The following is a 72089-nucleotide window of genomic DNA, read 5'->3' as shown; positions in this document are numbered from 1 at the left end:
TCCAGCGGCACTCATTGGTCTCTTTCAGGTATGCTCTGATTACAGCTTGTACTATATCAGTATTGGTTCCCAAGATGATTGGATATTTGCACTGGTCTTGGCGCTCCGGACATACCATTGCCGCTACATGCATGGGGTGTTTCTTGCCGGTGTTCAGTTGGAGTATTTCCAGTTGAACCCTTACAATCCCATCGATGGGGTAGTCTTCATTACTTAACCCCCTAACCTTCATATGTTCGGCCGACCTCAGGGGGCAGTGTCTAAGGTGCTGGTCATAGAACTTGCGGTATATAATGGTCACTTGTGATCCCGTGTCCAGTAGGGCCGATGCATAGATCCCTTCTAGTACAACAGGCGGGGCATGCTCTATCACTGAGTGGTTCTGGCTCTGCACTGAGTCATTCACATTGCGGGGGCGGGGCTCTGGTTTTCCCGCCAGTCCTGGGCAGATTTTTGCAACACAATTTAGTGCAGGCTTGCAGTCAGCAGCACATGTGCGCTCCTTGATTTGTCGGGAGACGCCATTTTAGGTGTGACTCACCGCATGAGGGAGCCTCCATTTTGGTCACAGTTCTGTTAATTTCACTAGGGCTCTCTGCGTATATAACAGGGTAGCCTTCTGGTGGGGCCTCTGGAAAATGTAAAGTCAGAGGGGCATTATCCCAGCATATTTCCTGATCCGCCAATAGCCATAGTATTCTCCACTGTTCAGTGGTGTCGTACCAGTGCTCTATCCTCCTCCAACTTTGGTCTAGACCCAGGAGTCCCTTTAGGGCCTCACAAATTTCCTTCAGCTTCACCGCACTAGTGGGAACATTCCCTACTACTACCACATGTCGCGGGGATACTTTTGTCCACCAAGCCCATTCGTGGATCTCATGGCTTGAGAGCACAAACATGGTTGGGACTTAACTGGCACAATTTGACACAAAAATTGAATAGGACACCCCAGGTCTGATCTCAGCAGGGCCTCCAAATGTAACGGGTATTCCCTCTATCCCAATCAGTGTGTGTGGGTGGAAACCTATGTGTTACCAGGTGTGGTGCATATACCTGTAGGTTCACAAGAGGCCTGTGCCTCCGCTTGTTGGGAACCTGGGGTGAGTCCGTCAGCTCGATCTGATTTACAGCACCTCCATCTGTGCAGGGTTCTAGAAATGTAGAAGGTTGCCTACACAGGACCCACAAACACAATAAGTATATACACGAGGATGTATATAACCAGTTTGTATATATATATATATGCAGGAAATAACACACATGTAATAACACTCCCCCTAGGGGGTAACACCACAGTCTATAACGCAGTCCCAAAATGTCTTCCACTCAACTAGGAGTGTACCTACCCACCACCGTGTATCCCCACACCGTGTCCACAGCCTAACCCCTTTGTCCCGTGGTCAGCGCTGCCACTATGTGTAATTATATGTATAGGATACGTTGGTGCACTTAGGAAGGCACCTGCCGAGCGCTCCTGCACTCGGGCCTGCAAACAACTTCGAAAAGGATCTGCCGCTTGGTGATCACGTCTGATCCGGTGTTTCCTCGCACGAAGGTCCTGCCAGGGGCGATGCCACCCTGGAGATAGTCTCTGTCTCTTTGGGCACAGACTTCAGCCCAAGTGTCTTCTCGGGAAGCGCAGCATCCGCTGTGTCCCTATCTATGCTATTACTACTGTGACAGGGTCCCTAACCTAGGACCTGTCCCTGTAGCACCACAAGCTGGGTAGTAAGGACCTATCTGGGGCCTAGGGGGTTACTGGCCTAATGCAGTGGTCACATACCCTGCACTCACCTCCTTCCCCTAGCTCTCCTGGTCCAGCACTGTCTCCCGCGCGCACGAAATGTATCAATCCCCTGCAAGCAGGGAGCTCCCGCAGCCCTATTGGCTCCCTGGCATCATGAGGCCGCTCCCGAGTCTCATGGGACTTGTAGTCCCACTCAATAGCCTTCCCTGGTAGGCTAGCGTTTGCGCGCTTGTCCTGCGCATGCGCGAACTCTGCCGGGCCATTGGGACTCACTGCGCATGCGCAATCTTCCGCAAGATGGCGGCGCCCTGCACGGGAGCCGCCGAGAACCCTAACTACGCGCCCACGGCCCTAACAACCGGCCGCTCACGTCCCCAGCAACCTCCAAGCCAGTTCCCATCTGCCCCTCATTCCTGCGATCGCCGACGGGTCCGCCATTGGGTTCGGCAGCACCCGCGATCGCCAGCCAGGTGAGGGGGGGGCGACGGGCAGAGGGGGACCTGGCTACATCTGCAACCCCCTCAGTGACCCTTTACCTCCAGAAGTCTGCCTCTCTGGTTCCTAAATCCAAGATGCCACCCGTGCTGGCACGCTCGTGTACGCGCATGTACAGGAGTAGGGGCAGCCACAACAACAAGGAGGTAAATTATTTATGCAGAGCCAGAACAAGAAACAGTGAAATAGAAAAAACAAGCGCAAATAATATTACTAATAAATCAAAAGTAACACAGGTGATATACTATCCTTAATCAGGTCAGCTCCTGACGTAGAATTCAAACCAAATTCAATCAGCAAACGAAGGAGAAACAGGTGCGCAAATCACATCAGGACATGGAAAAGAAAGTGAAAACACATTAAAGTTGTCCTCCACTCTGGATGTCATCAACAAGGGCTTCTTAGTAATCACTGATTCACCCTAAGAAGCCCTTGTTGATGACATCCAGGTTGGAGGACAACTTTAATCAGCCCAGTACCTGCTGTGACGACCGTGGAGCGGATGTTGCTGCTGTGAATATCCTTGTCTGACCATATGACCCAAGGTGGTCTGAATGCTCTCAAACAAAGGCACTTATTTAAGCGGAATACTTTGTGTTTTTAATATTAAAAACAGTACTATACTATTTTTTGCTTTCCCTTTTTTGTATATGGATTTCCCCCACCTCTATATGGATCTGGAGTACCTGTCTGGAGACATAAGTTGGTAACTTTGAATAACCACAACGCTTTCATTTCACGTTAAACACGTGAGTGCAAATTTTATAGAACTTCCAGCATTGAAATTATCTGTTGGAGTAGACAATATTGCACTATTTTGTGTTTTCACTTTCTTTTCCATGTCCTGATGTGATTTGCGCACCTGTTTCTCCTTCGTTTCAAGAACAAGAAACAGAAGAAAATTCCCAAATCACCCCAAAGACTTTAAAAGATCTGTTTAAAGTGATGCAGGGTGTCTTACTCTCCAGGGTGGTCACACTCCATTTCATACTTCATGATAAGTAGAGAGTGAGCTTTAATTTGTAACCTACTGTAACCTACCCAACTACCCCAAAAAATAGTCTTTTTAAATGTAGAGGGACTAAACTCGAATAATAAAAGGAGACTAGCTCCAAGAGAATTTAAGAAGATGCAGGCAGATATTTTATTTCTCCAGGAGACTAGTTTTAACAACCAGGACCCTCCTACCACTTTTCGGGGTACTAATTTTTCTTCTTTCTCCAAAAAGAATAGAGGAGTGGCTATTTTGTTAAAACATGACATCCCATTTCAAATGGAAGAAATTAAAAGGGATAAGGAGGGTAGATTTAGAATGGTGAGAGGTCTTCTTTCAAGGGTTAGACTAACCTTAGTCAATGAATATGCTCCGAATGATCAAAAAATTGATTTTCTGAAATCAATTTTAGAAGAAATTGGGGAGTCCCCCTCGGGAGATATAATATTTGGAGGAGATTTTAATATGACTCTGAACCCTGATCTGGACAGATCCACATCACCACGACAAAAGATAGAGAACAATGTATTCAACAAAGCAAAACATTTTAAGAAACGTATAAAAGATGTTTTAAATCTATATTATAAAAAATATTGGGGAATTTTAGCACCAAATCTTTTAGATATGTTCAATAGTTTTTTATCAGGTTCCGAGATTCCCTCGCAAATGTCAAAAGCAAATTTAGTAGTAATACCTAAGGAAGGAAAAGATCCAATGTGTTGTGCAAGTTACAGACCAATTTCACTTCTTAATACAGATTAAAAAATATATAGTAAAATTTGTGCGAATAGATTAAACACAATTCTGCCCTGACTAATTCATAATGATCAGGTAGGTTTTATAAGCATGCATCAAGCCTCGGACAATACACATAATATTATCAAAATTATTGATTTTGTACAGTCTTCTAAACCCAAAGCGATGTTATTGAGTTTAGACGCCGAAAAAGCGTTCAATAGATTTAACTGGGATTTTCTGGATAGAACTATGCAGGAGTAGGACTTTTTACGGGCCATTTTAAAGGAGATCCGAGCCCTATATGACGCCCTTACTGCTTCTTTGAAAATGCCAGGGGTGAACTAAGCCAAAATAAGATTAGTAATGGTACCAGGCATGGTTTCCCTTTATCTCCCCTGCTTTTTGCATTAACAATTGAGCTGCTTGAAATTAAAATTAGGAAAAACCCTAATATTCAGGGCATCAAGATCGGCCAGGAGAATTTCAAATTATCTTTGTTTGCTGACGATATTATTTTGGAAATTTCTAATCCTCTGACTTCTCTTCCCAATTTACAAGATCAGCTTTCTAGGTTTGGTTCATTTTCAGGCTATAAAATTAATTCGGCCAAGTCAGAGGCTCTAAATCTAACCTTATCAGATATTGAGATAAAAATAATCAAATTAAATTTCAATTATCACTGGAATAATGTAAGCTTGAAATATTTAGGGATCTTTCTCACAAAAACATCAATCTCTTTATAAACATAATTACCCAGAGCTTTTTTCCACTTACCGATGCTTCGGTACAGGTTGGGAGCCGATATTGCTGTTCAGGACGTGCTGACAGTCGCAGCCGGAGGTTGAGGCAGATTTATCCAGGGACCACGAATCTTTGCTGGAGGGTTGCGGTGGCTACAGGAATATGGCTCATATCTGGTGGTTTTGCCCCAAAATACAGAGATTTTTGAAAATAATGCAGAATTTGTTGCGAGAAACAATTGGGATAAGAATCCCCCTAGACCCACTTATAATGGTCCTGGGTAAGCCACTAGATAATTTAAATGAAAATATATCTTAATTATTGTTACACATTCAGACCACGGCGAGACGGGCAATCGCAGGTGCCTGGAAAAAGCCCCAACCCCCCTCCAGGAGAGAGATTATCTTGAGAGTAAATGTTGTGCAATTTATAGAAAGACTAACAGCTTATGTGAGACATAATTCAAGAACATTTTAAAAAGTTTGGGAGCCCTGGTACTCCAGGGGGAATAGGTGAATTTTTGAGTTACTGTGGACGGAGGCTGTATTTTCTCTCAGAGAGTTGGTTACTCTGTGTAATGTGGTTGTCTGGCGTCGTTATTGTTTATTTTATACTGGTTGTTAAATTTGTGGTACCAACCCCCCCTCCCCACCCCCTTTTCTCTATTTCTGTATCCCTTTCCATATGTTTTTCTAAAAAATTAAACGAAAAATGTTACAAAAAAATAGGTGTGTGCAAAATATGTGAACTGTATGACTCCCCTCATCAGCTGACTGCATTTGAGATAATTTAACATATTAAAAGAGTTTATACCATATCCAATCTGAAGAATTAGAGTGACTTGCAAAACTCATAAAAGGTGCAATCCCACTAAAGTTTACAGTAAGTTCTCTAAAAAATATTTAGCAACAGCATACATTTATTTTTTAGAATTTTTAAAAATACTTATTTCTTAAGTCCTACTTCATATTAAGTAAAGTCATTGCACAGTCCCTATAACGTTTTTTTTTTTAGAAAAGATACAATGACAAATCATGTTTTCCAACACAGTGTATTAGGATTGTACCTTTGAAGTTGTAGTTCGATATGAAGCTTCCTTCATACAAGTAATTGGCGGTTTTGATATGATATGGGGAAGCTACCCAGTGTTTTTGTGTACACGTGTGTTATTTGTCTCCGCCCAATATATCCCTGCTCCACTAATGTATCCCAAGTCTCCTACTGTGTGATTCCTTGTCCACCTCTTCCTTTTATGTTCCCATTTGCCCCTCATTTTCTTTTCAATGATAGAAGTAAGATCAAATGACCGCAGTCACTTTCTAGAACAGTTGATGCGATTCAGTGTCCCTCTCAGTGTGCTTGGAAAACAACACACCCCCTGAACACAACGATTCCTGGAGATTTTGCCAGTCTTCTGGGAAACTGCCCATGTTTTTGAGAGTCTCCTGGTCATTCCAGGAGACTTGGCCATTTTAGTACAGAACATTGAACCCTGGGGGTGCAAATCTGCCATGTGCACAGAGGAGAAAACAGATGTGCGCCCGTTAGTGCACAAGCTATTTGGACTTTTGTTATTGATCTAGTGTGATTTGATGTACTCTTTCAGGAGCAGGGAGGCTTTGATAAGTGTTCATCTTATATTGCAGTGTGTTAAAACTTATAATACCACTGCAGCATTTTGTACGTTTTAAAACAAATTAAAGGCTAGAACAGTGCTCAAGAGTTGTATCACTAATCCCAGAATCTACTGGCATATTCAAATGTTTAAAACTTGATCTGGCAGAAAAAACATTTTGTAGAAAACATACCGTACTTGTTAATAAAGACACACATGGATACTGTAGACTGACATAGTTAAGCAAAGTACATACACCCATTACGTGAATGTGTACAATGTTCATTAATGTAATAGACAAACAAAACGGGAATCTTTTTCTTTAATTTACTTTATTGTACACATTTGAAGGATATGCAGATTACATTGTGTGACCAGGTTATCAACAGGTACAATTTGTTACAATCTTCTAGGAATGTGTACAACATTCTGTAATTGTGACTGTGGAGTAAATTTGATTTACTCTGAAAGTTGCCATTTAGACCATTTTCTAGCGAAAATCCTAATTGAAGTCTAGGGGGATTTTTGGACGCCCGCTTTGGTGACATACTGTACTGTAGAATTACCCCTTAAATGTGTATTTGTTATATGCAAACTTGTGAAAAGATAGTCACTTTTAAGTTATAAAAATCCCTAAGAGCATTAAAATAGGAGACAACTGTAGTACTGTAGAATGTTGTAGTACCCACTTTAACTACAGTAGTCAAACAGGAGTATACATTTAGTTCTTCTTACAATATTAATGTCAGGACCATACAGAGAAACAATATTAATAGCAATTTGATGTGAATCCCCAGAAATCTTTATCTGCAATTAAATGTGAATTGTGACAATGACTTTTGGTGATTACTAATGTTTTCTTAATATTTACAGCAGTCGCAATAAGGCAAAATGGAACATAATGTACTCGTATTCATTTGCTAATTATTTTCACATCTCTACAATATAATGATTATCTTGCAGAAACACCTCTTATCACATGAGAAAACAATATATATTATTGGATGTGGTCACAATTTAAATGACTAGGAGGAGAAGGACGGGCAAGAGGAGCAGATTACAGCATTTCTTGGCTCAGTGAAGCATGTTTTAATTATTTTTTTATTTTAGGCAGAACATTTGTTGCTAAAAGGGTAGAACACAAGTCAAGAAAAGCATGGCTGTCTCCACAGTTGCTCTTAGTTTTGTGTGGTAGTTTTCACCAAAATCTCCTCTGCCTTCTCAATAAAGCATTATTTTTTAATTTGCTGCATAAAACAACAAGTGGCAATGTGAAAAAGTACTCATTTAAAGTTAGAATCTGCAGTGTAAAAGTGGTATCTGTGTCCCTGGCCATGGCTGGCTTGTTGAGGCTCATACAGATGCAATAAATCACTGTTCCAGTTATGGTTTATAACTATGGTATGCTGGGTAGGAGGCAAAAAGTGACACACTGGGAGTGCTCATTTGCATGTCATTACCCAGAATCACTAGCTGCAGTGGAAGCATTGCTAATATATAATGGGGAAAGGCCGGTTTGTGGACCTGTCTAAAACATGTGAATGTTCTCATAAGTGGTATTTATATTTGCTGTATCTCATATAACGCTGGTTATCTTTGTACATTACTCCTACTCCTCAACTGAGCGCAAACCAATGAGATCTTCAATGGGAACACACAGAAACACCAAGGAACTAAAGCAAAAATCAGATCCACTGTCAACATTAATATTGTGTGCTATAAAATACAATCTGTTCACTATTTAAGCATGTTCATCCAAAAAGAGTTTCCATGAATCAAATACTTTTTATAATGTTGTACAATCGCAGACGTCAAGATAATTTTCTAATGATGATGAGAACTTGCTGAGGGTCTCAAAAGTGCAGCACTGTGCGTATGCTGGAAAATAAAAAATATGTACTGTATTGGAGACAGACATACTGTACATACTACTATAAGTAGCAAACATTATTATTCTCCCAAGTTTTATTGTTTTTTTTTTTTAAATGTACATTGAAGAATGATTGCAGTAGATTAAATCTTACAAACTGGATTTGAGAACACTGTAATACATAAATCTAAAGCTAAATTAGATGCAAAGCATGGAGCAATTATAAAGTAGAATGAGACTGAGTTATGGGAAGTATTATGTTTTTATGTAATTAATTATGCTTCTGCAACATCCATCATTCCTGTGCAAAAATGTTTTCTGAATAATCTCCTCCAACATAGGGAAGCAGCTTTACAGTGGTTTGAATGAAGGATGGCTGTATTTTACTCACACCTTTAAGGTGTAATATTTGCAAGTGTACAGTATTATGCACTCTCCCATTTTCAGGATTCTCATCAGGATTAATGGGGCCCAGGACTCCAGTCGCAACCTGGGCCCGAGCCATTTGTCAAGGTCCTGTTTGTACAACAGGGTGGCTGCGTAGGGATGGGGGAGATGGGGGAGGGGGAGACTTGGGGCATTCGTAGGGGCATACCCAGCTCACTGCGCCCTCCTCCGTCCCTCTTTGGGGTTATAGTGAGTGTTCCCTTTGCATGATTCCCTAAACTGTAAGCTACCTGTATCACTTCTTCACTTTTAATTGTATTTTGTTCATATGTCTTCTTTTTATAAGACAAAATGATGACCCAATTACTAGTAAACTCTTTCTTAAAGTTAGAATTAATGTTATTTTGAAAGGCGTTTTATTCTCCTCTTTCCTTCTTTCACCCAAGTGTGGTGTTACCTTATATAAATAAGGGAACGGGGGTCCCTTACCACTTATGCCATATGTTGGACATCATTAGTTTAGGATTACATGCTCGAGTACAGTAAGTTAGGAAAGTGAAGTCATTTAAGGTAAATTGATGTATGAGCTTGTATAAACTGGAATATTTCACCAGTGACTCATTTCTGGTTCAGAACAACAAGCAGCTCAGCTTAATTGCAATAGATCACTGGTGTTATTAAGGAGCTTACGCTGTAGCTATTAGATACTGTATGTACAGTAGAAAGCTTATTTTTGTACCATTGGCTTCACTGTAATAATGTTGTTTTCCAGATCCCAGATATTGCAGCTGCTACAAAATACTACTCTTCAGACATTTTCCCATGGTATCAACAGGGTTTTGCTAAGAATACAAAAGAGCTGTAGAAATGACCAGCAGAAGTAACCTATCTCTGCTCCTTAACTATTAAAACACTAATGCATCTCGTTCTCTTTGTGTATCTATCACTGCAGCATTCCTTTATCTGGCCCTCCAGCCTCACAGTTCTATTTCTTATGATCTATTCTAAATTATCCTTCAATTATAGGGGGTTATGCACTAAGCAGTGATAAGTGCTTTTAAGTGAGATAAAAAGCCATTATAGCGTGATATTTTGTGCTGTGAGATTCACAAAGCAGTGATAAGTTTTTTAAGTAAGATAAATGCCTTTATACCGTGATACTGTCTGCTATGAGATTCACAAAGCAGTGATAAGTGCTTTTAAGTTGGAAAAAATGCCATTATAGCACGATACTGCAGTGTTATCACTGCTTTGTGAATCTCACAACAGGCAGAATCACGCTATAAAGGCAGTTATCTCACTTAAAAGCACTTATCACTGCTTTGTGCATAGCACTCAGAAAACCCACTTATCACTGCTTAGTGCATGACCCCCTTAGACTCATATCTGCTTATAAGCTCCTAAAATCATCTGTGTTGGCTTCCCATGATATAAAAAAAAATAGGCATTAAGAGGTTAAGCTCCATATAAACTACCAATGTATTCTACTTTCCAGCTCTACATTCCTTTGCCCACTATATATCTCAACTATAGTCTCTTGTTACACTCCCACTTGCCTCTTGCTAATGTACTGTATAGTGCTCGGTCAGGAGGGTAAGTGTGTATATAGTGGGTCATATGGTAAATTACAACTTTATTGAAATGATTGTAAAGGTGATTTTTCAGGTTGGTCTTGAAGTTGGGGAGGGAGGAAACTTGATGGACAGTGAGGGAAGGAGCATTCGGGAGGTAGAATGCAGTATGGCAGAAACATTTCAAGTTGAACAAAGCAGGAGAGACGCGTGGAACAGAGAGAAGACATTGAGAAGAATGAAGGTGGCAAGCAGTAACTGTATATACTGTAGCTACAGTAAATATGAGAGCAAAGATAGAAGGAGAGGCAAGGTCAGAATTTTTTTTATAATTGATTAAGAATGTTATGGTAACTAAGCCAGGAAAACTGAGGATGAGACTGGCAGAGATTTACACTGTGGGGCTTATTCTGCAACCTCCATTAGCGCTGATCCGTGCAATCTTCATGGAAAGCCCCAGTATCGTCAAGAAAGTGTTACAATTCTAGATGTACACTTTTGTATAGATAGTAAGGTAGAGATTTGTGAGGCAGGAAGTCTGGATAGCATAAGGTTGCAGTAATCAAGACTGGAGAGAATGAGGGCATGGATCAGAGTGTTAGCTGGTGAATGACATAAGAAATGCCAGATCTTAGCAATGTTGTAGAGTAAGAATGATAAGTATTAGCAACAGTGTGAATACAAGTAGAAATAGGGAAGAAGTCAAAAGTAACACCCAAACAAAGTGCTTGGGAGATGTGATGGATGGTAGCGTTATCAAAGTGAGAAGCACAATGTTTCAGTGGGACCAGAATTATAGCAGGATTATAAAGATCTTAAACATATTAGTTTTAGGTCATGTGCAACTATCCAGGATGATATTGCACTGAGGCTTAGACAGGCTTACGACATACATACATACATACATACATAGTATATATATGAAATTTGCATGTCATTTCCCAGAATCCCTTGCTGCAGTGGAAGTGCTGTATGCTGGGTGATAATGGGGAAAGGCGGGGTTGCAGACCTGCCTAAGACATGCAGATGAGCATACAGCTATATTTGCATATTTGCTTTCCTGTGGAGGGTTTTTGTCACTTTTTTTACTCACCATAACTTAACTCAGTATTATGGTTTAGCCTATCCCATAGCCTCTCTTGCATTCCCAGTAAAATCAACCCCACACTGATGAGACCCATCAAGGTCGAAACAGCTGTCTGTGGGTGGTTTTATGGGTATGCACCTTAACCCTGGCTGTGCTCAAAGCTGTGACCATGCAGCAAGCTTAAGCCTATAGGGAACCATGTTAAAAATGGTTATTGAGGCAAAAAGTGACACTGTGTGCTCATTTGCATGTAATTTCCCAGAATCCCTTGCTGCAGTGGAAGTGCTGTATGCTGGGTGATAATGGGGAAAGGCGGGGTTGCAGACCTGCCTAAGACATGCAGATGAGCATACAGCTATATTTGCATATATATATATATATATATATATATACATACACACACACACATTTATATATACTTCAGTATTAGGTGATACTCATGTCATAGGACAAGCTTTTGAGAGTTCTCCTCTCTTCCTCAGGTCAGCATTACTGATTTATAAAGTAATCGATTGCTAAAACAGATGTTGGGAAAGCAGAAAAAAAAACAGATGTGGATAAGGTGGGGTGAGAAAGGGATGCCTGAAGATATTGGAAGGGTAATAAAACAGTGACAAGGAACAGCATGGAGGGGTAAGTGGATGCTGCGCGGGAAGGGAAGTAGTGGATAAGAACATTGGCAGAGAGGCAGGAGAATTACAAACAATTGTGATAGTGTGTGAGAAACCGCATATCCGCATTGTCCTCTTGTTTTGCTATCAATGGAATCTCTGTTTATAAGCACCCAAGAACGGAAAACATTTGAACTCAGAATGATAAGACACTTTGACACCAAAATAAGAGAACTTAATGCAGATATGGGGTTTCTCACACACTATCACAATTGTTTGTAATTATCCTGCTTGCCTCTCTGTCTATGTTCTTATCCACTACTTTTCCGCCCCTCTCCCCCCCCCACACAGCATCCCCTTCCCCCTCCATGCTGTTTCTTGTCATCATTTTATTACTCTTCTAATTCTCTTTCTCACCCCACCTTATCTACATCTCTGTGGTTTTTTTTGGTTTTTTTGCTTTCCTAACCTCTCTGCTATATCATGTATGGCCCTCCACCTACTCAAACTTAAACATGTCAAAGGCAGCTACTTATACTTCCTCCCAAGCCAGGCCCTACTGATTCCTTCTCTATTAGCTACGCTTATAGTGCTGGCAAAAGCGACGGCGACGCCAGGCTACGGTTGCTGGAAAAATCTAATTGAGATGACTTCCAGCAATCGTGACCGTGGCAATGCATTTGTTTTGATGTGACGTCGCATCGCTGTTGCCGGCACTATACGCGCAGCCTTACTGTTGGTAGCACTATAATACACCCAGTATAATGTGTGCACTGTCTAGGTATCACATTGACTCCTCCCTCACATTTTCCTCTTGCATTCACAATGCAGCTAAATCCTGTTGATTTTCTCTCTGTTAGATTGCAAAGATACACCCTTTCCTCTGTCACTCTAGTGCTAAAACTCAGACCCTCTTTCTCATCCGTCTTTACTATTATAACCTTCCACTGTTTAGCCATTCTACTTCTTACCTGTCTTCCCTACAATATTTCCTAAATGCTGCTGCTAGAATAACTTTACTCTTCCATAAATCTGTCTCAGCGTCTCTCTTGCTGCAATCCTTCTGCTGGCTTCCTATTAAATCCCATATTACTTATAAAATTATCCTCTCTTTTAAGGCTATACACTCCTCTGCCCTTCCTTACTGTACATCTGTGATGTTAACGGGGTGCCAAGTGAGTAATAAAGGGGTCACCCCCATTAGGCACCCCCTGTAACCGTCTGGGAAGTGAGGGGTTAATCAAAAATGTACCTATAATACATATGTTCCCCTGCTTCACAACCAAAATGTATGTCCCTTTGGTCATCATGTTCTCACAGTCAGAGTGATTACATGAATTTTTATTCCCCTGCCTCAGGGCAAGATGTGCTCTTTGCTGAATGTATATATGGTTCCAATTATCTATGTTTTTACCCCTACAGTGTATGCACCAACCACATACACTGGGATCAGGTCAGGAGGGAAAGGGTTAATTGTATTTACAGGTTTATGGCCCTTTGTTCCCTTTCCCGCCTTTTCAGTCTCCATTTGCAGCCTGTTCATAGGCCGCCATTGGAGCTCCATACAATCCTATGGAGATTTTACAGATTTGGGCCCGATACCTGAGAAGACCTGCAGGTGGCGCCCGAGAGGAGGAGCGGAGCTTCTCCATTGAAAGTGAATGGAGTCATGTATTTCAATGGGGATTCCTCGAGTCCAACCTCCAGGAACGAGCTGGCAGCCAGCCAGACCGCAAAACCACAAAAGCGGATACAATGTCTTTGAAAGAGCTTTGATCACGTAATTGGCGTGGGAACTTGGTCACGGCCAAGTTCAAACTCATTAAAATTGTATCTCCGGTCCTAGGGCAGATAGCGGGTTAATTATTTCTGCCCCTAGCTGAAGGCGAACCCCTCACTCGACCCCAACCGGGTCCGACAGTCAATGGCGTCGAGAAAGGGTCGCGCCGGCCATGAGGGTCCTGCCATTGACCACAATGGCAGAGGAAAAAGCCGCTAGGTGAAAACGGCTAAGTGTAAAACAGGATAAACTTGAAATCCGTAACTCCAGTTTGGTGAGGGCTAGAAGACTGGAATTTGGCCACCGGGTATTCATGCTCCCGGCATGATTGCATTCCAGCCCAGTGTTTACTATGAAAAACGTGGTTTCGCCATTGACTTAAATGGCGGAGTAGCTCCATTGAAGCCTATGGCGGCGCCGGCCCCATTGATTTCAATGGAAGAGTGAAATGCAGTGATTTCTTTTAGCCTGCAGCAGAGAATCCTGCATTAAAGTTAATAGGTGATTTTAACTTGGTTTTGTTATCTCCGGTTCTGGGGGGCGTGGAAGGCTGAAATTTGGCCACTATGGCGAGTGTCCTGTGGCATGAGGACCTAGCAAATTTCAGCCCACTCAGACCCACAAAAATGGATTATTTTAATATATGTATAATATTAAAAGTTACACTGTGTCCCTGATATTTCTAAGCCCGCGAAAGCCACTGGCCCAGTAGAAATTTTAATGGCCACAGGGCATCAGGATGTCTGAGGGAAACCCATTGAACAAAGGCTCCCCCATCCTGATTAAGTATGCAAGGGCGGAGGAGAGCAGGACATGGGTACTTGTGTAAAGTGTTGTGTTTCACAACTCTGGTCGGAGTTTCCCGAACTAGAATAACAAATGGCAGACTAGAAGACGCCAACATTTCAGTGTGGGGTGCAGGAAATGGGACTCTGACCAGAGGATTGTGCACATGTGCCAGTTACCTGGGGGCAGGTACCAAAGTGCTTCCCACGTTAGCTGGCACAAGGTAATTGCGTGCAGATAATTGTGAACCAATGTCTGATTGTCAGCTCTATGCCCAATGTTGTTCGTTGTTCGTGATTACTTCTACTTGATACCTGATGCCTGCATGAATTGCTAATCCAAGATCCTGATTACTTCATTGCCAATTCCCAAAGTCAGTGTATATATCCTGTGTGTATTTTGTATCATATTGTGTGTTCACCTTCCCTGAAGGAATAAACTTTCTTTATCATATTACGGTCGCATTCAATTCAACCCAGTATTTTGGTGTATATTTTAACCCTGCACAAATTCCTGTGACAACATCTAAGCCTTAATTTCTCAGAATACACCAGCCTGATTCTTATGTTTTGCTCAAGGATGTCTTCTGTCTTCCCCCTTTGCATCTAAAGCCCTCTCCTGTCTTGCTTACTGCCCCTCACTACTCTGAATTCCCTTCCCCTCAATATCCGAGGGCACCCTCTCTCCGCTTTAAAGCCCATCATTAAACACATCTCTTTAATGAAGCATTTAGGTGGCTCTATTGGCTGATTTTATACATCTCATTTGCACTGCAGATGCACTTACCAGAATACCCTGCTACGGTCTCTGTTAATTCTCCCTACTTACCACTTACAGTAGATTGTAAGATATTCGGTTCAGGGACTCCTTTTCCGAAATGACTACTTATGTGTGAAGCACTTATTCTTATAATGTCACATGTATTAATACTGTAGAGTGCAATGTACATTAATAGCACTACATAAATAAAGATATATATAAATACATACAAGTGAAATTGAATAGAGATTAGAGGACCTAGAACACAGCCCTGAGGTACAGTATATCCACAGATAGATCTACAGAGGAAGAAAAAGCATTATCCAAAGAAACAGTGAAGAAGCAATGAGAAAGCCAAGATGAAAACCAGAAAGTGATTTTTCCCATGCACCAAATGCTAGGACAATGTTAAGGAGAGTTAAGTGGTAAACAGTATCAAAAGCAGCAACTAGGGCAAGCAGAAGTAACAAACAGTAGTAATGTTGTGATTTAGAAGCTTGAAGGTCATTGAATACATTTGTAAGAGCAATTTCACTAGAATGAAAAGATATCAAAAGCTAGGGGTGAATGGCAAGAGAATAACAGAGCATTAATATGAGGGACAAGCAAGATCAAGGGTGCTATTCCAGAGAATAGTGTAACCAGGGCTGCCGACAAGGGGGGGGGGGGGGCAGCCAGGACTGTTGTCCTGGGCCTGGCCAGTCAAGGGGCCCAGCCTCTCTGCCGGCAATTCTTCACATTCCTATGTGCAGGCAAGCCAGACCCTCCCCTTTTCTGGACCCATCCCATCTATCCCTCCCCTTTCTGCAGGCAAGCAGGGCCCTCCCTTTTCCTGGGGCTGCTGTCCCCATCGGTCTCTCCTTTCCCTCCTCTCCTGGAGCACCCTCCCCTTCCCTCAGAATGGCCCATTTGTCACTCTGTTCCTAAGGCTCCACAGGTCTGCAGGGCAGGTCAGTGTGTGGCCAGGTTGTTGCAGGAGGCCAATCCAAGGGCCCATGTGAGCCCACATGCCACATGCCCATGATCCCCTTATACCACCCTCCCAGGCCCCTTGCCCACCCCCCTCAATGTGTGTATTTGGGGAGGGGCTTATTGTGTGTGGGTGTGTGTGTGTGTGTGTGTGTTTGTGTGGGTGTGTGTGTGGGTGTGTGTTTGGGGAGGAGGGCTTATTGTGTGTGTGTATTCGGGGAGGGGATTTTATTGTGTGTGTGTTTTCGGGGAGGGGATTTTATTGTGTGTGTGTATTTGGGAAGGGGTTTTTATTTTGTGTGCGTATTTGGGGAGGGGATTTTATTGTGTGTGTATGTGTATTTGAGAGGGTTTTTTATTGTGTGTGTGTATATTTGGGGAGGGGGGTTATTGAGTGGGGAGCAGGAGAGAAATACATGAGGGCAGGATTAAGTTTGAGAGAGGGCTTTAAAAGTGAGGGGAGAGTTAGGTGTAAGAGAGGGAATGAAAGAATGATAGAGGGGGAAAGGAAAGGGTGATTGAGGGGGTGAGAGAGAGAGGATGTGAGTCTGAAGACAGGAGTGTAAGAGAAACAAAAGGGGGGTGGCTTCTCACAAGGCCATCGGCACAGGGGTGGGGGGCCCTGGTGGAAACTTTAGTCCTAGGCCCCAGGAAAGCTGTCTGCGGCCCTGGTGTGACTATCGCATGTTTAAAAGGAGAGGGGGTGTTGAAAGTGCAGGTGAGTTTTGGGGGACAGAGTAGATCTGACAGATGTAAAAAATGTGAGGGAATGAGGCCAAGAGGACAGAATAGAGGGAGAGAAGAAAAGCTTGCCAGACATGTTGTCCTCTATAACAGGTACAGTAGGAAGTATTCAAAGGTAGATGGAGAGAATTTATCAGGAGAGATATAGAAGACAAATGTGCAAAGGACAAAGTAAATCAGATGGCATCCATCTTGGCCTTTAAATAATGGTCTTGATTGAAGGGCAGTGGAGGAGGAGAAACATGTTGCAGGTTGGATCAGAGAGGTGTGTTAGACAGAGGATAGATAACATGGGTTAGCCTTGCTACTGTTGAATATAATTGAAATGTAGCTTTGCTAAGCCTAAAAGAGAGCCATTTTGAAGAAGGATAGGATGAATCTAATATCTAAGTCATGTTTGCTTTTCTGATCTACAGATTCATCCTATCCTACTTCAAAATTGCTCTCAACTCCATTATTACCTAATGCTGTTCAAAGCCCAGAAGTGTAAAGCACATCTCTTTTACTAAGGCATTGTGTGGCCTGTAAAAGAGAGGAGCTTAACACTTTTGGGATTTGAACAGCATTAGGTAATAATGGATGTGGGAAACGAACAATATAGAAGAACCAGGCGCTTACCTTAAGTGACAGAATCTCAGAAGAGCGTTGAAACCAACTATTGTGGTTATTTGCTAATGGTGCGGAGTCGTTCTGACTGATATGTGTGGTTGATTTCAAGTGCTAGTTGTTTAAAATGTGTGCAGTTAGAACCAGAAGCAGTTTGAACAAGGAAGCGGTTAAACAAGTCTATTAGACCCTGGAAGTCTTTTGGACCACTGGGGCTTCCGTAGCTGAGGGGAGCAGTCTACAGTCACAGCCGCGCCAGGAACCGTCATCGATTCCAACTCCGGACGCGGAGGAGAGAGCAGCTGGGGACCAGTGCAAACCGCAGCCACGGGAACACACCAGCTTTATGTAAATTAGCATGTGAGTGCATTTATTGTGGATTTTATTGATGTGCATTAAACGTTGAAGTTTTAAAACGAGCACTGCTGATCCCAGTACATTATTTTGCCTCACCCACGCCCCTCTCTGTAACGGGGAGGGGAAGAAGCCCAGAACGGGGAAACTAGAATTGAGACCTGCATTGCACCCCCTGCCCGCGAGCAGGAACGCATACAACACCCCTGGGAGTATCTCTGACGGGGAACCTAGGTGTATGCCTTAAAGACAACTGCCCTGCGACTGTACTCACACTGGGCCGTGTGAGCATTTATATATTTATATTGTGCATTACCACGACCCCTCCTGCACTTAACTGCGGAAGGGTAAACCATCTATCACAAAGATACCATCTTGGGACAAGGTTTACACAGGGCCGTGTAAGCATACATCATTGATTATATTTATTTTACTCTACACCGTCCCTTTCATTTCCTGTACTGGGTTTACTCTGTTGAATCGTCTGTATTTGTCCTATCTGTACATCTACTTATCCCTCGCTCCCCCTACTTTGTTTTGTCAATAATGGATGTGGGAAGTTATGCAATACATGGCATTGTAACCGATCAGAATAGAGAAGACAATTAGAGGTGAATTAAGCAGGAGTTGATCAAACAAGTTTAACATGTGTCATTTGAAGATAAGTTGGCCAAGAAGAGAGCGAGGATTGAGATAGAACATGTACCAAGGCATGTAAAGAACATTTCTACCGGGGGCAGAATTATTTTCTATTAATGTCATCAGAAATGTGTGTGGAAAGAACAAGAGGCAGAAATCACAGCTCTGCATTATGCTAATAGAGAACCTGTCTCACAAGTATCTTATGTGTAATCAAATACGTTTTTATTATAATCTTGAGAAAAGAGTAGGTAATAAAATATTAGATGTAGTGCCAAGCTTTGATGAGTAGGTATAGAAGCCTTGTAAAATGACAATTAGGTTGAGTACCATGACATTTTGGCATACACTACCGACACACTTTATTGAAGTGTGGTCGGTACCGCAAGCCGGGAAATCTCCCGGCTTGCTAGTGGCCGCACCTCGGCGTGCCGCGCGTCATAGACGCGCGGTCACGCGTCATCGGGAGCGTGCGCCCCCTGCACGCGTGTCCAGGGGCTCCCCGAGGGAGCCCTGGTGTCCCGCGATCGCGGGACAGCGGCAGGGGGTTCCGGGGGACCCGGCGGACCCGGCAGCGGTAGGGAGAGCGCCCCGATCGGAGGGTGCTCTTCCGCTGCTTCGGCGTGCGCCCGTCACACTCGGGCGCGCGCCAGGCTACTGCTGCGGCACAGAACGGGCAAATGCTCGAATAAACTGTGCCGCAGCAGTAGTTTCTCTTTAGAACAAACTAAAGTGTGTGTGGGAATACGAAACAATTTAAATATAGTATGGTAGCTGCTTAAAGTAATACCAGTTTATTTTGGTGTGTCCGTCTCCATGCACACCTTGCTTTATCTCCTTCACTGCTAAAGTTTGCCAAACACTGCTTTGCAGCCCCCATTAAAACTGAAGGAGATAATGATTTCTCTATTTCAATTCACAAAACAAGTACAACTAAAAACACATGTAGTCATAAAAATATAGAGAAAGTCACTTGTTAGTGACGAAATGCGTTGGACGTTGATACGTAGACACGCAGTGATGCAGCTACGTGGTGACGTGGTTACAGTCGGCGAGGAGCTCCAAGAACGGATTACCGCTCTGTATCTGGAGATAGAAGCGCCTGTTGCAAAATTCCATTCGGCGCCACAGCGAGGTCTGACAAACAGGAAGTGTTTGCCTCCACACGAGGTCCCGGCACGCAGTTCATCTCTGATATATATACATATGTAGCCATGCTGTAAAATGGACTACAGTCATCTCTCCTGCTGACAGTAAGGCCTGGTAAGTTATGGGCATGCCAGCAGTAATCATGGAGGTTTACCCTCATACCCTGGTGAGGTGCCCTATGTATGGATGGGTGTGGTCACATGCTCTGAATCCATAATTAGTGATGTCAGAGTTATGCCTGCCCTCAGAGGATACATAAGGCACAGCACTGCTCAAAAGTTAGTGTGTTGGAGGAGTTGGTGGTAGATGTTGAAGTAAGGAGCAAGTCTGAGTACAGACTTGGGAGGAGGCGGCTCATAAGACTGTGACCAGGGACCTGGCACAGGAAATATCTCCCTGAGGGGAGATAGGGAATCCATCAAATTGGGAAGAGATACCTTGCAAAGGGAAGTGCGGTGAGCATGAGCGGCTGAGTACAACCGCTGTGAGGGGCAGCTGGCCCACCTCACTGCAATAAAGATGATCTTGTTAAATCATACCCTCATGTGTAAGTGTGGAGTGATTACACAGAGGAGTGCACCACAGAGGAGTTCCTCACCAGGACCATCCACAAGCGGACGCTGGGATCCTGATGAGGTGGAGGTGTTGCACTGGATATAGGTAGGACTCAAGTACACTACCTCAGCTGCCTGTCTGGGTTGGCAATCCCCACACAACATCATGCGGGAGACTCAGGAGTCCTGTTGCCAACAGGTGCACCACCAGAGACTACACTGTAATGGGGGCTGGTTAGACCACAGAGGCCAATATGAGATTGGGTGGGTCAGGCTAGGCCAGAAAATCCGTTACATTTGGAGGCGCTGCTGAGATACCTGTCAACAGGACAGGCTTTTGCTAGGTCACTTGGAAACAGGGAGAGTGTCTGCTGCCACTTTGTGCTGTGTTGGGACGGACCTAGGGGTAGTCAGGGGGCTGATGGAGTTTGTCAGTTCGCAGGGACGACCTAGGGGCCTGAAAGGAGTTGGGGGTTTGGAGCCGGGCTATAGCTGTCCTAGTCACCTTGAGGCAGTGCTAGTTGGTAGGATGCCTAAAGGGATAGCCTGTTAACGTGGTCAGGAATTCTGGAGAGGGTCTGCGCTAGGCTAGCCAACAGTAAGTAGACGCCCTAGTACTGCATGGAAGAGCCAGAGTACTCTAGCCCATTCCAGACAACTTACCGAAGGGAGCACAGACTGGGAGGAAGGAGATACAGCAGACACTGAGAGAGTGAGCCTAGCCTGAGGTAGAAGAGTCTGCTGCTTCTTTAAAGTAGGCCCTTTACATGAGCTTAGTGATTGAAATACTGTAAAGAAAAAGTAGCACAGATAATAGTATGCTTCTATTTAGTCAGTTAAAAGATAGCTGTTCAGTCTGAGGAGAAACAACAAGTTATAAAGATATTATATTTGTGAGTGCATTTAATGTGCATCGTACTGTACAACCGACTAAACAGAAACATACAGTACTGCACTATTATCTTTATTTTTATTTACAGTATGTAATTCCCATAATGTTAATATCTTACCACCTGATCATGTCCTCTTAAAAAAAATAATAATAATAATTCAAGTTGTTTAAAAAAAAAAAAAAAAAAATCGATTTTAACCTCATGGACAGTTTACATTTAAAATGTTTATATATCTCCTAAAAAGAGGATCCAGTTTTAAAAATACAAATAACTTTGTAAAGGTAACTTAAATCCACAGTTCAGATAAGTAAAATATATTATTATTGGGGAATGTTGCTTAAAATACAGACAAAAGATTGTCAGAGGTGAAGACAGTCATATAATGCAAAGAAAGAAGTCCTTAAATGACTGCAGAAATCGTAACATGGTTTAGTTGCAACATAACAAAAAGAGGTTTAATTGGCTCATCATGACTTCAATGATATGTTTATCTTACCTTGTACAGTTTGTGATTGTTTTGCATGTAAAATAAGCACAGCTGAATTTAAATCATTTCCATACCACTTTATCTCTCTGGCACTTGATTGCAAATTGCCTTTGCTTCCAGATAATTTTGGGAAATGCTAACATTTCTAAAAGTCTCTGAAGTGTAATGTTGTTATTGGATACTGCAGGAGTTTCAAGTTTAGTTTAGTCCCAATGAGTGGAGTTTCCTAATGTAACACATGAAATAATCTTCCCAAAAAGCATACAAAAGCTTATCATAATAAGTCAAAAGTTAATATTTTGGGGGTGAACGGTGTTAGGCACTGGACACAGTGTCCTCCAAGGTAGGGAGTATATTCCAGTGGCTTGAGCCAGAAGGTCAGGGCCGAACTTGGAGTATAGCAGGAACACTGGTAAGAGCAAGCCAAACTCAGTAGAGGAAGTAACCGGAGCATTGTCAGATAAGCCGAGGTCACTACTGGCAGCAGGACACATAGGTCCAAATAACAGCATGGCTGATGATGATATGAACAAACCGACTTGAACTGACAACAGAAAACAGCAAGATTTTACATGAAGCCAAGTGGTGTATCTAAAAGGCTATTTGTTCACAGGTGCAGACTGGACAGGTAGAGCTCAGAAGTATACAGGGACAGCAGCCAGTGCAGCTCACTTCCAGAGCTACTGGCCTAAAGTGTTGATATCATGGGCTTTAATCCTTTAGGGCCTGACAGTACATCCTCCTCTCAAAGTCCTCGCAAAGTTCCACATGCCTTAGAATCTGGATTTTCAATATTGGCCTTGTAAAATTATTTTAGGAGATGTGGGAGCATGAATGTTAGCTACTGGTTCCCATGATCTCTCTTCTAGACCATACCCTTTCCAGTCCACCAGGTACTGGAGCTGTCCTAAATATCTCTTCAAATCAAGGATTTTGGCTACCACATATTATTACTGTACTCTTGCCTGTGGGCTTGGGGAGGACCCGAAGGAGGGTCACATCCCGGAAATGTATTCTCAACAAATGGCTTAAATAAAGAGATGTAGAAAACTAGCTGTATCGTTACCGTCTGCCAGATTCATCTGTTTTTTTTTTTTATATTCAAGGGGCCAAAAAACTGTTGGCCAAGTTTGGTTAATGGTTGATTAAGTCTTAGATGCTAAGTAGACAGTCAAACCTTGTCCACGACTTTGTGTGGTGGACTTCCTTGATGGTGTCAGTTGGCATTTTCTCTGTTAGCCTCCAGGGTCCTGGTCAGAATATCTATTAGTTTCAAGTGGAGTTGCTGCAAGTCTCTTATCCTTTCTGCTGTGCCCGGAATACGACAAGCTGCTTGTATTGGAACGCAATCTTGAGGATGAAACCCATGGTTCACAAAGAATGGACTATTGTTATGAAGCAGTAATATCCAAATATCTAGCTGGTACTGTATCACACAAAACAATGAAGGTATTGTTCCAAGGTCTGTTTGGTATGCTTTTTTTGTCCATTGGACTGGGGATGCTATGTAGATGACAGCTGAGTCTAAATTCCCAACAGAATTCAGAAACTTTGCCAGAAATTGAGACATGAGCTAAGTTCTATGATTGAAGATCACACCATCTGAGTCCATATAACCTGAAGTCTCCCTCCAGGAAGAGATTAGCAGTCTGTATAGCTGAGGTCTCCTATAAGGTAACAAATGTTTAATTTGTCAATCGGTATGTTGCAGGGTCAATGCAATTACACGTGGGTTTCTTGTTATTTGGACCTATCTGTCCTGCTGCCAGTAGGGACCTCGGCTTATCTGACAATGCTGCTGTTACTTCCTCTACTGAACTTGGCTTGCTCTTGCTACACTCTAAGTTCGACCCTGACCTTCTGGCTCAAGCCACTGGAATATAATCCCTGCCTTGACGGGACACTGTGTCCAGTGCCTAATACCATTCACCCCCAAAAGAAGGCTTATTTATTCAACCTCAAAATATTGCATACAAAAATCATACAGCTTCTTTTCAGCATATGCAAACAAACAGAAAATAAGTCCTGAGCAGGGCTTTGCCATTTTCCCCACAAGGGCTGTTTAAAGGCCAGAGCATCAATATAGCAAAAAGGTATTATAGGAAAAACAGACCTTATAGCAAGTAGTTTTCCTTCAGCACTTTAGTGTGTCTCACTGGTTCAGACAGCCAGGCATGTGTTTGCAGGCTGGGATTTTAAAGATCCTTAATGGGGCACCTCAGACCTGACCAATTAACCAAACCTTTTCCCATCTGAACTCTAACCTGGTCATTGCTGCACTGCAGAACTAAACATAGGTCTGCCAGGCATAGGTCTGGTGTCTTATTTTCACCCTGTTACATGGTATTGAAACCTTGGGAATTCAGGAGTTCCACAATAAAGTCCATAGATATAGAGCTCCATGACCGCTTAGAGCAGGGATGGGGAACGTCCGGACCGCGGGCCATATAAGGCCCGTGAAATCATTTGGTCAAACCCCCATGAGTCAGGGGGCCTGGCTGTGCCCCTCGATAAATCCCGTCGCCCGGTTACAGCTCACGATGCACCTGCAAGAAAGGGGAAAAAAACCTCCCCCTCTCTTGATTGGCTGCCGCGTGTTGGCACGCTGCCAAGATTTTTTTTTTTTTGGCCTGCAGCAAGCTCTATCCGAGCTTGCAAAGCAAGGCCCGCCTCTTCCTGCATGGAGCAAGTGGTTAGTCTGCTCCATGCCTCCCTTGCTTCCCCTTGCCCCGATTCCCCCCCCTGCTCCGATTCCCCCCCTGCTCCGATCCCCCCCCGCTCCGATCCCCCACACCTCTGCTCTCATCACCCCCCCTGTTCCGATCCTCCCCCCCTGCTCTGATTTCCCCCCCCTCCCCTGCGCAAGTCCACATCCAGAGCAGCAGCGGGGATATTCCCAACACCCGCCACGCCAGTGGCACCTGATGACTGGAGTTAGCCCCCCCTGATCTAAGCCATGGAGAACAAGCCACAATCTTCACGGAGGTAGAACGGGAGGGTCTGGTATGCACAACTTCATCAGCACAACACTTGTCAAATATAATATATTAGCTGCAGAGCCTTTCCAAAATATGTTGTGCTTCTGTTACAGATGAGTGCTCTGCTTCAAAGGTTATTACCTTAAAGATGGGGTTTCCTACTCTAAGGATGTTTAGTTATAAGATTTTTTTATTGCTCTATTAGTCAGTATTAACTAGTGGCATAACCGGCATCCCACTAAACCCACAATGCATGGGGGGGGGGGGCAAAAAGGGGGAGGGTTCCTCGTCCAGAGCAGCAGCAGCCGCCTGAGGAGGAGGCAGAGTAGGAGGAGGAGAAAATGGCACACAACCAAAAGCAGGCGGAGGAGACGGCAGCCTTCGAGGAGGTGATGAAGGACTTAATTATCACCAGGGCGGCGCGGGTAAGCAGTGCTCCAGGGGGGGAGGGGGTATGAGGAGTGGGGCTTGGGGGATAAAAGAGCGAGTCTGCGGAGGGAGAGAAACCTCACTACCGACTTTCCTCCTAACCACACCGGGCAGCAGCAGCGGAGGAGGAGGGTACCTGCTCCACAGTGTCGCAGAGTAAGAGGAGAGGGAGCTACGCAGGGCCCTGACAGGTGGAGGGCAGGAGGCCCCTGGGACACCACCAGGTCTTTCACTCAGTCACTGACTGACACCTAATCCCAGCATCATTGGTCTCCTTGACTTCAGTACATGTTGTAAGATTAACTTTTGCAGACACCCCCCCCTGCACCCCAATGATCTGTGCCCCATAAAATGACTCAGTGTGATCTAAGCTGTCAGACTGTCCCTCATGCATCTCAAGTTGTCAGTTCTTGCTGCTGATTGTCATTCTTGTTTAGAGAGTGTCTGAGAGTGAGTGAGAGAGTGAGTGTATGAGTGAGAGGGTCTGAGAGAGTGTGTGTGTGTGTGTGATTCCCCACCGCTATGATTTCTCTGTGTATGTGTGTGTGTGTGGTGTCTGAGAGTGTCAGTGTGTGTGTGTGTGTGTGTGTCTGGTGTGTATGTGTCTGGTGTCTAAGACTGGTGTGTATGTGTCTGGTGTCTGAGAGTGTCAGAGTGTGTGTGTGTGTGTGTGTGTGTGTGTGTGTTTGTGTGTGTTTGTGTGTGTGTGTGTGTGTGTGTGTGTGTGTGTGTGTGTGTGTGTGTGTGTGTGTGTGTGTGTGTGTGTGTGTGTGTGTGTGTGTGTGTGTGTGTGTGTGTGTGTGTGTGTGTGTGTGTGTGTGTGTGTTTGTGTGAGTGTGAATACAGACACCAACCCACAGTCAGTCATAGTCCCCCACCACCCAAGTGTCAGTTAGTTAGTCAGTCACCCAAGTGTCAGTCAGTCAGCCAAGTGTCAGTCAGTCAGCCAAGTGTCAGTCAGTCAGCCAAGTGTCAGTCAGTCAGCCAAGTGTCAGTCTGTCAGTCACCCAAGTGTCAGTCAATCTCTCAAGTGTCAGTCAGTCAGTCACCCACCCAAGAGTCAGTCACCCACCCCCACACCCACTCTCTTTCTCTCCCTCTCTCTCTCTCTCTGTCTCTCCCTTTCATTAAATGTTTGACCAAATATAGCACGCTAATATTTAAGTTGATAATTTTGTATGGCCCGCGAATTATGTTATAAATATCCAAATGGCCCTTGGCAGAAAAAAGGTTCCCCACCCCTGGCTTAGAGATAAGTAGTGATTGCAAGAGACCACATGTTTTAGCACAAGATATTTTATTACAGGCATAGAACTCACAAAAGCAGACTGTAAAGCATAGCTCACCACAAACGAAGCGCGACTGCGGTGCTAAGGTAGGGAATTGGTTAACGCCGACCCACAGCCATGCAGGCACGTCGGATGTAGAGTAGGTCAGGGTTATAGATTGGTGAATGGTTAAGGTACTTGCCAAGTTCAGGAGTGGAGAGTTTCGGATCGTCGTAGTTCGTAGACAGGTTCAGGATTGGAGAGTATCGGATAGTCGGGGTATGTAGCCAGGTTCAGGATAGGAGAATGTCGTATCGTTGGAGAACTTAGCCAAGGTCAGGACTGGAGACTGGAGAATCGTCATACAAGCCGGATCAGGAGTAGAGAGAAGGGGAGTCCAAGGAGCTAGCAGGGTTCAGGCAACAAGAGGTTAAACAGCATACAAAACAAGACGAGGCAGGATTCAGCAACAAGGATGTGGCAAGGCACGGCGTCACAATGTTCAGCAATGACTGACTGAGGGCACATACAGGAGGAGCCTCCAATAGCCAGCCAGGGCGGAACCAGGAAGTGCAAATCGATTGGCTGCTGGTGCACAAAGGTGTGCCCTATGATGCAGCCTAATCAGGGTTGAGGGTGGAACTGCTCGCGCGCCGTCCTGGGCGCGTCATGGAGGCCAGGGGGTGGAGTTTAGAGCGTGCGTCACTCCCACGCCGATTCCTGGTACCAGAGGGTGCGGGGCCAGTCGTGCGCCGACCCGTGCGCGTCACGGAGGTCAGTGGGCGGGACCTGGCTCGCGCATCAGCAGGGAGGCTGGCCGAACATCCACGTCGTGTGACAGTGATGGGGGCAGGGTCTGAATCCACGGGCGGTTGTTCAGAGTGTGCAAGGTCCACGCACGCGCGCGTACTGGGACCATGAAACCGCGCATGCTGGGTATCCGTCACGGAAGACTTGTTTAGGTGAGGAGACCGTCTGCGACTGCAGGGATGGCGAATCCTCACACAGACATAATTATGAACATTAAGGTTGAGTCTGGGCCACCAGAATTTCTTAGAGAAAGTCATGCTAATTCCCGGGTGAACGATCATCACTGAGTCATAGTAGGAGTTCAGGACTTCCAAATGAAGACTGCCAGAAAAAATAAAAAGGCCACCTTTGAAGAACAAACAGCTCTGTTGCTCCTCTAATTGCACTGACATGGACTGATGAATGGTAGCTTACTGGATGCATCCATGCAAATTAGTACCAGGAAATGATTCTGTTGCAGGACAGTGCTGACAGGAACTGGACTACTGTACAACTCCTCTCAGTTGTATTGTCTGGAAAGGGCATCTGCTTGGCCATTCTGTGTTCCTGGACAATAGGAGACAATAAAATAAAATCAGGTGAAGAACAGCGCCCATCTGGCTTATCTTGGATTCACACAGATAAAATGGCCAGAGAGGTCACAGCAGTCCCTTTTACACGCACTCACAGTCAAAATTAAAGGGTAATAGGATGTAAATATCCCCAAGGAAAACTGAATGACCTAGAAGCTCCATATACCAACAAAGGGATCTTGAAGCATAACGTACTAGTGTATAAAAGCAAAAAATTATAAACTTTTAATATTATGTAAATCAACACGTCGTAAAACGGTGAACTTGTGAAAACAAAAAATGGATTAAAAATCCCCAGAGCTGAGAACATGTGTCAGGCAGCATATGTAAAAGGGTCAAAAAGGTAAAGAACCTGGATAGATATGTAGGTACCTGTATAAACCCTACATGTAATACTGTGTCTTCTTAGCAGTGTAAGTCAAGTGTAGATATTGGGGGGGACACGGTAGTGGGCAGTATAGTTCAACAAATGCAGCGAGGGTATACAAGTAGACAGACAAATGTCAGTACAGGCTACCAATAAACGTTGTGACGTCACCACGCCCCTATTACACTTAGGGTTTATACCTACATGTCTACCCTGGTTCTTTACATTTTTGACCCTGTATATATGCTTCCATACACATATTCTCAGCCTGGGGATTTTTAATCCATTTTTAGTTTTCATAAGTGCATACTGTGTTCACCGTTTTTTGGCGTGTTGATTTACATACTATTAAAACTTTATTATTTTTGGCGTCTATACACTAGTACATTATGCTTCATATTCCTTTGTTGGTACATGGAGTTGCTAGTTCATTCGGCTATTTCCTGGGAATATTTATATAATATTACCCCTTAATTTTGACCATGATTGCATGTAAAAGGGACTGCTGTGCCCACTCTGGCCACTTTATCTGAGTTTATCTACTGGTATTTTCCCTATGCACCGGGTAATTTTATCCAATTGTATGTAGTTTGGTGTTAGTAGTGTTACTTTATATAATAGCAATATTATCTTGGATTCCGTCTATGAGCTGTACGTAAATATTCAACATTTGTATGGTCGGTAAAGACTATTAATGAATGAGATGCTGCCATTTTTCAAAGGCAGATTTTATTGCTAGAAGTTCTTTGTGTCCAAAATTGTAGTAAATTTCAGGTTAGCTGAGTTTTGGGAGAAGAAATCACTAGCATGTAAGAACATCTTTAGTCCAGGATTCACCTTAGGGCAGTAATTAATGTGTCAACAAAGTCCTATATATCAAATAATCTGGGAATTGTGTTGTGACAACCATGGCAAACCCAGGATGACTAGAAAATGCTGGGCATAGATGGAGTCTAAAAAGAAGTTCTATTGATAGCCCAGGATACTGTAGTTTAAATCATTTGTGGTACAGTCTCTTTGGTGACTTGGTTTGCTGGCAGGTAAATTCCATCCATAGCCTCCACTAGGGCAGGTCATTCCTTTAGTTGCATTGACAGGCTTTTGGTTCGAACAAACTCAATATCTATGAAGTTCCTTGATGCTACAGAGTCGAGAAGAGTCAGGATAGGGATTTCCGTGACCCCCTACCTCAGTGGAAGTGGAAGCAATAAGTGGGACAGACTAGACGAGTTGGACTTATTTCTTATTACGTAATAATTAGACATGTAGGGAATTTTCTTCAACTGCCCAGCTTAAATTCTCGTTGGTGACCAAAGATTTTCCATTTCCCAAGGATTCTTGGTCTTGTTAGGCAGGTAGTGACATAATGTCCTGCAAGTCCAAAGTATGAGTACAAATTGGCAGACCATCGGAGTGCTCTTTCCGCATTATTGTGTGTTTCTCAACTTCTTCCAAGCTGCATCGGTTTAGCTTCTGATGAATATATTATCGCTGGAGAGACTTTCCAATTAGAGATGGGCAAATATTTTGCCAAAATTCAAATTTGCGGTGAAAAACTGTATTTTCTTGCTTTTTCAAACATTTGCAAATTAGTTTGTTTGAAAAAAGCTGCCACTACTGTAGCTTTTTGAAATGAGTATATTTGAATATTAGCAAATATTTGATAATTTGACAGCTACAAATGTGCAAATTGATGAATTTATACAAATGCGCAAACTTAACATTTTAAATATGGACAATATTGCAACAACAAAAAACATATTATATTAATATATTAATATATTATTATATAACATATAGTAATATTAGTTAAATAGCTTTCTTTGATCATTCTCTTTCCCACAGTGATAAATCATGGCATTACTTCCATGAACACCAACAACTCACTGAGGGTTCAAAGCACCACGGAAGATAGGGGAATAAACAACCTGTGGAAGTACTGTAAGTTTTTCAGGAACTATGACATCACCTACTGTAGTATGCTATCTTCAGGGACTAGAAAGTGAATGTCATGCTATGAGCTTTAAAGCCCCCAAATAATGGCTTCTCCTCTCGTACGCTAAGAACACAAAAGAAGACTTGGTTAAAACATGCCAAAACAAGGGACATTCTATTTTAAGATTGATAATCATTTTAACTGGTATGTGTTACTAACCATTATATCAGTGCCTCCAACACATTCGAAAGAATAGTCCACTCCACCATTAGTCATCTTTGCCAGCACCTCATGGATGGGATCCTCGTTGTCCTTTGGGTTGATACACTCAGTGGCTCCTAACTCTCTTGCTTTTGCAAACTTGTGACTGTTTATGTCTACCCCAATGATCTTGGCAGCACCAGCTACTTTACATCCAATGATCACAGAGAGGCTGACTCCTCCTAAGCCAAATACAGCAAAGGTGGATCCCGGCTCAACCTGTAGTGGGTGAAATGTAGGTTAGATAAAATGTGACAAAGTTTATAAAATCTGGTGCAGTTGTTGCCCAGTAATTATCTCAACGTTTGTAGCAGAAAGACTTTGAGAAAATAGTCTTCTTTCAATGTGACCATGAAGTCATTTTGTAGATTATAAAATGTGAAAGTAAGTATTTTTATACGATTTGCTCATACTGCATATTATGAGTCAGCATTTATAATATTGTAAAGGAAGCTTAATGTCCAACTTTTTTCTATACATTTTCTATGTAAACAAAAAGTCCTATTTTCACCATTACCAGATAAATGATAGTCATGGATATAAAGCTTTATAACCTTAATCCCACTAAAATTTGAACAGTCAAATATTTCACAACATCTTTGATTATTATGTAATGGGAGACAAAAAATATATACAATATTGCACGCAATATTCTAGCTTCGTGTAAGTACGGAGGACCATTATAAAAAAAAGATGGAGCTTGTAAAATGCCAGTACTGAACTTTGATGTTCAACAACACAGCCAATTAAAATGGTCAGCCCTACAACATTAGAATCACGACAATAGGTAAACTGTGGTTTGTCCAATAATTGCAAACATGTTTTTTCCATGGAGACCCGCAGTAAAATCTAATCCTCAAGCTTGTTGTATGCTGTGCAGTGATTTAGCTACAATATTGATAAGCCCTCTACTTGCATTAAAAATAGATATAGAATTGTACCAGTTAAGTAGAAGCTTTAGTTTCTTATTGTAGCCATTATGTTGACGGTAATGGCTACAAGATACTAACGTTTGTATTTAACTGGCACAATTCTATATCTATTTTTAAAGAAAGTTGATAGCTTTGCAATATTGTTAAGGACTATAATATCTAATATAAGCTCTGTAAACAACTACAGAGAACCAATAAAGAATGCCTAGACTTCCACTGCTCAGCGATTCAGATATTTACCTATGTACGTCGGGGAACATCTGAATATGAATTGTACATGTATCTGAATAAATACTGTAGTGGTTGATCATCGAGATTCAAGTAGCAAAAACTACTCTATACTGCTATATTGAGAGCCATTTTGTCAACTACAATAACAATATTTGTCAGTGAATTGTTACTTTCAAATACATTCTATGTAAATGCTCTGAAAAAAACAATGTACAAGCTCAAAGAGTGATGGTCAATGCTGCTGGCAGCAGCCATATACAGTATCATAAATAGTCAAAGGAGTTTGCACCGGATATTGTGGGTTAAAAGGGTAAACAAACAATGTAGGGTAGAAGGGAAGGCAAGGAGGGCTTAACGGAACACTTTAAGGGGACATTACGTGAGAAAGCAACTCACTCCGTCTCCCTCGGTTCACCCCGGCTGCGCCCGGTGTGGAGTATACGTTACTCACAATACTCACAATCGATCACCGCCTGGCTCCCTGGAAGTCAAATGTAGCCCCGACGTGTAGAGACGTCTCCCTGGGACATCCGGTAGTGGTTGAAGATTCTCTCACGGTTGCAAAATATGCTATATCAATAGCGCTGGGCCCCAGGAGATGACAAATATGGGATCAACAAAAAAAAGGATATACAGTATAGCAGCCTGATGGGGGTAGATGTCCACTAGAGCCCTCCTCGTGTTGGTGGTCAGATCATGCAGACAAAAAAAGAATAAAAAACAAACATAGTGTGATACAGTATATCATAAACACAAATAACACCACTAACAGACACTAAAATTGACATATGCTGAGACACACAATGGACTAAAAAGTAAAAAAAAACACATTTAATATAATAACTTGTTGTTCAGTACAACTAAAATCACACAATGTGAGAAGTCCCTAATATCCTTCAGCTAGCTGAAATGCCCGCTTACCAGAGCCCAGCTGGTATCAGGCAGTGGATAATCTGAAAGTATCCCCTCTCTTACGAAACCGGTTTGGCTCCTGCCCGTCTCCTGGGTGTTTGCCTCGTGTAATTGTCCGTCTGCCGGGGAGTGGGTGGATGTAGCAGCTGTCTCAGGTATGCCAGGGCAAGATCATCCATCCACACTTCCTCTCTCCGTCCTCCGGGATGTGGGCATGCGCAGAAGCACTCGGCGTCACAGGGCATACACCGCCGCAACCCCAGCTCCTCGCAGTGAAGGGGAAGACTCTTGGTGGCAAATTCAAAAGTGCTCCAATGCAGGAGCTGCTCAGCTTGGCCTGTGGGGCTCGGAAACGTAGCATGTAGCGTTCAGTGATATCAGGGACCACCCTACGTGTTTCGGAAGACTGTGCTTCCTTCCTCAGGGGTAAAAAAGTAGTGCCTCAGTCTCTGAATGTCTGCATATATATAGTCCCGATTTAAAGACACAGTAGCCAATATAATAAAATGGACATGCGCACTGACACCAATGACTGGTATCTCAGCATATAACAACAACAACATGAACCACAAAATCTATAACAAACTACAAAAAAAACAAATGATTGTATCGTAACACTTTTAAAAAACATATAAATCTGCAGAAAAAGCATGTCATATTTCATGTAAACCCCCAACTATTGCATAGAGGAGGGAATCTGGCTAAATGGATACATAATACATGCTAACTGATTAACTTAAGTGATCTGTATTAACCCTTAAATCCATTCTCGTTCAAGGAAATATACCAATTATGTACATGATGATTCACATAAGAAACAAGCCAATTTATAATCCATATATAAACACAATATTGTATAGACAAGTGTAAGATGAACAGCATGCTAAAAGGAGCTTAGACCCAGGGAACCGTAAATATAAACAATGCCCACAACCTAGCATGTGGCAAATGTCCAGCGTTCAGTGCAATATCCTCCATAGCCCATAAGTGAATAAAAAATAATAAAAAATAATAATAATAAGTGTGATGACATGATATTATTAACAGGTAATCAACTAATGTATAAAAAGAAAAAGTGTCCTAAAGCTAAAGGATAAGTAACTACCCATACATGAACTAGTATACACGTATATCTGTGCTCAAATACATGTACATGTACATACATAAATACAAGATACATATATACCAAATGGTGATAGAATGTGTGATGCAGACTTAAAACCAATATATATGCACATCTGTGCACAAATGTATGAACATGCATATAAGTATATGCATGTGATACAATATGCTAAATCGTGATACAATATGTGATGAAACTTGCATAGTGAATGCCTTAAATAATAAAACACTAAATGTCAATTACTTAATAAGATAGGCCTTAAGGTCGAACTCTATGTTTAGGCCAAGTGGGATGAGCGTCTGGAGCTCGTATATCCAGAAGGACTCCTTTTTGCCCAGGAGGCTATTAATATTGCCTCCTCTCCAATTTGGCGTAAGTGCCTCTATGGCCAAACATTTGAGTCCTCTAGGGTCCTTTTCATGCACCTGAAGAAAGTAATTAGACACACTGTGTGTGACCAAGCCCTTAGTAATATTGTTGATATGCTCATATAAGCGTCGTTTGATGGACCTTGTGGTCATTCCCACATACTGTAGACCGCAGGGACATTCCAAAAGATAAATAACGTTTGTACTATTGCATGTGATATGTTGTTTAATGTCATAGATCTTAGAAGTGACTGATGAAGTGAATGTTGTTTTTTTTTACTGTATTTACAGGCTGTACATGTATTACAGATGAAATAGCCCTTAAGTCCGAAATTGTTTTGTGTTTTTTTCCGCATTAGTGGACAGCTGGGAGCTAGTTTCTGTCCAATATTTGGTGCTTTTGCAAATATTACATTTGATTTATCCGGTAATATCTTTATCTAGCTAGATCTTTATCCTTTTTAAGGATAGGCCAGTGCTTGTACAAAATCTTTTTGATGTTAGGGGCCATGGCATTATATTGTGTTGTGAATGGTATGTTCGTTGATGCTTTTGTCTTATTTTTGTATTGAACAAGGGTGCTCCTATCTATTGATTCGACCTCTGATATGATCCTATCTAGATCGTTTGCTTCATAATTTCTGTCAATAAATTTATTTTTTAACTCTAGTGCTTGTGTGTGGAAAGTTTTTACTGTTGAGCTGTTACGCTTTAATCTAATAAACTGTCCCTTTGGTATGTTCTTGATCCACGCTGGGTTGTGATGGCTGTTGGCATGTAAGTAATTATTGGCCTGGACGGTCTTAAAAAAGTTTTAGTGTGCAGAATGTTATCTTTTGTGTATATACATAAATCCAAAAATGCAATATAAGTACTACTGGATGTGAAAGTGAATTTAAGATTAAACGGATTGTTATTCATGTAATCTTGAAATAATATTAATTCCGTGTGCGTGCCTGACCAAATAAAGAAAATATCGTCGATGTAGCGCCGCCACAGGACCAAGTTCGCTCCATAGGGACAGCCGGACCAAATGTACTTTTTTTCCCAGCCGCCCATAAATAAATTGGCGTAACTAGAAGCGAACTTAGTATCCATGGCGGTGCCACATGCCTGTAAATAATAAGATCCATTAAAATTAAAAAAATTATGTGTTAAAATAAACTTAATACTTGTAATTAAAAAGGATTTAAAAGTGTCAGAAACCATAAGGTCACCGTCCATGACTTCGCCAACAGCCTCACAACTCTGAACGTGGTCAGTGACTGTATACAGTGATGATACGTCTGCTGTAAAAAAAACACTTGTCTATACAATATTGTGTTTATATATGGATTGTAAATTGGCTTGTTTCTTATGTGAATCATCATGTACATAATTGGTATATTTCCTTGAACGAGAATGGATTTAAGGGTTAATACAAATCACTTAAGTTAATCAGTTAGCATGTATTATGTATCCATTTAGCCTGATTCCCTCCTCTATGCAATAGTTGGGGGTTTACATGAAATATGACATGCTTTTTCTGCAGATTTATATGTTTTTTTATAAGTGTTACGATACAATCATTTGTTTTTTTTGTAGTTTGTTATAGGTTTTGTGATTCATGTTGTTGTTGTTATATGCTGAGATACCAGTCATTGGTGTCAGTGCGCATGTCCATTTTATTATATTGGCTACTGTGTCTTTAAATCGGGACTATATATATGCAGACATTCATAGACGGTAGCACTACTTTTTTACCCCTGAGGAAGGAAGCGCAGTCTTCCGAAACGCGTAGGGTGGTCCCTGATATCACTGAACGCAACATGCTATGTTTCTGAGCAAATACAAAATACTAAATGGCGCTCAAAACACTCTATCTAAGTGCAACAGTGCAGTAACAGTGCTAATATACAGTGAAATAACACAAAATACTCGTGCACAAAAATATGAAAAAAAGAACACTCAAACCCTTCACGGACTAGTTTCCACGTCCACACTCAAAGCAAAAACGAAATATCAGGGGAGCGTCAGTATCTGAAATAAAATAAATAAACTACCATAGTGCATAACGTTACAATAAAACATTGAGCAGGTAGAACTCCATAGGAATATGCTAGATTATGGATGATAAATCAAACATCAGTCATAAACCAGGAGATTGGGAGAAAAAAGACCCAGTAGAGAGACACAAAGCCAAGATGTTAAAATGCCAAAAAACACTTTATCCGACAATGATAAAAAATCAAGGCTTACAGGATACCAGATGATATAAGGCGTTGGTTTTAGAGTGATCTTGATGCCGAGTCGCGACCTCGGGAAACCCCCTCACACAACCGCCTCATTCACTGGCTCCGTCCTTGCTGCTAGTCCACGCCGACACGTCACTTCCGGTTTGCACGCTGGTAGCTGGCGTCACCGGAGCTGCTGCTGCAGACTGTAGCTTGTCTCCCTCTAGGATCTCACGCTGAGGGTTACGCTCTACGCGTTTCGCCGTGCAAGTCGACGGCTTCGTCAGGAGTGCTTTAACCCTAAGAAGGCTATCTTTATATACCCTCCATTATTACATTGACCTTTTCTCCCATTGGTCTAAATGTAATTCGATCTAAATTGACTAAGTCACTAATTGCCCTTACATACAATTTAAATCGTACACAAAGTTTATACAATGAAATTAAAATACAATGTTTAATATAATCAATTAAAAAGACTTCATTATTTGCAAAACATTTGTGATAGTAAAACATATACTAAAATACATAAAACTATAGAAAAAACTATAGTGTGGATACACAACCCCCACTGAACTTAGAGGATGCGGCGATTGTTGTATCTCCAAAGACAAAAGAAGGAAAATATTATCAGTACAGAGTATCAGTTTTTCACAGTCACATAATATAGCCAACTTTATACTTTTCAAGGGATCATAGATTTTAAAGGAAAGCATTTAACTCGAAATCAACATTTAAACCCAAAGGTACCAGTGATTTCAGAGTAAAGATCCAAAAACTCTCTCTTTTTTTCAAAGTAGTTATTCTATTTCCCCCTCTCCAGTGTGGTAGCACTTGCTCTAACACAGTGAATCTGAGACCTGATATATCACTGTTATGTTTTTGAATGAAATGGTTGGACAGATTATGTGTTGTTACACCTCTCCTTATGTTACCCACATGTTCCAGCACGCGTGTTTTTACTGATCTTGAGGTTTGACCTACGTACTGTAGTCCACATGGGCAACATATAAGGTACACTACATGATCTGATTTGCATGTTAACATTTGTTTAATCTGAAACCTTTCATTAGTGATATTTGATGAGAAACTAAATTTATCATCACATCTATATTTACATGCCAAACATGTTGTGCAGCCATAGAAACCTTTCGATTGTGTGAGCCACCTATTCCCATTTGATTGTACTTTTGGTAATGCACTAGGTGCCAATTTCTCTTTTAGAGATTTAGCTCTCCTAAAAATAACTGTAGGCCTCTCTGGGACAATGTCTCTTAATACAGGATCATTCTTGACAATATGCCAATGTTTGTGGATTATTTTTGATATTTTTTCAGACTGTCTATTGTAATTAGTACAAAATGAAAATTCAAAATTTTTATTAGGTACTTTTTGTTTTGTGTTATACAATAGATCTTTTCTGTCTATATTCTCTGCTCTTACAAGAGCATCCTTAATGATCCTGTCATCATAGTTTTTTTCTTTAAACCTATTTTGAAGAAAGGCAGACTGTTGATGGAAATTATTATCATCTGAGCAGTTTCTCCTAATCCGCCTTATTTGTCCATATGGAATATTATGTAACCAGTTCGGATGGTGACAGCTCGTAGTTGATATATAGTTATTAATATCTACTCCTTTGAAAAATGTTTGTGTTTTTATCTGTCCCTCCTCAATGTAAATTTCCAAATCTAAAAAATTGACCTTTTGGTGACTATATTCACAATTAAATTGTAGATTCAGTACATTATCATTGAGGTATTCTATGAATTGAACAAGACTTTTTTCATCTCCCTTCCATATGAATATGATATCGTCTATATATCTACGCCATAGGCACAAATTTACACCCAGCTCCGCAATAGACCATATATGGTCCTCTTCCCATGCTCCCATGAGTAGGTTTGCGTAGCTAGGTGCAAATTTTGTGCCCATGGCAGTACCTTGTTTTTGTAGATAATAGGTCCCCTCGAACATGAAGTAGTTGTGTTCTAAAATGAACTTTATGCCATCTAAAATGAAATTAGCCTGTTCATTAGGCATCTTTGGATCTTTGGCTAATGCTCTGTCAACTGCTTCATGTCCATCCCTATGATTGATACATGTGTATAACGAGGTGATATCACAGGTAACTAGAAACCATCCATCTTCCCAAATTTGATTATCCAAAATACGAGAATATGCAGATGTAATTTGCACAACTAAAACCTCTGAAATGGGACAAACTTTGGTTCATTCAGGCCTTAAATTACCTTCAACTTTTTATCCAAAGCATGTAAAGGGCAATAATCTAGAAGTTTTCTCGCAACTAGTCCAAAATGACTTTGAAAAGTTAGTCAAATCTGAAAAAAGATTTGAGAATAATCTAAGTAACATTGAAAGAAAGGCCTTAAAAACTCTACAGGAAGACACTCAGGTAGTTATAAAACAAGCCGATAAAGGAGGTGGAGTGGCCATCTTAGATAGAAAGGATTATATTGTAGAATCTCAAAGAATTTTAGGTGATAGTCAAACATACCTACCTCTGAAAAAAGATCCTACAGTAGAATTTCAGAGAGAACTAAAAATCCTGTTAGATATGGGAAAAATGAATGAAGTAATAAATACAGAAGAATACAACTTCCTATACAGAGATAATCCTGTAAAGCCCATATTTTACTATCTTCCTAAGTTGCACAAAAATATAACCAACCCCCCGGGAAGACCAATTATTGCAGGCATAGATTCCTTAACCTCCCATTTATCCGCCTATATAGATGTCTATTTGCAAAAATTTGTAAAAGAACTTCCATCTTACCTAAAAGATACCACTGATATCTTGCGTATTTTGGATAATCAAATTTGGGAAGATGGATGGTTTCTAGTTACCTGTGATATCACCTCGTTATACACATGTATCAATCATAGGGATGGACATGAAGCAGTTGACAGAGCATTAGCCAAAGATCCAAAGATGCCTAATGAACAGGCTAATTTCATTTTAGATGGCATAAAGTTCATTTTAGAACACAACTACTTCATGTTCGAGGGGACCTATTATCTACAAAAACAAGGTACTGCCATGGGCACAAAATTTGCACCTAGCTACGCAAACCTACTCATGGGAGCATGGGAAGAGGACCATATATGGTCTATTGCGGAGCTGGGTGTAAATTTGTGCCTATGGCGTAGATATATAGACGATATCATATTCATATGGAAGGGAGATGAAAAAAGTCTTGTTCAATTCATAGAATACCTCAATGATAATGTACTGAATCTACAATTTAATTGTGAATATAGTCACCAAAAGGTCAATTTTTTAGATTTGGAAATTTACATTGAGGAGGGACAGATAAAAACACAAACATTTTTCAAAGGAGTAGATATTAATAACTATATATCAACTACGAGCTGTCACCATCCGAACTGGTTACATAATATTCCATATGGACAAATAAGGCGGATTAGGAGAAACTGCTCAGATGATAATAATTTCCATCAACAGTCTGCCTTTCTTCAAAATAGGTTTAAAGAAAAAAACTATGATGACAGGATCATTAAGGATGCTCTTGTAAGAGCAGAGAATATAGACAGAAAAGATCTATTGTATAACACAAAACAAAAAGTACCTAATAAAAATTTTGAATTTTCATTTTGTACTAATTACAATAGACAGTCTGAAAAAATATCAAAAATAATCCACAAACATTGGCATATTGTCAAGAATGATCCTGTATTAAGAGACATTGTCCCAGAGAGGCCTACAGTTATTTTTAGGAGAGCTAAATCTCTAAAAGAGAAATTGGCACCTAGTGCATTACCAAAAGTACAATCAAATGGGAATAGGTGGCTCACACAATCGAAAGGTTTCTATGGCTGCACAACATGTTTGGCATGTAAATATAGATGTGATGATAAATTTAGTTTCTCATCAAATATCACTAATGAAAGGTTTCAGATTAAACAAATGTTAACATGCAAATCAGATCATGTAGTGTACCTTATATGTTGCCCATGTGGACTACAGTACGTAGGTCAAACCTCAAGATCAGTAAAAACACGCGTGCTGGAACATGTGGGTAACATAAGGAGAGGTGTAACAACACATAATCTGTCCAACCATTTCATTCAAAAACATAACAGTGATATATCAGGTCTCAGATTCACTGTGTTAGAGCAAGTGCTACCACACTGGAGAGGGGGAAATAGAATAACTACTTTGAAAAAAAGAGAGAGTTTTTGGATCTTTACTCTGAAATCACTGGTACCTTTGGGTTTAAATGTTGATTTCGAGTTAAATGCTTTCCTTTAAAATCTATGATCCCTTGAAAAGTATAAAGTTGGCTATATTATGTGACTGTGAAAAACTGATACTCTGTACTGATAATATTTTCCTTCTTTTGTCTTTGGAGATACAACAATCGCCGCATCCTCTAAGTTCAGTGGGGGTTGTGTATCCACACTATAGTTTTTTCTATAGTTTTATGTATTTTAGTATATGTTTTACTATCACAAATGTTTTGCAAATAATGAAGTCTTTTTAATTGATTATATTAAACATTGTATTTTAATTTCATTGTATAAACTTTGTGTACGATTTAAATTGTATGTAAGGGCAATTAGTGACTTAGTCAATTTAGATCGAATTACATTTAGACCAATGGGAGAAAAGGTCAATGTAATAATGGAGGGTATATAAAGATAGCCTTCTTAGGGTTAAAGCACTCCTGACGAAGCCGTCGACTTGCACGGCGAAACGCGTAGAGCGTAACCCTCAGCGTGAGATCCTAGAGGGAGACAAGCTACAGTCTGCAGCAGCAGCTCCGGTGACGCCAGCTACCAGCGTGCAAACCGGAAGTGACGTGTCGGCGTGGACTAGCAGCAAGGACGGAGCCAGTGAATGAGGCGGTTGTGTGAGGGGGTTTCCCGAGGTCGCGACTCGGCATCAAGATCACTCTAAAACCAACGCCTTATATCATCTGGTATCCTGTAAGCCTTGATTTTTTATCATTGTCGGATAAAGTGTTTTTTGGCATTTTAACATCTTGGCTTTGTGTCTCTCTACTGGGTCTTTTTTCTCCCAACCTCCTGGTTTATGACTGATGTTTGATTTATCATCCATAATCTAGCATATTCCTATGGAGTTCTACCTGCTCAATGTTTTATTGTAACGTTATGCACTATGGTAGTTTATTTATTTTATGTTTCTGAGCCCCACAGGCCAAGCTGAGCAGCTCCTGCATTGGAGCACTTTTGAATTTGCCGCCAAGAGTCTTCCCCTTCACTGCGAGGAGCTGGGGTTGCGGCGGTGTATGCCCTGTGACGCCGAGCGCTTCTGCGCATGCCCACATCCCGGAGGACGGAGAGAGGAAGTGTGGATGGATGATCTTGCCCTGGCGTACCTGAGACATCTGCTACATCCACCCACTCCCTGGCAGCCGGACAATTACACGAGGCAAACACCCAGGAGACGGGCAGGAGCCAAACCGGTTTCGTAAGAGAGGGGATACTCTCAGATTATCCACTGCCTGATACCAGCTGGGCTCCCGTAAGCGGGCATTTCAGCTAGCTGAAGGATATTAGGGACTTCTCACATTGTGTGATTTTAGTTGTACTGAACAACAAGTTATTATATTAAATGTGTTTTTTACTTTTTAGTCCATTGTGTGTCTCAGCATATGTCAGTTTTAGTGTCTGTTAGTGGTGTTATTTGTGTTTATGATATACTGTATCACACTATGTTTGTTTTTTATTCTTTTTTTGTCTGCATGATCTGACCACCAACACGAGGAGGGCTCTAGTGGACATCTACCCCCATCAGGCTGCTATACTGTATATCCTTTTTTTTGTTGATCCCATATTTGTCATCTCCTGGAGCCCAGCGCCATTGATATAACATATTTTGCATCTATCTCTTCTGACCGTGGGTGTCAGAGTTATATCCCAGGCTGCGGGCCATTATCAGGTTATTTTATTAGCGCTACCTTTTCCGTTTTGTTTAGATCCTCTCACGGTAGCAAAGTGCACAGGCAAAGATCCATATCCATCCGCTCCAAGAAAAAAGTAGAACTCACCAGCAAGAAAATTAAAACCTAATTTATTAGACTACATAAAAAAACAAAATAAACAAACAGTACAAAGTACTCTCCAAAATATATATGTCCAAAATGTTTGGTCCGATATTAAGTAGGAGAGTACTTTGTACTGTTTGTTTATTTTGTTTTTTATGTAGTCTAATAAATTAGGTTTTAATTTTCTTGCTGGTGAGTTCTACTTTTTTCTTGGAGCAGATGGATATGGATCTTTGCCTATGCACTTTAATTCCATGTAAATGTGCAATTCTCATCTAAGCCAAACGATTTGATTTAGCTGAAGGCTTTCCTGTGATAACCACTCTCCCTCAACCACCCCATCCCATTTTTAGCTTGTATATAGTTATTATTTTTATCTTATTACAAATGATTAAAAGTTATATCTTAATGTCATAACCATTACTATTAGTTAACTCTAAGTTACATTAACCCACTTTCACACTCTAAGACACAGTGTTATTGGACACTCAGAGTGCACTTTATGAAAGGTTATCTTTATCTCTTGATCTTATACTTAAATACAGTGTATACAGTAATCTCTTTAGGAATGCTCTTTTATAAGGGCATACAGTACTAAATAGGTAAAGAAGTAGGGGGTTTCAAAGATCACATCAACTGAATCAATCTCTCACGCATTGCTAAATGGCAGTCAACATTATACAGTATGAAGCTAGCAGTGGGTTTCTAATTCCATGAGTTGGCATGTAGTATTGAATACACACTAATGTAATGGAATAGTCAGCACAATGGGATGACAAGGTCAGATTCATTCATTTAACACTAACGTTTTTAATGACCTATTTTGTCTTCTTGCTCTTTTTATAGCATAGCATCCTCATCTGATTTTACTTTTAAACTGTATATTGTGTTAACTCCTTCAACTGAAGCAATTAATACATATCTATAATTGATTTATTTTCAAATGGGCAAATCAGAATGTGTGAAATTAGAACCTACCAAAGCTTACATTTCAAAACCAATTACTAAACTAAAGCTACTGTAAAACCCTTTAGATATTTTCTTAACCAAAACCCAACAATTATTTAGAACCAAAACCAGAACACCAGACCAATTGCCAGTTTCTACAGTGGAGTTGAAAGCCTTGATTGTTCGTAGACAAATAGTTTTAATTAATGTAAGTTTTCTAGTTAAATTAGTTCTATTTCTTAATTGTTTTTATTAGTTTCATCTTTTTTTGAGCATTTTTACTGATAACCTATGCTACTTAGCATTTTCCTGCTTATTTTGAATTTTATTCTCATAATTTAATAACAATTCAAAACCAAAAAATTGAAACACCAAAACAGTTCATATCTAGTTAGGTGTCTGGTTTGTTGCTGCTATCACTTACCTTGGCGGTGTTCACAGCAGAGCCATATCCTGTGGAAAACCCACAGCCAATCAAGCAGACTTTATCCAGAGGGGCATCGTCACTTATTTTAGCAACAGCTATTTCATCCACCACAGTGTATTCAGTGAAGGTGCTGGTACATGAAAAGTGATAAATCATCTTTCCCTTGCAGGTAAATCTGCTGGTGTTGTCAGACAGGAGCCCAGAGTACCTACCAATACTGTTCAAGTGAGGCAAAGACACATTTTTTTAGAAGCAATATTATTATGCTCACAATTTGAGTAATATCTCTTGCCAAAATCAGATTTCAATTCCAAATGCCAGAAAATTAGTTTGACACAAATGTCTATCTCATTCAACATTACTTTTGTTACGACTTTGAGTGATGTTGGGGGCTGCACTCCTTTAGTTTAAATACTGAATTTGGATACATTTTACAACATAAGATAAGCTGCAGTAAATCAAATATAAAAAGATTGGCCCTATTACATAATCAATAACAAGAATGCATGAAAATGCAATAAAGAAAATAGAATAGTCTGCTGTCAACCATTGCTCCAGCACCCTATTATTATCAGCCTTGACTAAGAATTCTGATGTAGGCTGGATGGATAACATGAACTTAAAAGATTGTTCAGAGAATCAAGGAGGCCGGAAAATAATTACAGAGTTACGGAATGCATAGACAAGATTCAGACTACTTGCTCTTGCTTGTCAAGTGAGGGGATTAGTAGTGAAATATTTCCCAGCATCTGAAAACACCTGTGAAGATTTGTTCATCTCTCAATAACATGCACTGGGAAATGGCAACATGTATGAGGGCGAAAACAGCTGGGTAGTAGGGATGCTACCTAATTTGTCTACATAATTAATAGGGAGAAATGACAACAGAGCTGCAAGTCCTTCAAACTTTACACATAGAAAATCTGTTTTGGACCTACAAATACAGTGTAGTTTCCTTACTGCAGCTCCCAAAAATATACAGTGCAGTATTTGTTAACACTGGTTAAATTGTGTCTTACTTTTTTACTCTGAGGGCATTGTGACTCTCATTCCATCTTTAAATACAGTTAATATAGAATTCATTTTTTATCACACTAGCATTTCCAAAACCCTAAAGGGTGTCCAAGTCTGCTGGTTGTAAAACTTTAAATATATATATATTTTTGTTATTAACCAGGTGCTACCTCATGTCCTAGTTTTGCACAAGATTTGAACCCAGGGGACCTTCATACATAAGTCTCCACTTATGATGTTTGTATGGGGTTGAGATAAAGAATAAGAAGATTAAAAACAAACTCATTTTTATAACATAAGTTGCTCTTCGGATTTATACAACATCTGCATTGTCCACACTGAGGAATAACGAGCGGGATGACTTTGTCTCCTAGAAAAACAAAAACAATATGTTATAACTGAAAATTGAACAACTTATGGTGCTAAAATTAAAACAATAAAAGCTTTTAGTAAGGACATCAATGTTCTGATTCACCATCTAAAACAAGTGGTCACATTCAACATTTTGACACGGTCATTGTCTCAATGTCTTGTAATTTTTGCATTTAATCTTTGAAAACATACTGCATAAACCATGTGATAAACTAATGCACTACTCTTTATTGCATCCGTCTTACAACTTTCATTCTTTCTACCCATGATTAATAAGAACAGTCCGAGGCGGATATAGATCAAGGCTAAAGTGGAGAAATTCTGGGGCAAAATAATATGCACCTGAGGTTACAGTACAGTATGTATCAAAGTATCCCGACTGCAAAAGTGGGGCAAACACACTGCACCAATTTTATCATAGAAAAAGATTCCATACCAATGGCATTTTTTACTTTCAGAAATGTGGCAGAGTATTTTTTTGCTGCAGGTTTATCTCATTTTGCATCTGGGTTAATTTGTTGCATATTTGTAAAAGAATCCCATTGAAATCAATGAGATTTTTTTTAGCCCCAGAATTGTGCCACTATTGCTTTGATACATAGACCACCGAACTTTTAAGATGATTTAACTTTACTTTATACTAAACATTTATCATAAACAGTACCTTTTTGCATAACTTTGCTTTTTTTATTTTGTCCATAATCTATGGTGATGTTTTGAACATATTTAGGAAATGTTTATATTTTCTATGTTATTTTGTCTGCACGTTTTATTTCACTCTGTCTTTTTAATCTTAATGTTCTGAAAAGAAGGTAAGGATTCAACTGAGTATTCCTTATATAAACCAGAATTACAAAGTTAATGTGGCTTCCGTTGTAGTTGCAATGTAGACAAAAGAGATTTTAGGGTGGAGAGTTTTATTGTTTTTAATTGGATTTTAATTACTGTAGTACTGTCAGCGTCTTCACAAAGTTTCTGGCGGTTGTTTTCTGATTGACTCTCTGCTAGTTAAAACCTGCTGCTGGATTAGTTCGGGAACCATAGAAACTTGTGTAAGAGATCTAATAAAGTGGTGTTTCTCACTTTCACTGCAATGCATCATCACCTGCATGGAAATGTGAGACCTTAAAGAGGCAATTCAAGCGATTGTTTTTGCAAATTTCTTTATTTTTAACATACTGTACAGTAGAATTGAAGAAGACGGTCTCTGGAGCTGAACCACATTCATTTCAGATCCGGGGACCCTGTGTTTCCAGAGAAACTTACCTGCAAAGGGGGTGCCAGTCGGTGCTCCACTTGGCTAGCAGGGGTCATGTAGGCACGGAGTTTAAAACCTCCCATACCCTACAGGCCAATAGAAGACCGATCTGTGACATGCGAGCTTTAAACTTTGCTGTGATATCGGCATCCCCTTTGGAGTTATATCTCAGAAAGAATGTGGTCCCTGGAGCTGAAACTAATGGGGTTCAGATCCGGAGATCATCCACCAAACCTCTGTTAAATTAATATTATTATTAATGTAGCCATGTATAAAATGGAATACAGTTCTTTCTCATGCTGGCAGTAAACCTGGTAAGTATGCAGGATTGCCAGCATCAATCATGGAGGCTTGCTCTCACACCCTGGAGAGGTGTCATATGTACACAAGGGGAGTGGTAACATGCTCGGTAACATGCTCTGTGTCCACCGTTAGTGGCACAAGAGGTGTGGCTGGTTTTCTGAGTCTATATAAGACACAGAACTGCCAAAAGTTAGAAGTTCAATAGTGTTGGAGAGATGGTTAATCAGTAGTTCTACAGAGTGCAAGATTATGAGTGTCTGCAGTAGTTAGGCTGTCAGATTCAATTGATAGCATATCCTACACTGTGTTCAGGGATCTGACACAGATGGTGATCTCCCTTATGGGAGAGGTGACCCAACTCTTTTAAGAGGCCAGGAACTTCTGAGAGGGATGCACTATATGGAGATGAGCTGCTAGACTGACCGCTGTGAGGGGCAGTCTGCCTGAAGATGCTAATAAAGATGCCCAGTTTCACAAGACCCTTTCTGTGTATCTGTGGAGTCATTACACAGAAGGAGGCACCACAGAGGAGGTCCTCATCAGACACATCCCCCTGCAGCGGCAGAGATCCTGAAGAGGTGGAGGTGCTGCATCGGATGTGAGTAAGACTCAGACCACACTACCTCAGATGCCTGTCATGCTGATATCCCCGCTACCATCAAGCGGGAGACTCAGGAGTCCTGTAAGCCAGCAGGTGCACCACACAACATACATACATGTAATGGGGCTAGCAGACCACAGGGGCCAATGTGAGATTGGGTGGGGTCCCGTAAAACTGTTACATTAATAATAATAATAATAATAATAATAATAATAATAATAATGATACAGATCAACTCCCTTATAACGCTGTGCTTGGGGTCCAAAGAATCGCATTGCGTTATAAGCGGATCGCATTAGAAATAATGTACAATTGTATGCATGGTACAATAAAGTATTTAAGATACCAATAATCGTGTTGTAAAGTATTCATAAATACAAAAATTGGGAGCCACGCTTGCATCGCGTTATAAGCGGATTCGCGTTAAAACGGGATTGAATTGTAATTAAAAAAAATGAATACATTGTTTCTTTAAATGTATCCTCTGCAGAAGAAAATGTTTTGGAATACATCTCTACTACAGTATGAAACAGTATTAAAACACGATTTAAAGCAAATTTCATTATGTACAGCCTCAGGTAGTAGGAGGAGATCATTGACTTGTTCTAGTCCATTAAAGCTGCAGTTCAATCTTTTTAAAAAAAAAAAATTTTTTACTTCAATAGTTTCATGTGGGCAATCTCTACTTACCTAAAGAACTGCATAGCTGCAGGTCAATTCGTTCTCCATGTATTGATCAGCGAAATTTGGTGACATCATTATAGCTGGCATAAGTTTTTCTTCTGCTTCTGTCAGTCAGTGGAAGCTCATGAATATTCATGAGCACTCCTGCACTGACATGTGCTAGAGGGAGGGCAGGGCTGACAAAGGGGTGTGCCAGGGCTTGTGACTGGACAAGACGGGCAGTGCCTTAGCAAATGGTTGTTAAAATAGAATACAAGAAAATTGGTCTTTCAAAGTTGTTTTTTTAAAAACAGAAAATGCTAAAAGTATTTTTTCTTACTACAGAACAGATTTATTAAAAAAAAACACACGCAGGATATTGACTGAACTGCAGCTTTAATTACTTTACTGTTTCTATAAGTTTTACCTTGGATATGTTACATACATACTGTATCAGGCATACTACCCCAGAAATGTGCTACTTAACTGCTTACATACTGTAAGAATATGAATATACAGTATACAGTGGCGGCCGATCTGAGTCTAAGTTGGCTAGATCCGCGGCTCTCAGATTAACCGGGTTATGTGCATTTTTTTGTCGTTTTCGCCCGGAGTGAACTGCGTTATTTTCGCGCTCGTGATATTAGCATTTTATTCTCGCTGTCTGCAATACTGCAATGTCGTGTAAAAACTCAGGGCGTTTGCGAGCTGTTGTCTTGGAAGTCTAATACCTTTGCGGTTCAACCTACGTCAGTACACAGTCTGTGTGTGCCCGCGCAGTAATTGTACATTTGCATATTTAAAGTGTACATGCATTTGCAGTGCTGTTCTGCAGTACAGTATGTCTCAGTATGTCTCATTTTAAAATTGTTGAAACGCATAGGCGTGTACTGTAACAGTGTCACATTTCACCATATACAGCGCTCTCCCCTCGCTCAGGATAATTAACTGCACTGCAGGGTATTTCAACTTCTTATCTTCTCTACAATGCAGTACATCTCTCCCACACCATTCCTTTGAACGTGTGTCTGGTTTCAATCACATTCCTGCTTGACAGCAGGAATTTACTGCGCATGTGCCTGTAACTTCGCCCACCACTGCTTGCTTGCCTGAGTGAGTGACCAAAAAAATGTAAAAAAAAAATTTTATTGTAATTTTTTTTTTTCTCCCAAGCCTGCAAAAACCATCTTACGGTATTATGATATTCAATCTGTGCTGTAGCTTTTGACTGCGACCCTGTGCGTTTGACTGCACATGGTTGATTTGTGTGCTTTTTACGTACTGTATTTGGGGGTGTATTATTCTGATGAACTGCCTTTTGAAATTAAAGTATGTCTGTAGCTTTGAACTTCATGCAGCTGTACCCTGTAGCCCCCTCCCCCACGAACGCTAGCTCAAGGATTTGAAATTCCACGCAGTTGTTAATTTTCTGAATCTTGCCATTGTGTTCTTAATCCGTCCATAGCCGAGCTACAAAGACTCACTGCACCTACGTGTAATCCTTTTTGAGATGAGAGCTGCTTACTGCGCATGAGTCACCCAACCCCCCCCTCTCCTCAGAGTCGTTAATTTACTGAATCTTGCCATTGTGTTCTGAATCCGTCCAAAGCCGAGCTACAAAGCCTCACTGCGCCTGCGTGTAAACCTTTTTGAGATGGGAGCTGCTTACTGCGCATGAGTCACCCAACCCCCCCCCCTCTCCACAGAGTCGTTAATTTACTGAATCTTGCCATTGTGTTCTGAATCCGTCCATAGCCGAGCTACAAAGCCTCAGTGCGCCTGCGTGTAATTCTCTTTGAGATGGGAATTTTGAGGCTTTGTTTACGGCAACGCTTTGGAAAATCCCTTCTCGAATTTGATTTGCACAGAGCATCACCTCTCTATGCACCTCTGTGTAATCCTCTTTCGGATGGGAGCTAGTTTATTCCTGCTCATGCGCCTGTAACTTCACCGAATACTGCTTGCTTGAGTGCCCCCCCAAATTTTTTTTAATTATGATTTGTTAACTGTTATTTTATTCACAAGCCTGCAAAAACAATCTTGATATTACGATATTAAATCTGTGCGTTTGCCTGCACATGGTTGATTTGTGTGCTTTTTATGTACTGTATTTGGGGGTGTAGGGATCACATTACAGTATTATGATGAACTGCCTTTTGAATTGACTGTACTCTACAGTATGTTATTTCTTTGAACTGCTGCACAACTAATCCTTCATCCCTCCCCCACGCACACACAAACTCTTATCGACAGACACCTCCACAGTCATTAATTTTCTGAAGTTAATTAGTCATTGTGTTTTTAATCCGTCCCTAGCCGAGCGTCAATCGCCTCACTGCACCTGCGTGTACTCTAATCCTTTTAGAGATGGGAGCTTGCTGCTTACTGCGCATGAGTCACCCAACCCCCTCTCTCCACAGAGTCGTTAATTTTCTGAATATTGCCATTGTGTTCTTAATATGTCCATATCAGAGTTACAAAGCCTCCGTGCGCCTACGTGTAATCCTCTTTGAGATGGGAGCTAGCTGATTACTGCACATGACTCACCCCACCCCCCTCTCAACCTTTTGAGACTTTGTTTACGGTAACGCTTTGGAAAATCCCTTCTTAATTTTAAAATGTAAATCTGATTTGCACAGCATTGTGAGAATTGAGAGTTAAAAAAACCATTAACTGATTCATGTTTTTTGTCATTCATTCTTATTCATTGGTGTACTGTAGGGGTGGGGGGGGGGGTTGTGGTTGTTGTCAATGATTATGATTAGCAGGAATGTGAATAAATATTTATTTTATTTTATCAGGAACCAAAAAATACAAATATAAAAATAATCATGAATAATACATAATGCAGTCTTTATTAAGTTCTTCTGGCAGATTGAAATTGGATACACATTTAGAAAACATTTGTAAAACATGGGGAAACATGAATAATGCACATTTATAAGAATATTATTTAATAATATATACTGTAATGTATAATATATATATATATATAGTAATATTATTTTTTCCGTCTTTATCTTGTTCCTCATTCTGTGTACAGTACAGTAGTTCATTGAGAGAGGAGAGGTTTTGTGTACATCATTACTGCTGTTTATATACTGTACATTTTACTGTACAAACAGATTAGACTGGACACAACACCCCACCTCCCCCCAGGCCACCCTTTTTTCCTGAAACGACAAGAAAACAAAAATTGTATTATGGCATTGTGTGATGTGTAGTACTACTGTACATGGCTGGTGCTGCTTTCTCTGGAAAGAAAAAAATTGAGCAGTTAGTAGGCAGTTACTGTAGTACAGTCAAACTAGTCTATACTGGAACTACTGTATACTCTGACTACTGTTAAATACTATGTACTGTAACCTGATGGCTGGTACTGCTCTCTCTGTAAAGAAAAAACTAACTACTATATACTCTAACTATTGGGAAAGAAAAAATCTGTGCCATACTTACCTGTATCATACTGTACTTACAATACTACAGCACAGTACTACTTTGCTGATGCTTGCCCATTACGCGTGATCACAATGGGCTACACAGTGGCAATATGGTCTATATATTTATTGCAGCGTTCCAACGGTGAGTACATCGTTCCAAAAACTCATTATGCCTTTCAACAACTCGTTCTTTTTGGAGGGTTTCGCCACTTTCCGGATATGGTCCTTCAGCTGATGCCAGACCATTTCGATTGGATTGAAGTCTGGCGATCTGTCATTGGAAAAAAAGGACAATTAGTTTAAGAGAGACAGTACACAGTAAAAACAGTAGGAAAAAAATGAGACACGGTTACCACACTTACTCCGCTGGCGTCTTCACCCAGTTGATACAGCGCTCAAGGGTATGCGCTGTTGACGCGGTGTGCTTTGGATCGTTGTCCTGGTAGAAGCGGCGACCATTCGGGAACTCGCGTGTGATGTATTGCACAATCTCAGGGACAATGTTGTCTTGGAAGAAAGCTTTATTCATGATTTCTATAGCAAGAAAAGAAAAGTGCTCAAAAAACTGCACAATAGTACAGTACAGTGCATACAGTAAGGCTACACTAGTAAAGTACAGTGCATAAGGCTACATTATATTTGATATATTTTACCTTCAAAGATGGCAATGCATCCTGGTCCACGCCTAGAGATGGCACCCCACACATGCAGCTTCACGGGGTATTTTGGCCGCGGCTTCAAAGATATGCGGCCTTTGATGTGGAATGCAAAGCTTGGAAATCTCTGTAGCGCCACAGTAGACTCGTCAGTGAAGATGCAATCCTGGAAATTTTCCCCACTGTCGATCCATGCCTGGGCCTGGACCACTCTTTTCATTTTGTTTGCGTCCCTTATCATGGGGTATGCTCTGTAATGACAAGGAATAAATAATTTTTGCGGTACAGTACAGTTTCCTAAACAACACTTTTACCTCCTGTACTGTCCAGTACTAACCTCACACGTCCATATTTCCTTCCAATGCTGCGTCTCATCTTCTTTATGCTGGTCTCGGATACAGTGAGATTGTGATTTTCCTGCAGAGTGTATTTGACCCTTCATGCACTCTTCTCATCATTCTCCTCACTTATTTTGTCCACCAGAAGAGTTGTCTCCCTACAATGTAAAGAAAAACAATCCGGTAAGTAAAAATATTAGAGACAGTAGATCAACAGGGTACAATATTTTGTTCTATTAATATGCAGCAATATAAAACTCTTGTAATATAAACATAAATATAAAAAATATATATACTGTTTTAATATAAATATAAATATACAAAATATATATACTGTTGTAATATAAATAGAAATATATAATATATATACTGTTTTAATATAAATATAAAAAAATATAAACTGTTATAATATAAATATAAATATAAAAATATATAAACTGTTGTAATATAAATATAAATATAAAAAATATATACTGTTGTAATATAAATATAAAAATATATATACTGTTGTAATATAAATCTAAATATAAAATATATTTATACTGTTGTAATATAAATATACAAAATATATATACTGTTGTAATATAAATAGAAATATACAAAATATATATACTGTTGTAATATAAATATAAATATACAAAATATATATACTGTTGTAATATAAATAGAAATATACAATATATATACTGTTTTAATATAAATATAAAAAAATATAAACTGTTATAATATAAATATAAATATAAAAATATATAAACTGTTGTAATATAAATATAAATATAAAAAATATATACTGTTGTAATATAACTATAAAAAATATATATACTGTTGTAATATAAATATAAATATAAAATATATATATACTGTTGTAATATAAATATACAAAATATATATACTGTTGTAATATAAATAGAAATATACAAAATATATATACTGTTGTAATATAAATAGAAATATACAAAATATATATAATGTTGTAATATAAATCAACAGAAATAACAAAAATAGTAGATACAGTACTGTAGGTGTATAGTATATTTTTTGATCTAATTTTTTTTAAAGTTTTATAAATATACTTACGCGTTAGTTACCCTTGGTGCCCTTTTGCGTTCTCGTTTTTTTCCGTGTGCATGATAGCTCACGGTGGTTGCTGGCACAACAAGGCCAGAAGTAGCTAACCAGCGTTGGATAGCAGCAATTCGGTGTCCGCTCGTGTACATCTCCTTAATTTGCATGCTGAGATCCTTGGAAATCTTTTTAAAAACCATTGCTGCGAGTAGAAAGAAATACAAACACAAGAATGTATATTCAATGTTTAGTCGATGTGTATTCAATGTGCAGTAAATCCACAAAATGGATGGTGTATTTATACGGTAATGACTTACATTAGAGTACGCCCACTTTCAACACCCTTACCTCGCTGCCATGCATAAAAGGTTACACACTTTACATAGCCCACCACTCGATAATCTTTATCTGAAGTTGCCCTTGTCCAGATACTGCATTACTGTATGCCATCTGCTTCCATGGATCAACCCCGATTCTACGGACGCAGGAACCCACTCACCTCTGCCGTGCCTGTCAAGCAGAAAAAGCAAAAGGCGGTTGCCGTTTCCACGCCAAGGCAAAAGCGACAGACTAAGGCTAATAAAGAAAACCTTCTGCTTACCCCAAAGGTTAAGGGTTTTCATAGATGTCAGCCTTATTATGTCAAGAAGAAATACGTTGATGTACTCTCGACGCAAAATGATTGGCAGCCAACCCACCGAACCCGCAGACCACTTCCTCACATACGCTTCGACGACTCTGCTGCTGCTATCCCGGAAATATTCAGCCCGTCTTCTCCACCCCTCGTCCTCAACGATGCCTCCACCCTCCCGGAAACCCACAGGCTATCCTATCCGACGACGCTGCCTCTGAAATCCACTTTCTCCTTTGCTCTTAGACGACTCTGCTTCTCGTCCGGAAATCCAAAGGTCACTTTCTCCATCCCTCTTCGACGACGCTGCCGCTTCTCCTCTACCGGATATTCACAGGTCACCTCCTCAACCCTTCTTCAACGACGCTGCCACTTCTCTCCATGGAACCCCCATCTCATCCTCTGTTGCACCTATCCACCCAGATGTCCACACGCCATGCACAAGAAGCAGCTCGTTAGATCGGATGCTGAATGGGATAAGTGGGGATCTCCCCGGGAACTCTATTGTGCTGGCAAAGATAAATCTGCTTCTGGAGACAATGCTAAATGTGGAGCAACGGATGCTACATATGGATCAATGGATGATACATATGGATCAACGGATGCTAGATATGGGTCAACGGATGCAACATATGGATCAACGGATGGATCGACGGATGGAGAAGATTGAGGCTGACATAGCGGGTATACATCATTTACTCAGTGTTAATGCCCCTGTTTCCCCGACGCCAGAGCAGGGGGGTGACATGGATGTGATGAATGGGAGCATAAACCCCCTTCCATCACCAAGCGCACCCCCTCCACCAGAAGATGTAGTGTACATGTATGCCGTTGAGGAGGACATGACAACCCCATCAAGACCACGCCAGGAGACAACACGGCGACCAAGACCGGAGGAAAGCTTCCTCCCAGAAAACCTACCATCGCCCGTCGCCTCAAGCACACCCGCTCGCAGAAGATCTACATTCGCTTGCATCGATATGGTGCCTGACATCACCCTGTGCGATCTGCCACCGGCGCTCAAGGAGAAGTATAGGGTGATGAGTGCTGGTGCACCCCACAAGTATGCCTTGTTACTTTTTAAGCACCATGTTCCCCACTCGTTGTACTGCGACTGGGCCTTGAGAGTGAACTACGAAGGAAAGCGCTTAAAAAAGGCGCTTCCTGCCAATTTAAGAAAGAACATTCTGAATGAAATGCGGTGCTTTTATCCAATTAAAGATCCTGTAATGAAAGGCATTCGAGAGTGCATTAATGGCGATTTGCTCCATGCAAGGAATTGGCCATGGACGGACAATGTGGTGGAATTTCTGGTTTAATCACGGGAACTGTAAGATCATAATGTTGTGCTGAAATGTTTTAACTTTTTGTACACATACACTGGACCTGCACAATTCCAGTCCCTGAGGGTTGTTCTGAAAACCGGGCCTGTTTGCTGCCCTCGAGGACTGTAGTGGTGCAGGTCTGACTGACAGTTTTGCACACCATCCCATTGTACTGTATATGTTTCTTTAATAAAGGAGATGTTGTGTTTTGTATACTGTATTTTATGAATAAAGATTTTTTTTAATCACAGGTAAGACCATACTGTTGTGCTGAACTGTATTGTACATGTTTTGACCTGCTGTACTTAAATAAAGGAGATGTTGTTGTGTGTTTTTTAACTTGTATTTATACAGAAATGTTTTAACTTGGTGTACACACACACAGGACCTGCACAATTCCAGTCCCTGAGGGCCGCAAACAGGCACGTTTTTCAAGGTTGTCCTGAAAACCGGGCCTGTTTTCTGCCCTCAAGGACTGTACTGGTGCAGACTGTTTTGCACACCATCCCACTGTATATGTTTTGACTTGCTGTTCTTTAATAAAGGAGATTTTGCGTTTTGTATATTTTATGAAGAATTTGTTTTTAAAACATGTGACTGTAAACCATACTGACTGACATAAATGTTTTCACAACTGTAGCAGTAAACCATACACCTGTTGATGTTTTGATGTTTTGAATTGCTGTACACTTAAAATGTTTCTACATTGTACAGTATTTGTAAATAAATGTTTTTGTACTTACTCCACCAATAAAAGAACATGTTGAAAGATCTGGCTGCCTTGGCTAGCTCAGACAGATATTCCAGGGATGAGCAATGCAACCATTTGGCTTTAATAGGATAAAGTGGGTTTTCCTTGGATGCGCAGCGCGGGATGCCGACAAGACGCGAAGAACGGACAGTAGGCCCCCCTACAGGGATCCAGGAACAAGCGGGTACATCAGCACATGTGGATATACGCAAAATGGAAAGCGTCAGTGGCGATCAACGGATCGATGAGAATAGGAAGAGACGTGGCATACCCTTCTCTAAACCCCCCCTTTCTTCCCCCCCTCCTTTTTTCGTTCATGTCCTGATGTCTTCCCATCCCTTTGTCTGTTAAATGTTGTATGTCCTGAATGGATTTTGTCTCCCCTGTTATGGCAATAACATTTTGATTGTATGATATTTATGCAAAAACCAATAAATAAAAAGTTAAAAAAAAGAAAATACAGTGTTTCTAGAACGTACACTACTGTCCAGGCACACTGTACTGTATACTGTAGGCATGCTCAGTACAAGAGTATTAAAAAAAAATAGAAGACACATTCTGTACTGTACTGTACTGTATGTACTGGCACTGTATAGAAGACATACTGTATGTACAGTACTGTAATACATGTAGAATAAATGCATAGTTTTTATTTTTTCGGGTTTATTACACAGTACAGGCATACCCCGGTTTAAGTACACTCACTTTAAGAACACTCGCGAGTAAGTACATCTCGCTCAATAGGCAAACGGCAGCTCACGCATGCGCCAGTCAGCACGCCCTGAACAGCAATAATGGCTCCCTACCTGTACCGAAGGTCTGCGCAAGCGGAGAAACTATAGAGCCTGTTACAAATGCCTTATTTACATCAGTTATGCACGTATATGACGTTTGCAGTACAGTACATGCATCGATAAGTGGGGAAAAGGTAGTGCTTCACTTTAAGTACATTTTCGCTTTACATACATGCTCCGGTCCCATTGCGTACGCTAATGTGGGGTATGCCTGTATACTGTTTATAAAAAAGTATTTTATACTGTACGGCCGGAAAACATCAGCATACTGTTCCAGGTACAGTATTCTATCCTAATCAATAACAACGGCAACTAAACTGTAGACTCCGGTGTGCAGGCATTAGCGATATTATCCATCGAAATCCCTCCATTAGCCGTTTTCTTTTCTGAGGAAAAACAAAAAGGAAAGTTTTACTGTAATGGTAAGCCCCCTAAAGAAGTTCCCAGCCAGTCCCACCAATAATTTTCTCGGGGGGCGTCTCCTGTTCAAATGCGCATGCACCTACCGTCGATGTAATGACACGCATATGCGTTTCAAGAAGGTTCCAATGTGCATGCGCCTAGCGTTCCACCAATTGTTCAGTATCTGCAGTACAGTACTGTAGAAGCCGCTCAGCCAATGATAATGCTTACAGGAGAATCGCTTGACTTTTGAATCGCACCAATATTGATACTGTATTGTCAAAATAAAAAAAACACAGAAAATAATACGGCAACAATACTCACTATAGAATTTCCCATTCAGCTGGCGCCGGCGCCGGTCCACTGCCAGTCCAGTGTTCTTGATCATCCACGTCGATAGTTTGCAGCGGGACTAGTACACCTGTAGTCAGCTGATGAGGCTGGAAATTGCTTAGCTACATGCAAGCTTGATCGAAACTGCACGCAAAATCCGGCTCAGGCTCAGGGTTGTCACTGACGGCGGCACCGTCATTGGAAGCCGGTGCTGGTGCATTGCTTGGCAGCAACTGTAATTTTTTACTTGGTTTTAACACGACCCTTCGACTTTTGCCGTCATCATGATCATAGATACAGGAAAAAGCCGGTGATACACACCAATACCATCCAACAAATTGTGGCTCAATACGATAAAAACAGGGATCGCTACATAACCTTTTCCTTATTGCACGCTTGCACGTATGAGGAGCTGGCGAAAATTTGTAAAAGTTATAGTTTTCGATAAAATACTGATAAATTTGAACAACTGTTGCCATCTTATCATCTGTTGCATTAATCGCGGCCCATATCAAATACGCGTAACTTCTGTCGGGTTTTTGGAAAACGGACTGCATTTGAACACTCATGGCGGGCGGCGGGTCTCTGGAGAATACTGTAACCGAAACTGGTCTTTGTCTTTCTTTAATATGAAAAGCCTAAATTGATCCATTTTTGCAACCTATTCCTTCAGTCTCAAGGCCAAGTTACAATAGCACACTGTGGTATCTTTTTTAAACGAAACACCTGCAAGTCGACACATTACTGAAGCGCATGCACATTACAATTCATGAATATCTGCCATCTGGCGGACACGTGAAGAATTGCAACCTATTAAATCCGAACCATTCTCAATAAACGCATCAACCGCGCGTCAAACGCGCATGACCCGTGGCTGAGAACGCAAAATGAATGCGGCATGCTCCAGGTGAAGTGCGTCGCATTCCAGGAAAAATCCAGGGAAAAACCGGCGATGTGTTAGACTCAGATGAGCCGCAGCAGTATGCAGCATTGAATGGTTGGTGGAGCAGGAAGAAGGCAGTTTTATTTTAACATTGGAATACAGGCCTCTACACTTTATTAAAAAATCCTGTGAAACTATGTTACTTTTAAGAGGCCTGCAATTAACTTTTTAGAAATTGATCTAATTTTAATTTAAAGTACTCACTGCTGCCAGAAAGGTTTACAATGTGTTGCCATCCAGCCAATATTTAGCTTGTGGCATAGAGCAAATGTCATTCCTCTGTGGTTTTGGTGCTTTCATAGTGGGCCGGAACAAACAAGTTAATAAGAAGCATATGCTTATTCTCTGGAAAGAAATAGATACAGTGTAATCCTAGATTTGCAGGCACTAGATTGTGCTTTTCTTCATTACTATCTTACCTCGTTTAATCTTAGTTACTCCTGCTCCCACACTCTCGATAATACCAGCAGCTTCATGACCTAAAATCACTGGAAATTTCACCTCTTTTATTTCTCCTTGGACAACATGGTCATCCGAGCGACAAATTCCAGTGGCTACAATCTGGATAAAAAATGATGAAAGTTGTATTAGAAAAAAAAGGGGGTGGGGGGAGTACAATAGTTACAAGCGGAGTTTGTTGGTGTTGCGGCATCTCTTTCCCTAATAACATGCTTAGATCAATACATCTATCTATCACATGTGATCAATCTATCACATTAGGGACTTTGGTTCCACACTATGGTGTTAAAGAGACCATGTAAGAAGAAGTTCAGCACTACAATCCCAAAGAACTGGGAATTCTTATTTAGGTAAAGGGTTGAACAATATTGATCTACCACTGGAATATACTATTAAGTCATCTTCCCATGGAGAATTGACTGAGTTGTGTCGAGTACTTTTAGATCCAAGCAACACATTGTATAGGTTTACATACAGGGATGAATAATTACAACATTTGACATTAAATATACAGTATAAACATGTTTAAGTATAACATGTACAGTATAAGAGCTTCACCTTTATGCGAACTTCATGAGCCTTTGGTGGAGCAACTTCAATATTCTCAATACTGAATGGTTTATTAGGCTCCCAGGCGACAGCGGCCTTACATTTAATTACCTATAAAACATAAAGCACACATTGACATTTAAATGCAACTGCAATAAAAAAAATATTAATATTATGGAGGCCTAATTTTGTTAATTGTCAAAAGTGCCTATGACCAACAACATTTGTGACACACTGTCACTTTACACATTTCCACAGTCCTTTAAATATGTGGTGGAAGAACATTAAATAAATGTCATGGTTGTTAGTTTCTTGCAAACTCAAATATATTAATGCAGAAATCGCCTCTGAAAGGCTATAAGTTTAACACATCTAATGTTAGTACAGTATCTTACTCCCTAAGCATTTTCAGCACTTTAAAAATAAATATATACTGTACTGTAAATCTCCAGTGTTGAAAAATAATGATTTTCATAATCATGCAGCTTCTAGGTTACCCTAGAATTCTTTAGACTGCAATTCTGTGCCGATAGAGAGGCTCCCTGTGTGGTGGTAGTTCCAAAGACAGTCAGAACAGCATGTGCTCCACGCACCGACAGTCATCTTAAAGGCAATTGAAGCAAAGCCATTCTGATTGGCTGTGCTTTCATTGCCTTTAAGTGACGTCATAATTTTTTTTTCTCGGCCAAAACACATCATTTTCACGTCCGGGAACCATGCTGAAAATGTGACGTCATAGGCCTTTAAAAGCCTACTGCACCGACACACTTTATTCGAGCAAATACCCGGTATGTACCTGGCAGATACCTGGAATGCGCCACTCCTAACCTCTGACAAGCCCCGTTGCATTTGCCTTCCCAGCCTGGGTTCATGCCTGGCTGATGGGCGGCTGATCTGTTAAATGATAATGATTAGGATTTAATAGGCTGCAATGCTTCGCGTGTCTACCAGATGGCATAAATTCATGAATTGTAATGCAGTTTATATATATATACTGTGCAGTATTGCAGCCAGCGGGAATAAAATGCTTCAATCCCTGCTTGGAAAATAACTCAATGTACTCGGGCAGAAAACAGTCACAAACCTCAATACACCCGGGTATATCCGAATTCGTGGGACTAGCCAAGCTCGAATAAAGTGTGTCGCCAGTGTATGTCGTCTCATTTTGAAGCAAGACCCCAAGGAGGGAGGACCTCCTACAGAAGAAGAAGGCCAGGGCGTGGCCGTAGAAGACAAGAAGAAGACCCCGGAAGAGAGCAGCAGATAGAAGAAAGAAGAATACAGATGAAGATGGATTACAAATAGAAGACCCGTGGATTGTTTTGGATTTTTAGTTTAATGTTTATTATTTTATGGTTTGTTATTTTATGGGTTCCTGTGCCTGGTGGATTGGTTCGAGAGTAAGCTGTTCAACGGGAGTCGGTGAGTGGGTCAAGTAATGGTAAGTGAACAAAAGAAATGTATTTTATTTAACTTGTTAATTTTTTTAAAAGCTTTTTTAACATGTGTATTTCTTTATTTTTGGTATATCATTTTTTGCCACTATATGTATGTATGTATGTATGTATGTCTAGATCGATATATACATACAGGGTAAGAAATGATGTTGTTTTAAAAGCTTGCTTTGCTGTGTTTTAAATTAATTTGGCTATGCTGCTATTCTTACATGTGTGTATAATGTATTTTAAAATTAGATAGATGTAATTGTTGCTATTGTATGGTGTACTTTAGGTCAGGGTCAGGCTTGCTTTTCTTTATTGTATTATTGTTGGTACTTATATTTTTTCACAGGATAAATTGTTCTGTTCAACGCTTGAATTAGTTAATTGTTTAATTGTTAGGGATGGAATGTAAATTGTTTAGGGATGTCATTAATGAATGCTAATTGATTTATGTTTACTGGATTGGTTTAAATAGTATACTTGTTTGGAGGTATTGGTATTTTGTTTTGAATGTTATTGTTAACATTCATTTGCAGAATGTATATGGTGCATAGATTAGAGAGTAGAAAAAACAGGATATTCAGCGCTCGTGCTGTATAAAGATGTGGATAGTCCCTTTGCAGCATGCACATACAGCATCTCCCCAAAAGCTCTCAAATCAACGTGAACCACCCTGAAAAGGGGGGGAAGGCACCCTGAAAAACAAGATATTAAAAATGCACAATTGCGCACCAGGGATTAGTGGAAGGTAATTTATTAAAAAGTACACAATAACTGAGGGGATCCAACCCCACCTCAGAACAGCTGTGCAGCTGAACGGCTGAGTACCACCATGAAAAAATACTAGTAGTGACTATACCCTAAGCTGCACAGTATACAAATGACAATAAAATTCATATAAAATAAACCAAAAAAATAGTAAACATGAAACAACCTATCAATCGATTTGTTATAAAACCGCCATAGGGTTAGACACTGGCAAGGGGAAACGGACACCTACACTGAGACAGACAGCAGACTCGCGGTGTCTGCAGAGGATCCGGATCTTGGCACCGCGGGGATGGAATAAACCGCTGCTGTCTCCTGCAGGCTCCGTTACAGCTTGCCAGCAAACACGCGCAGGATGACCTGTCGTGACCTCTACGCGTTTCGCACCACGTGCTTCGTCAGGAGGTCTCCATCTTATTGATGAAGTCAGTAGTACTTTATTTATTTGAATATGCTAGTTAATGTGTTTAATAATGGGCAAATAATCTATTATCCCTATCTGGATAATAGTTATTTTGCACATTATTGTACTGGCCAGGTTTATTTTTTTTACATTCAGGGTTTGTTCCGTGGTTCTGCATGAGACCTCTGGAGACCACCTGTGGTCTCCTCGGGTATCTCACGGGTATCAGGCAGGTGGTTCCACGGGTGACACCTGCGGGGATGAAGCGGTGGCCTCACATCTGTGGGGGCACCGTGGACCCGTAGTCTGCGGGGATAAAGCGGTGGTCCCACATCCGTGGGGGCACAGTGGACCCATAGGTGTGGGGATGAAGTGGTGGTCCCACATCCGTGGGGGCACCGTGGACCCATAGTGAGCACTCGTGAGTTCCCCAGACCCCCATGGGAACCACCCGAGGCCCCGCAGACACCTGTGGGTCTGACACGGGGCTCCCAGACATCCGCAGGCCTACCGTGGGGACCCAATTGTGGCCCACGGAGACCCAAGGAGACCACCTGGGGGCCATGACGCTTGGCGGGACCCACCAACAGGCCTCCAGAACCTGTTTGAAACGAGCTGCTGGTACCCTGTAGGTCTGTCAGGTGCCCCGCCAGCCCGCCGGGGACTCGTGTGGGGCTGTGTTATTAACTCTGTTTGTAAAAGGATAAACCATGTATTTATGGGGGGGCACAGGGGGTGGGTAATGTATTTAATAAATGGAATGATGTTTAATGTGGGGCTGTGTATTGTTTTTATTGTGGGTACTGGGGATGGGGGGGGGGTATTTTCCCCAACGGTATGTGGGTAGGCCTCCCTTGTGGGTAGTGGGTGAGGGTGGTTAGGCCTCACGGGGTGGCTGGGTTAGTGTGGGAGGGTATGTAGGGTCCCTAGTGGTGGGTGAGGGTGGGTTAACCCCTTAATGACTGTAGCGGTTAATAACCGCTATGGTGATTAAGGGGTTAGGGGAGATTACATTGGATGTTTTCATTCTTGTGTCTGTTTTGCAGCAGCAGAGGGGGCATGGGCAGGATGAAGAGGAGGATGGCCTTCATCATGGCAGCCGGACATGGGTGAGTACTATATGTATTTAATGTATTGATTGGTGTTTATGTATTTAAAATGGGCACATTCACTATTATCCATTTGTGGATAATAGTAAATGTGGCCATTACTATACTGTTTGTGTTAAGGGGGGGGGGGTATTTCTTTATAAGTATGTATGTGTTTTGACATTAATTTGGGGGGGGCACATAATTGGTACTGCAGGCCTGCGGGTAACACCAGAGGGCCCCCGCCGGCCTATAGTATCATTGATGTGCATACAGTATATGTGTATGTTAGGGGTTATAGGGGTTGTTGGGGTTATATATATATATATATATATATATATATATATATATATATATAATGTCTTAGGCAGGTCTGCAACTATATATATATATATATATATATATATATATATATATATATTTAAATATATATATTTATATATATATATACATGTAGAGGTATCAGTACCGTGTTAGCCGAGCTTCAATAATCAAAAAAATAAAAAAATAAATAGATGATACCGTTCTGTGGCTAACGAAATGCTTTTATTTGTGCGAGCTTTCGAGATACACTGATCTCTTCTTCCGGCGATGTTACAATGAATGAAGCAAAAGGTAAACTTAAAAACAGTGTCTCTTGGAATGTTATCTGTGCTGTTCCTTCCCCCGGTGTGGATGTGTTTTATGGCTAGAGGTGTTAAATGGTTACTGAAAGCAAGTGAAGAAAGAGTGTGTATGTGTATCAGTGTGAATAAAAATTAATGGAGAGCCCACAGTATATACAGTGCTTTACACAAGGTGTGTGTGGAGTGGGACTGGATATAAATGGTGTGGGTGGGTGTGGAAATGTGAGACTTAGTAGCACAACTAAAAGTGTGTGTGGATACTTAGTGGTCCCTATTGGTGTATAGGGATGGAAAAACAAGGAGTATTAGTCTGTGTGAGAGACAGCTGTGTGTGCATACATATAGCACAGTATGTACAGACATGGCCTTTAGCGCTTATGGGACGAGAGTTCACTACTGTCAGTAATGACTCATAAAATTTCGATCTCTGTTTAGGCCACTGCTAAGTGTCCCGAACAGTTGCATAAATTTGTATTCATGCAACCGTCTCTCTTTCGGGGTTTTAAGATTACCTTTGAGTATGGCAACCCTCAGATCGTTCATCTTATGGCCAGAGTCAGAGAAATGTTCGCCAACTGGACTGTCTCTTGTACCGCGTGTGATACTGTGGCGATGCAGGTTCATTCTCTTGTTTAGCCCCTGCCCTGTCTCACCTATGTAGTAGCAGCCCCCTGGGCATTTCATGCACATGATGAGGTACACGACATTGCTGGAAGAACAGGTGAACCTTCCTCTGATTTTGTATTCCCGATTCCTGTGTGGTATTTGTATTGTGTCCGCTGTGTAGAGCATTGCGCAGGTTTTGCATCTTGGGTCCTGGCATGGTTTTGTCCCGCATTCAGTAGTACTGCTGAATACTTTACTCCTCACCATAATATTCTTGAGATTATGGGGTTGTCTGTATGATAATAAGGGTGCTTCAGGGAAGACCTGTTGCAGTCTTGTATCTTCCTGGAGGATGGGTTGTAGTTTCCTGGCGATCTTGCGTAGGGCTCCTAGGTGTGGGTTATATGTGACCACCAAAGGTACCCTGTCGCTTGTCTCCTTCTGTTTGTATTCAAGGAGATCACTTCTTGGTATTCTGGTGGCTATGTGAATTTGCTGGTCTACAATTCTGTGGTTATATCCACGGTTTATAAAGTCTGATCGCAAGGCTTTAATCCGCTGGTCTCTGTCTGCTGTGTCGGAGCATATCCGGTTGTATCGTAGGGCTTGACTGTAGATGGTTGCATGTTTGGTGTGTGTCGGGTAGAAGCTGTTGTCCCTCAAATAGCTGGCTCTGTCTGTAGGTTTGCGGTATACAGAGTTCTGTAGTTGGTTGTTCTTTATAGTAATGGTGGTGTCTAGGAAATGTACTTCATCCGGGGAATGGGTGAGTTTGAGGTTGATGGTCGGGTGGAAAGTATTGAAGTTGTCATAGAACTGTAGGAGGTCCTGTTCACCAGAGGTCCAAATCAGGAGGATGTCATCGATGTAGCGAAGGTATGTAAGGGGTTTCAAGTGACAGGTGGACAGAAAGTCACTTTCCAGTTTTGCGCAGAACAGATTGGCATACTGTGGCGCCAGCCGAGTCCCCATAGCGGTCCCGGTTGTCTGAAGGTATGTGTCATTTCCAAATGTGAAGTAGTTATGGGTCAGAATAAATTCGATGCATTTAGTCACTGTCTCTGTGAGTGGCTCCTGCGGTCCCAGAAAGTATCTGCAGGCTGAAATCCCATCCTCGTGGGGGATGTTGGTATAAAGTGACTCTACATCCATGGTTGCTAGTAGTGTTCCTGTTGGGAGGGGGCCAATTGCATTCAGTTTGTTTAGCAGGTCGGTGGTATCCTGGATATAGCTGGGTGTGTTCCGGACAAGTGGTTTTAGAATGCCCTCCACCCAGCCAGAAATATTCTCGGTGAGTGTGCCAGATCCAGAGATAATAGGGCGCCCAGGGTTGCCCTCTTTGTGAATTTTAGGGAGCATGTAGAATGTGCCAGGTTTTGGGTTAGCTGGTATCAGGTCCAGAATTTGTTCTCTTGTGCGGATCGGGAGTGTTTTAATGATCCTGTTGAGTTCTCGCATGTATTTTTTAGTTGGATCCTCCTGCAGTTGGGTGTAATACCTTGAATCAGAGAGTTGCCTGTGTGCTTCCCGCACATATATATATACCGATATATATATCTATTTATATATATAGATATATATATATATAGATATATCTATATATATCTATATATATCTATATATATATATATATATATATATATATATATATATATATATATATATATATATTTATTTATATTCATTTATTTATTTAGATATATTTATTTATTTATTTAGTATGGGGCTGCTGTGTGTGATTATTTTTTATTGTGGGTAGCGGGTGGGGGTGAAGGTGTATTAGCCACAATGGTGGTTGTTTAGGGCTTGCGGGTGGGTAGCGGGAGGCCTTAACCCCTTCAGCGGTATTAACTGCTACGGTCGTGAAGGGGTTAAGTGCACCTGCAACCCCCCCGCAAGCCCTAAACAAATAACAAGGGCCAAATACCCCCTTCACCCACCCCCGCTACCCACGATAAAGCTGGCAAGGTGGGTTAACCCCTTCATTGCCTTAGCGGTTAGCTGCTATGGTAATAAAGAGGCTGTACATGCATTTTTTCCTGCCTCGGATGCATGCCGGGGCCTCCGGTGCTGGTATCAGCTCCGGAGACCCACGGCATCAATCACAGACAGGAAAAAGGCCTGATTTTTTCTAAGTGTCGCCCTTGCCGATGCTTCTCCTCCACCAACTTGCCAACTTTAGTTGGCGGGCTGGATTGCCGAAAAACTCTCCATTCTGGAGTGCCGATCAGCAGCGAAAATCTGATCGGGGCTACTTGAATTCAGCCGAGTTCAAAAAGTGCCGATAAGTGGCTTATCGGCACCCGGCTGCCGATAAGTTTTTATCGGCAACAAAACTTGCCGATAATTCCCACTTATCGGCGCTTACTGAATCGGGAGGGCAAATTTGGCAAAAAAAATGGCGATAAACAGCATATCGGCGCTTACTGCATGAGGCCCATAGAGGCTGCAATCCAACGTTCTCTCTCAGCCAGGCACAGAGCAGAGAAATTAGCCTTTCCATCTACAGACAGAAATATATCAATCCACATACTATACCACACATCTGATTTTTGTGATGCCAACTATAGCATAACATGCATAGAAATCTTTCCTCTTTCGTAACACTTCCACTTTAATTCCTATTGTTTTTTTTAACCCGCTCTACAGTCCTTTTCCTTGATTTCTAGCACAGTTTTTTTTTTTCACTTTTCCATTACTTAACATGATATTTGACCATGATATACAGCTATATATTTTCTTCCTCTTGCAACTACTCTTTCAGCACATTCTCAAAAATAGCCCCAGATTTATTAAAGAAAAAACAGCAATTACTTTCAATTTGTTGCTTAACATTTTGCCCCAGTTTAACATGCAGGAGATTTTGATACATAAACACCCTATGCCAAAGGTAGCCAAACCCAGTCCTCAAGAGCTACCAACAGGTTACTGTATCAGGATATCCCTGCTTCAGCACAGGTGCAGCAGTCTTTGACTGAGCCACTGATTGGCCACCTGTGCTGAAGATATCCTGAAAACCTAATCTGTTGGTACAGGTAGCTCTTGCGGACTGGGGTTGGCTATCCCTGTCCTATACTAATGGTTTCCCTTCTTGGTTTCCTCCCTGCCTCTTGCAGTTTCCCCCCCACCCCCCTTCAATAACTACTGTATAGTATCTTGCTATCTTTGCCTTTCCAATTTACTTGTATTCAGTATCTCTTGCAATTTTTTTTCTTATTTTCTCCTCATGGCCAAAGAGCTGTGAACTTTCTGCTTACTTTCCCAGTTGTGTCCATCTGGATGCCAGGTTGTTTCAACAGGTACATACTGTAGGTCGTATTGGAGTTAAGTTGGGCTTCACAGGTATAAATGTAAAAGTTAGCAGTTTGATAACTCCTATGATTTATAATCTGAAAACTCCTGCTAACCATTTTGCAATCTTGCTGTTTACCTAAAGTAACTGAATAAAGCTCAGAATAGATTTAACAGCTCTGGCAGGTGCCCAAGGTCAAGTTCATGATTCACGCTCCTGCACACAGACACCCTAACTGCGTTACTCTGAACGTAACTTCTGACAGAGGCCTGCACTGGTCTGTCAGAGTGTGAGCCCTGCATCCAAGGACTGTGCCTATATGCTACAGGTACTTCTGTGTATTTCAGTTGGACTGTCTTGCTATATAGTTTTGCAGAAGCTACTTTTGTTGCTGTGGAAAATATTTTGCATTGGTGAATGAAAGCCAGGTTCTCTGTTCATCTGTGCTCCCGAGTCTCTAAGTGCCACCTGTTACAATAGCAAATCAGTATGTCTGTCTGAAACAGGCAAATTCTTTTCTTAAATATTCTAAGGAGCAAAAAGTGTGTACACTATCAATAAATGCTCTATGATTGGTGTACGAATAAGTAGCACACATACAGTGACTGGGGCCTGGATACAGCAAACCCTGTTAAAATGGAGTTAATATCAGACCCGGTCAAATCTGCATTTTAGTCCCACACTTTTATGATGGTACTGTATAAATCCTCACTGTGGTAATAATTTACCGGGTGCGATATTTGACCCAGAGAATTAACGTGACCATTAACAATGCATTAATCACTGCATCATGATCGCTTTAATAATATTTATTTCAAAGGCTTCTGTAATATCTACTACAAAGGTATACCACAGGTACAGGCACAGACACCAACTGGGTTAATACAATAACAAATATATATATATATAATACCTACCCCCTGGCTACCTTATTGGCCACCTTATTGGTCACACAATACATTACTAACTGCTACGGTCACCAAGGGGTTAACCTTTACCACCACCCCCTAGGAGGCCTAACAATCCACTTCGGGGCAACTACCACCTACACCCACCTCCAATATCCCTAAAAACCTAACAAACACCCTCTATACTAATGGCCAGTACCACCAACAACAAAAGTCCATTGCCCCCTCCCCATACACGTCTGGTATGTGAATGTTCAGAACTCCCCACCATCTGGGAAATTAATCCCTACCATATCCTTGTGCACCATGAAATACAGAACCTCTAATTTAAAGCTGAACTGAGCCTACAGCTGGTGCGACAGGGTCTACACATTGAGGCCTAAGCACAACCCCTGTATGTAAGTGTACGTAGAAGATTCATCTTCACTGAGCAAATCCTTCCCAGCAAGGAGATACAATATTTTGTCCCAAGACTCAGGTTCTTTCGTGTTTAATACGTTTTTGTGCTTTTAAAATAAAAAGCTCCAAATTCATTAGCAGTTTAAAGAAAAAAAAGTGTTCTAAGTTGCAATGCCAGTGTATGGTATGTGCCTGAAGCCCCTACAAATGAGTTGGAGGGTAAATTATGCGATCAGTAGAGTGATTAACCCTAAGCTGCTAGAAGCTGTGACTATACCACAGGTGTATGGGGTATATCCCTCGTAGCAGGAAACACTAGATCAACAACAGGTTGCACAGATGATTAATAATAACAAAAGGCAATGATTGACTGCAGAAATTCAACAAGTGAATTAAGTAACACCTTGCCAAAAGACTGAGTTAATGTGAAGTGATGGCAATTGCCAAACCAAAAAAGTCCATAGATGGGTGTCAAGGTTGTAAATTGCTGCCCCTGTGTAGTGTAGCCAGGTCAACCCTCTCACCTTGGGACCCCCACCATCACCGTGGCCAGGATCGATGGCGGGTGCTGCCGGAGGCAAGCGGCAGACCCGACGGCAATTCCGGAGGGTGGGGGCCGAGCAGGGAGCGCTCCGGTGCACTGGAGATCTTCGGCGGCTCCCGTGCAGGGCGCCGCCATGTTGCACAAGTTTGCGCATGCGCGGTAAGCCCCGGGCGGCCCGACAGAGTCGCGCATGCGCAGGGCTAGTAGCAAGTCCAGGCAGCCTTTAGAAAGTCGCGCAAGAGTAGGGACAGGTAGGGAGATGTTGCGGCGGCCATTAGGGATTTGCGCAGACGCAGGGAAGGCGCGCACGTGGCCCTAATGTAATTGCAGCCTCCACGGGACTACAACTCCCATGAGGCTTAGGGCCAAGCACACCAGGTGCGTCCGTGTGGCCAATGAGGGCCAAGGATCCCTAGAGGGAGCAAAAGGATACATTTCGCAGGCTTGGACCACTTTAGGCAGTCAGAGCCAGGAGCAGCCCAGGGAAGGAGGTAGGGTACAGGAGTCAGGGACTCACTGTACTAGGCCAGCACCCCCAGGGCCTGAGATAGCTTAGAGTACCCCATGAGAGTGAGTGTTGCCAGGGACTGCCCTAGGTTAGGGACCCTGTCACTCAGGTTTGTCAGTTGGAGTCAGGGAGCTGTGAGGGAAGGAAGGGTGCGGGGAGCGAGTGCAGCTCCTGCACCCAGATAGGTACCCACACCCCAGGTAGGCCCCAACTCCCCACTAGGTTAGTGGGTAAGTGCTGAGGGAGGCCCAAGATAGGGACGCTGCCCTTACTGCGAGAGTGTGCTGTCTTGTCAGGATCACGGCTGGCAGTGCTGTGAGGCCTGACAAGAAGGCATAGTGTTAGCGTGCAGCTAAGTTACTGTACAAACCCAGTAGATTGCAACACGTTACTGCTAGTGCTGCGAGTGCTAGTGATTAGTTATTCAGGACTGCGAAGGTTAGTTGCAGGGATAGAGCAGAACCAGGAAGAGTAAGGGGAAAGGAGTAGGTTATTAACCCCTTAGGTCCCAGATAGGTTCTCACCCCCCCAGTTTGTAGTGCTACAGGGACAGGCCCTAGGTTAGGGATCCTGTCACAGTAGGGTAGATTAGATAGGGACACAGCGGACGCTGCGGTTCCGGCTAAGAAGTTCGGACCCAAGTTGGGGTTCACAGAGACTATTTCCAGGGGGGATCGCCTCTGGCGGTCCTCGTCCAAGGAGTCCGGTTGAGGATCAGATGGAGTCATCCTACGACTGAACCTTTGCGAAGTGTTGCTGATCCGAGCACCAGAGTGCTCGGCAGGTACTATACGGTCATAAGTGCACCAACGGGCCCTTAGTGTAATAGTGACTGCGTAGTCACCCATTGCCTCTCTCTGCTAGAGTGCGGGACATTGGGTGGGATTCTTTGGACACTGGGTGGGATCACCTGGTGTTGGGGAAGCATCCTGCGCGATGCTGTAGTAAGTGTCCCCTCGAGAGAGAGACACCTGTCATGATATGTTGCATGGTATTGTGTTATGTGCTGTTCCCAGTAAATGGTATTAGTTATTATATATATCACTGTGTGTGAGTATTGGTTATTTGTATGTGTCCTGCGAGGAACCACTCCCCCTATGGTGGGAGCCATCGCAGGTGGAGGCGCTGTATCGAGAAAGTGGTTACCCCTAGTATATATTGCCCCAGGTTCCCCATGGCAGAAGCTCAGCCCTCCTGTGAGCCAACAGGTAACGCACCACACCCATGGTAACACCGTATGTTCCTTGCACCCACACCAGATCTGCGATTGGGGGGGGAATACCCATTACATTTGGAGGCGCTGCTGAGATAGACCTGGGGTGCCCTGTTTCAATTTTTTCCAAATTGTCCAATTCATATTTTTCACCATGTTTGGGCCCGCAAGCCATGAGGCCCACGAACGGGCCAAGAAGACAAAAGTATCCCCGCGACATGTGATAGTAGTAGGGAATGTTCCCAGTAGTGTAGTGAAGTTGAAGGAAATTTCTGAGGCCCTAGGGGGACTCCTGGGCCTAGACCAAAGGTGGAAGAGGATAGAGCACCGGTACGACCCCACTGACCAGTGTAGTAGACTATGGCTAGTAGCGGATCAGGAAATATGCCGGAAAATGCCCCTCTGATTTTACATTTCCCCGAAGCCCCACCAGAAAGCTACCCTCTTACATACGCAGAGAGCCCTAGTGAGATTAACAGAACTGTGATCAAAATGGAGGCTCCCTCATCCAGTGAGTCACACCTAAAACGGCGTCTCCCACCAAAGCAGGAGAGCACATGTGCTGCTGACTGCAAGTCTGCACTAAATTGTGTTGCAGAAATCGGTCCGGGACTGGCGGGAAAACCAGAGCTCCGCCCCTGCAATGTGAGTGACTCAGTGCAGAGCCAGAACCAATCAGTGATAGAGCGTGCCCCACCTTTAAATTCCACCAGGGGGAGCAAGCACTGTGAACAGCAATCAGCAACCGTTGTTCCCATTAAAGACAGTACAGAATGCAGAGAAACATACCCTCAGTTGTATGGAGCCTGGCGGACAAAAGGAGGGAAAATATCCTTTCTTGTGTGCCCGTGCCTACAAAAGGACCTGAATCTATCTGGTGGTATGGACTTTAACCATTTTAGGCTACTAATAGAATACCGGGAGGCAGTAGGGGATAATGAGGGGTGTATAAGATGTGTTTGTAATCAGTGTGACTTCCCAGGTGGCAAAC

The 72089-nt window shown here is 41.7% G+C and overlaps 1 protein-coding gene across 1 annotated transcript; it reads right to left on the bottom strand.

The window, feature by feature from the left end:
• Window positions 1–26263: 26263 nt before the first annotated feature.
• On the bottom strand, window positions 26264–67509 carry LOC142499695 (alcohol dehydrogenase 1-like). Its single transcript, XM_075609466.1, has 7 exons — window positions 67492–67509; window positions 59311–59412; window positions 58713–58854; window positions 44701–44788; window positions 43402–43621; window positions 30156–30416; window positions 26264–27607 (listed from the first exon to the last, which is right to left on the bottom strand). Exons 1-7 carry the CDS (start codon window positions 67507–67509, stop codon window positions 27494–27496), a joined length of 945 nt encoding a protein of 314 aa, XP_075465581.1. The 3' UTR covers window positions 26264–27493.
• Window positions 67510–72089: the final 4580 nt, after the last annotated feature.

This window comes from Ascaphus truei, chromosome 1, assembly GCF_040206685.1.
Source record: "Ascaphus truei isolate aAscTru1 chromosome 1, aAscTru1.hap1, whole genome shotgun sequence".
NCBI lineage: Eukaryota > Metazoa > Chordata > Amphibia > Anura > Ascaphidae > Ascaphus > Ascaphus truei.
This window is presented reverse-complemented; position numbering and strand designations above follow the sequence as displayed.

Bases quoted from the DNA above. Each gene is read 5' to 3' on its own strand.
- LOC142499695 (XM_075609466.1), bottom strand. The intron at 58,855-59,310 runs GTGAAGCTCTTA...TTTTTTATCCAG, and splicing joins CTCATGAAGTTCGCATAAAG to ATTGTAGCCACTGGAATTTG. The intron at 43,622-44,700 runs GTTTGTTTTTAA...TCACTTGAACAG, and splicing joins AACTTATGTTATAAAAATGA to TATTGGTAGGTACTCTGGGC.